We start from the raw sequence: 56,989 nt of genomic DNA on the forward strand, positions 1-56,989 counted from the left end.
CACAGCTCACTGCCCTGATGCTGGAGCCAAACCCACCCCTCCTGCAAGCCATGCACCAGCTCTGCAGTCCCATGAGGATTCTGCAGTCAGACAGCACCTCCTGGGCAGGATGGGGAGACCTGGGCAAAACCAGGGCCATTCAACAGACAGGGAATGCAGCTGACAAAAGGAAGGAGAATTTTTAGGACAGATTCATGCACATCTGTGAAACACCCAGGGAGCAGGAGAATCACCCTGGGGGTGAAGCTGACACTCATCGAGAAAACTGTTGGCAGTGGGCAGACTTCAGACAACACTTAGTGAAAAGGTGATAGAAGAGAAAAATCACAGAATGGTTTGGGTTGGATGAGACTTTAAAAATCATATTGTTCCAACGCCCCTGCCATGGGCAGGGGCACTTTCCACTAGACCAGCTGGCTCAGAGCCCCATCCAGCCTGCCTTGAACACTCCCAGTGATGGAGCACCTACAGCTTCTCCAGGCAATCTGTGCCAGTGCCTCAACACCCTCACAGAAAAGAATTTCTTCCTAATATCTAATCCAAACCTACCCCATTTCAGGATAAATACAGGAAAGCTGCAGCAGCCCAAGGATAAACCTCTGCACATGGAGGTGATGTGTATTATCAGCTACATCTTTACCTGGCCAGTTCTCTGGCACAAGAAGGCAAAAGGCACTCCTGTCCTGCCCAGCAGCACAGGACCTGGCATTTGCAGGGAAAATGCTCCTGTGGGATTTACTCAGTTATTGCTTTAGGGATGTTTTGCTGCTTTCATGCTATAGCAAAGTCTGGCTGTTTCACCATCAGTGTCATCATGATGCTTTCAGTGCTTCTGGAAAGGTTACAGGAACCAGAGGACCAGAGATCAGGTGAGAAATTCAGTTTCCACTGCCTTTTTAAAATATTAATAAAATACTAATAAATGCTGGTTATGGTAAAAAAGCCAGAAACAGCCCCCAGGTGTATTCTGAAGACAGAAAGACAGCAGGCAAAGAAAAAAAGGCCCCCAGTTTTATTATTTCGTATAATCAGACTATAATTGGAGAGCAGACGCTGTCTGTAACACAGTGCCTTTGGGGACTCTGGTTTTCTAATAAGAAATCCATGAGGGAATTAGATGCTGTTTCAGTGGTGTTCTGGCTGATTTAAGGGATGCACCTGGAGCCAGAATTCATGCCTTCAGTTGCTGTACTCCACCAAAAGCAAAAAAATGTAGGTGCCACTTGTAAATCCCTGCAAAAATTGGGTCTGCAGTGGCACCAGCGAGAGCCCCTTAATTATAGCAGTGCTTTTGGGAGCCGTGATAATTAGGAGTTTCCGGTGTTCTGGAAATCAAAGTGCTTTCTATTCTCTTCTTTAATTAATCCAGGCTTTTATCTGTGGAAGTGGAGATGAATTAAGGTTGTGCTCTAGGCAAAGGGCAATGATGCTTGTGCAGTCCCTGGCAGGGTGAACCCCCAGGACCTGGGTGACACTGCAGCATCTCTGGCCTCTGGTTCTTGATATTTTGGGGGATGAAGGGGAAAGACCAGAGGGTGATATCCCTCAAGCAGGACTCACCACAGCATGCACATATCAGGAGAGAGCTGCTGCACAGGGCTGTGCAGCAGTGTATCCCTGGCAGGGGACACACTGCCTGCCTGCAGGAATTCAGCAGATAACAGACACCAGCATTTATCACCTCCCCACATGGGACAGGGGGAGTCAAGCTGCGCAAAAATCGCAAGATTGGTACAAAATCATTATTTTAATTTTTTTTCTCTACAAAGGAAATTATTGTTGTTCCCTTTTATTCCACCCTGGGAAGAGTTGATTTTGGGAGGTTTTCTAGGGCTGGGAAATCACACTGAAAATCCATGTGACTCTTAGAAGATGACAGCAGCAGAATGGGATTTGTGGTAAAACCATGAATGCCTCCATGAATGTGAACTGTACATGCAGGGATGGCAGAGAGAGGTTTCCAGCTGTAAGTAAAGCCTCCAGCTGATGGGATGACCTCAGTGCTCAAAACAGGAGCATCTGTCACCCACCAGAGCAGAAGGCAGCATCATGCAATTAACCCATACAGCTAATTAATCAAATCCAGCCCCAACAATGTTATCAAGGAGCTGCCTGGAAATTATTCTATATGTCAAAGTCTATTTTTAGATCAAATAAATCCAGACCCATGCTGGACAAGCTGTGCTCCAGTTTGGGGCATTTCCACACTTCATCATTTCCTGGCAGTGAATTCTGCTGCAAGTACCCAAACCACAGGCTCAGCCCTAGAGCCGAGCCCCAGAGCATCTTTGTGTTGGATGAAACAGTTTTCCCAGAGAGAAACTGAATTTCTACATCCAACATCCTTTGGGTCCGTTTTCTCCTTTTCCTACTAGGTGGCGCCTGCATGACAGGCGGAGACGAGCCCCAGCGGGGAGCATCTCTAACAGGTTTCCTGCGTGAAGGGCCGATAAATGACACTTTTCCCCGAAAAGCCAGGCAGTTGAGAAGGCGAGAACCTGCCGGGAGCTGATTAGTAGCAGGAAGCTGTTTTCTGGTAGCGCCACGTTAACTGGGCTCCCCCAGGGGCGCTGCCAGACCCCAGGAGGGAGGGGGATAACGGGGCCATCCAGGAGCTGCACCCAGCGTAGCCCAGGTGTGCACCAGCCCTGGATGGGCACTCCCAGCCCGGACACCCCGCTGAGCACCGGGGCAGGGAGGATGCTGGGCTGAAGTGTGTGCCACGGCTGTGCAGTCACCCACACTTGGCCACAGCTCATCTCAAAAGCCCAGTCCAAAAAAACCCCAGGCATTTAATTGGCATTTCTGGATATCCAGCAGGAGACATGCAACTGATGGTGTTACTGGTGTGCTACAGACCAGACTCAGCACCACATTTGCCCCCACACAGCTCTCAGCTAGGAGAATGGGCTGTGGGGGTCCAGCCCATCCCCCCCTACTCTGGGAGGGACACACAGTGCCTGAAAACTGTCCCCAGGCTGCTTCCCTCTGCCTGCTCCCTCCTGGCACTTCCCGGAGGATTCAGCCAGAGCTGTCAGGTGTCAGCATCACTCCCAGTCCTTCTGGGTAATCCCACAGAGGTCGAGTGACAGCATGAGCTACCACTTCTTCACCCAACAAAGACACTGTGTGCCCAGCTCTGACTTCACAGAGCCATCACAGCTGCCCACATGCCACCTTTGCAGCTCCCAGATCATTCCCCTACACGAGCTCTCTGTTTCCCAACCGTGCCAAACTCACTCTCTGGCAATAATTAACCATGTTATCTCCACACTGCCCCTCTGCTGTACATGTACACTGCACGTGTTCCAGCCTCTCTGCTCCTTTCTGAGCTTGGCATTTTGGGCACCCTGGGCCATGTGCCAGTCCAGAGCAGACAGAACCCTGTTGTGCCGATAACCCAATTTCCCAACCCAAACGGTACCAGGACAGCAGATTCCAGCCCAAACCACAGCTTTGGGACAGCCAGAGGAGGGGCCACGTGTACTGACTGCCCCACCAAATAGGTCTGGTTTTCCAGTGGTAAGTTTGCCATTTTTGCTTCTGGATTTCAGGGGGAGGCTGAGCCATTCCCTGGCTATGACATTGCGAGTGGCAGGTGAGGTGGTGTCCCCAAACTCTGCTTTTGTCACAGCACCTGCTCAGGTGCAGCCGCTGCTGCCCAGCACTGCTGCATCCCTGTGGCCTCCGGGTGCACAGCAGCCCTTGGGCTGGCACATGATGAACCCAAAGGAGCTGGCAGGGCACAAGGGGCACAGGAGGGAGGCTCAGGGACCACTGCCTTTGTGTCTTACTGCAGTAAAACCTTGGGTCACCCCCTTATTGCTTGGGTGTGGGGCAGCAGCTGAGCTGGCCTGTGCACCCCTCCACACTGTCCCCTTGGATGGCTCCAGCCCCCCAAAACAGTGCGGGAGGTGGGGACTCCCCATGGCTCCCTGGCTGGGCAGCCAGAAGCTGTCGAGGTTCGTCTGCTCACCGGTGCCATGCTGTGCCAGCACACGGGCACTGGGAGAGCCTGGCAGCCCCAGCCCTGAGCAGATCCAAGGCAACTCCCTGTCCCCATGGAGGGGAAGGACAGAAGGTGCAGGTGGCATCAGGGCTAAGGGGACAGCAGGACACAGCCAGCTGGGCACAGGGACACAGATGGTGCTGCCAGAGAGCTGCAGCTCTGACCAGCGAGTGATGGGCCAGGAAAAGAGGATTGCTGGGAGAAGAACAGTCCAGATGACAGAGAAAAGTCCTTGCTCAGGACCAGCAAGGAAAAAGAGGAAAGAATCCAGAAATACACCCAGAAACACTGGCTAAGTTCAGCACAATCCTGACACATTGGGTCTCTCTGGGTAGAAGAGAAATTAAGCCAACTTGCAAGCCCACATCAGATCTCTCATTAGAAACATGGATACCAAGGAAATCTTTTGAGCAACCAACAAATCCAGTCAGGGTCTGGGAGCTGGGAGGCCTTAGCTGCCTACTGAGATGGCTGCAGAAAAAATGGGGTGCAGGACTCAAACCATCCAGAAAACAGGTGGACAGGACTAGCCAGAGGCTTGAGAAGATGAAAACAGGTATAAAATTGGTATTCATTCTTCTCTGTGACATAAAGGTGGGAAAGCAGAGGGTGTTACAGTGAAAAGTTTGCTAATTTACAAAAAAGGAAGTGCAATCTAAAAAAAGGAGAAGCAGATTTCAGCACTTCCAGAGGGTTGGTCAGTTGGTCATTACTCAGGGAACTGATCACACTGCCCTGGCAGCAGCCTTGCCCCATGCAGGGAAACAGAAACAGGGGGAGACCCACATAGTGCAGAGATCTGAGAGAGCAAAGAGGAATCAGTAAGATGAATTGCAATAACCAAGGCAGACAAGGCAATGACTATGGATTCTGTAAATAAATTTAAAGGCAAAATATGCCCTTTACATAATGTGGGAGAGCAGGTAACAAGATATAGCAGGTGCAGGAGAATTCAATTATTTCTGTCCTTCAGTCTCCACAAAGAGCTGATCGTGGCATATAAATTATCACCATTATGATAGGCATGAGGAGGCAGGGGCCATACAGGCAGGAAGGGGCTAAGGAGCAATCTCATTCTACCAGATGCATTTAGCCACAGATGGCCTTTGCAGAGGGGTGATGAAGTACAGCTATCCCAATGATCCTCCTTCTCGTAACCATGCCAATAGGTTTTCACACCTCTCCAGTATTGTCCAGCACCCAGGGAACTCACAGCATCTCAAAGTTTGCTGCTTGAGCATCCCGAGCCTCTGGAGCTCTGTCTTATCCAGCATCCAGTCACTGGGAGTCACCAACGGGAACTTTCCCCAGCAATCCCACATCTTTGCTGAAGCCTCTCCATATCTGCAGGTTTCTGTACCTCCCATCCCATGGACGTAAGAGGTGGCGAGTGCCCTTGCAAGCTGGGGCAGTCCTGGCTGGTATCTGGGCTTGTTTGCAGGCAGCACAGAGACTGGAGAGGGGGAACATCTGCACAGGACAGCAGTGAGAATGGGCTGAGATAGTTAAAATCACAGCCTGCCCGGGAGAGGGGAAAAAATGGGGCTTGTTTCATCCCAGGAAGATATATCCTATGTGCAAGGAGGACACACAGGGGATGGCCGTCGGCAAAGATTAAACCCTCCTGACTGCAAGGGCAGTGAAACACTTCAGGCTCGGTTCAGAGGGGCTGCACATCCTCTGCCCGGGCCGCAAACACACACTGCAATCAGCTCCCCACGGCTGGGGCGGATGAGACAACCCCTTCAGGTCCCTTCCCCGCTCTCCTCTACTGAGTGAGCAAACCAAAGCTCCAGAGGGATTTGTTTTCAAGTCCCCGTGGGTTTTCCCCAGTGCTTTTGCCTGCAGACTCTCCATGGGAGCGGGGCCGTGCGGCAGTGTTGGGGTGTTCGCAGCAGGACAGCTCTTAGGGCGCAGAACCTTTCATTATCTGCTCCACGCCTGCCGGCACAGCTTTCCAGAACAAGTGCGCGGCCCCTGATAGCAGGGGCAGAGGCGCAACAAGCCGCACCCGCCCATTAAAATGAGACAGCGGCCGGCTCTGAAATGCGTTTATAAATAGAGAATTCAGGTCTGCCTTCGACTCCTGTCTGTAATGGACACCGCGGGCCGGCTGCCCCGGCAGCGATGCCCTCCTGCCCGCGTGTGATTAACCCGGGCACGGCAGTGACGGCCGGGCAGCGCTGCGGGGACGGGGCTGGGGGCCCCTCACCCTGAGCAGGCTGTGCTGGGCTGGGCGCTGAGCCGGGCCGTGCCGAGCCGGGCCGTGCCGAGCCGTGCTGGGCCGGGCTGTGCCGAGCGGAGCCGAGCGGTGCCCGCGGCCCCGGCGGGCACATGGGCAGAGGGCGGAGCCCGCGGCCTGACATCACGGCTCGGCTCCGCGCTGCCGGACGGCGCCGCTCGCCCTCCCGCCGCCGCGCTGAGGTGAGGAGCGCGGGGGGACGGGCACAGCGGGGCTCGGGCACGGCCAGCGCGGCGAGCAGCCGGAGCGGGGCTCGAACCGCCCGCGCCGGGCGGGCAGGGCGGGGGAGGCTCGGCTCGGCTCGGCTCGGCTCGGCTCGGCTTGGCGCCGCCGGGGTTGCTTTATCGAGGGGAATGTCCCGGGTTAGCGAGGGCTCCCCCGCCGCCGAGCGCTGGTGCCGGCCCCTTTGCGCCGCAGTCCCGCCCGGGATCCCGCGGCGGAGCTGGGAGCGGGGCTGCCCGCGGCCCGCTCCGCCCCGGGCTCGGGCAGGGTCCCAGGGCGCTCTCGGACCCCTCGGTGCGAGGGCTGGTGTTGGGGCTGGGGCCGGTCCCGGGCGGAGATGTCTGCGGGGCCGGGGTGTCCCGGTGCGGGCGGTCACCCACGGCTCGGGGGGCTGCAGGTCCGCGGACCTGCGGTGCGGGCTGCCCGCGGGAAGCGCTGTCCTTCCCGGGCTGCTGGACACATCCGTGCGGCTGCGGGAAACTCGCTGTCCCTGGCACAAACCGGGCACAGAGCCCCCGGAACGGGTCGGGTTCCCGGTTCCGAGTGGTGCGGTCCTCGTGAGCGCAGTGGGGATGGCTGGCTGGCTGGCTGGCTGGCTGGCTGGCTGGCTGGCTGGCTGGATGGATGGATGGATGGATGGATGGATGGATGGATGGATGGATGGATGGATGGGCGGACGAACCTTCACGCTGTTCTCCTCAGGGAGCAGCACTTGGCACTTAGATTTCACTTTTCATTCTCAGCTCGCTTTGAGGAGATGAGAGGCTCTTTCCAGCCGTGGAGAAATCAGCACTGAGATATAAAAAAAAACTTGGGGACAATCTTGGCCAGGGCCCAGGATCCTTCAGAGGCGAGCAGGGAGCGGCTGTGGGGTTTCTGAACCGCTGTAGGGACTTGTAAAAGCTGCAAAGGTTGGATGCTTTTTGAGGGGGACTTCAGCATTTGATCCATGTAGTAAAGAGGGATGAGAGCTGTGAAGGAATTGTAGAAGTGACTTTGTAGTAGGAGCATCCCACAGGTGATGGAAGCTGGGGTGGACTGTCCCTGTCCCGTGGCCCTGTCCAGGGTTGACATCTGCCCATGACAGATGGACACCAGGGAGCTTGGGGCAGTGTTTGTGTTCCTAATGCCTGAGCTGGGCAGAGGGGTACAGAGAACCCCAGATCATTTCAATCAGAGCATTCTAAATAAAACTAACACAGAGAATTGCCTGCTGTGGCAAGAAACCAAAACTGAGAGACAGCAGGAGAGGAAGGCTGTCGCCTACAGCATCAATACTCCTGTGGGCTAAGGAGATGCAGGACTAATAAGATTTAAATACTGCATCAAGCTTTCGTTTTCTTCTAAAATCACATTTGCTATGAAGCAAATGTACAGTAATATAAGATGCCGCAGTCACTGCACATATTTGATTTCCTCTGTGATTGTAAAGGAGAAAATTATGATGACTCTACAAGTCTGTGTTTAACAAAACCACATCAAACCCCAGGAAAACATGCTCTTTGACAGCATAATAATTTTTTTGTTGTTTATTTTGCTTTTTATTTTTGTTTTGGATTGTTTTGCTTTTTATTGTTAAGAACTATGCTTTGACTATGACCTTGTAACATCACACCCATAAATAGAAGCAGGTTTAGATTCTGGGGAAACACATTTTTTCCGATGATGGAAGAAGTAGGCCAGCCATGCCAGCTCTCTTGAGAGGTGGGAAAGGCAGTGGCAGCTGTGATAAGAAATGTCACGCACCAGGAATTAAAACACACCAATTTGTTATCTGTAAGTTTACCGTCACTGATTAGAGTTAGCTTTTGTCAACATTGTTATGGAAGAAAATGCTATTTTCAAATTTGAATTTACTGCTTAGGTACTGCATAGGTTTCCTATGCAGACCTACAGTGGATTAAGCAGCTTCCCATCTTCATCTAAGTTTAAGTGAACTGTCACTGAACTGAAAGTAAAAAGCTTCTGAAAGTATGTCAGTGACGTGGGAGCTTCCAACACATTTCCAAAGGTCTTTACATACTCTGGGGCCTAAACATTTTGAAATTTTTCCTGGCATTTAAGGTACTGACACAGAAATTCCTCCCATCCTTTTTCCAGGTTCTCAGATTTTCAGTGAGTCTAAAGCCTTGGTTGTGGCAACACATGCATTTCCTTTAGTATGAATACATCCCTGTAGTCATTGGAAAAAATATCCTAAGAGCTCCCCATGGCATGTCAGCTTCAAGAATCAGGGTCTGTAGATAACATGTCCATAACACTGAAGGAGCCTGATACCAACTGCTGATCATGTGCAAGCACTAATAGCTCATAGAGCTACAGAGTGCTTTGTGTTGGAAAGGACCTCAAAGATCATCTCATTCCAACTCCCACCATGGTCAGGGGCACCTTCCATTAGACCACGTTGCTCTAAACCTGGTCCAACCTGATCCTGAACACTTCCAGGGATGGATCATCCACAGGGTTGCTGGGCAATCTATGCCAGTGCCTCACCACCCTCATAGTGAAGAATTTCCTCCTTATATCTGATATAAACCTGCCCTCTGTCGCTGTAAGGACAATTCCTCATTGTCCTACCACTACAGTCCTTGTAAAAAGTCCCTCTCCAGCTCTTTTCATGTACTGGAAGTTGCTCTAAGATCTTCCCAGTGCCTTCTCCAGGCTGAGCAACCCCAACACTCTCAGCCTGCCTGGAGCCTCTCAACAGGAGAGGGGCTGCATCCTTCTGAGCATCTCTGTGACCCTTCTTTGGACTCACTGCAGCAGGTCCACATCCTTCTTATGTAGGGGTTAGATAGAGGACAGAACCTGTGCCAGTGCAGCTTGGCACTGTGGTGAAATACATGCTGTTTGTACCTGTCCAGCACAGGTGGGTCTCACTAAGGATTGGGGTCCTGGGGGGAGGCATATTATTCACACTGCATGTATTTGTCTCTCTGGGCTCACCTGACCAGGACAAGACCCCTGCCAGTGCAGGGTGAAGGTGAAGCAAGCTGGATCTGCTGTGCAGGATGCTGGACTGAAGGCAAACGGTGTGAGAGGAAGGGGAAGGCAGGGCAGTGAGGTGACTTCAGCAAAGAGCATCTCTCTCCCACCCATCTGGATCCCCAAAGATAACAACCTGGTCAGCCAGTTGTGTTTGCCTCTCCCAGGAGCTGTTGGGAAAATCAGAAGAGGCAGTACATGGCCCTGCATTGGCTACCTTTCCTGTGTTCACCACTGTGCTTATTCAGGGCTGGCTCAGAGCTACCTCTGCTCTGTGTGTCATGCCTGTGCTCCGTGGAGGGGAAAAAACAGATCAGCAGGAGATGGGCTGGCCCTCTGCCATGGGCTGTGTCTTCCTTCCAGCCCACACTGCCTCCCAGGCATCTTCTCCCCGTGTGGTCCTGTGCATCTTCTGAGTGACTGGGTGAAGCAAAGTCAGAAAGGCAGGAGAGTGCTGATCTTGGAGACCCTTCTGACAGGCGCTGTGGCACGGAAACAGCCAATACAAATATTTCCCTGCATGCTCAGCACGATTCCTCCATGCTTTTCCTGGAAAGAAACAAAGAGATTTTGAAGAGGGAGCTGGAGCCTGCCAGCTCCCTGTGGTGACTGCTGAAGTCAGGTCCTGCCTGATCTTTGTAGGCCTGGAGAAGGGTGGAAGCCCCAGGTTATTTTAGGCAGGAGCACCTCCACCCATCGTGTCTGGCTGCAGGGAGTTACTAGATCTACCTGAGAAGCTTTCACCTTTGGGTTGCTTTCTTGCTCTTCTCACATTTGGGGACGGGATGGCTCAGAAATGGGTGAGTCACTGAGTTGCCAACTTGAGAATGAAAACCCCCCAAAAAAGCAAGACAAGCCATACAAGACTTAAGTACAGTACCAAAAGTTGTTATAAATCACCCTTTTATGTCACTTAAGAACTGTGAGATGCTAAGCTGAGGAAATAACCTTCTCATCCAGAGTCACATCAGCCAGATAAGCTCCTGCATGCTGTGTCAGCATCAGCACTTCTCTAGCAAACTCTGTCTTGCTTTAGGTCTCTGCCTTCCACAGTCTTACAGTGAAACCTCAGGATTTCCCAGACTTTCACATTCCCATTTCATGATGTTTTATCACAGGGTAGGTCTTTCTCAGGCTTCTCATTACTCTATCAACACCATGGGCACAGACAGCAAGATGTTCTTGCAGAAGAGCAGAGGAAGTTCTTCAGACAAGGACTTTGCTGCAGAGAAGTGGCACTGCAAATGGAGGCAAGTTTGGGGGAGAGTTTGAAGATCTCTATGGCAGGACCTGTTGGTAACTGCTTTAAAGTACATAGTTTTTATGAAACCAGGGCAAAGGTTTTTTTTTACAGTTGTTTATCATAGATAGGCAGTTTTCCTGCTCAGCATTGAAATGAAGGTTTATCCTTGGAGAGAGAAGCTGTCCCTGCCAAGTGATCACGAGCTGGTGTAGTTCTATAGGAGAACTGTAGCCAGGATGTCTGGGCTTGTGAGGGAAAAAGGTTCTTTTGTCCCTGTGGGAAATTCTGCTAGCCCTTTCTCCTCTACTTTCCCCTGTTCTGAAAGGTATTTTTGAATTTTGGTCCTGGTGAAGAACATCTTGTGGTCAGGGGCATGGACATGCCTTAGGCTTCACTGCTGGCTTTCCAAAACAACACCCTAATTTTTTTTTTCAGTGTATAAACCAGAGGGTGTATATGGAGTTGGGAGGGTCAGTGCCTGTCAGCCTGTGTTTTCATTAGTGTGTGATGGAGTAGGGAGGCAGATACTGAATTTGTAGGTGACACTGAGCTAGGGGGGACTGGAAACATTTTAGAGGAGAGACTAAGAATTGAAGATTGTGACAAGCTGGAGAGCTGGTTTAAAAAAAAACAGAGCACACGTTCTGTCCTGTGTGGTAGGACTGACTGACCTCCTGGACACCAGGTGAGCGACCAGCCAGGCAGTGGTCACAGGAGCCAGAGGACAGGGACACTGTGCCCCATGGGTTCACAGGGACACACAGTTGTGCAAAAGCAAACAGTCCTCTTGGGATGGATAAAGAGAAATGGTGCATTGGGGAAGCAGCGCCTCTGCTCCAGGTGGTGCCTTTTAGGGGCTCAGTTGGAAAATGCAGTTCTGGGCATCCTCCAGGAAAAATGAGAGCGAGGAATAGAGGCTGAGTTGTTGGACATTCGGTAAATAACAGCTCTGATGAAAGAGTTGGGTTTCACTTGTGCAGGAAAAACCGAAGGAAGATGTGGAACCTGTTCTCCAAATACGGAATGTGTCTGTCTGCAGAGGAGAAGGCAAATCATTTGCCATGTCCTTTGGGGGTAAAAGAGGAAGGGATAAGGTTAACTGGATTGAGAGATAAAGAGGAGAGAAAGTGGGGCTCTGCAGGAGCTTATGGAAGTGGTTTTAGCAGATAAATACCCGATAATGAGGTAATCAGATAAAGCTGCCCTGGGGCAGGAGGAGGGATGAGGACCTGTGAATGCAAAGTGCATTGGGGTGGAGAACAATTGCAGGGGGACTTGTGGCGACTCCTGGAGCCCCCCAGCAGGCCTGGGGTCATCGCAGTCCTTGGAGCCCACTGCAGGTGTGGGGTCACAGCAGCCCTTGAGTGTCCCACAGCATGTGTGGGGTCACAGCAGTCCCTGAGCCCACAGCAGGTGTGGGGTCACAGCAGTCCCTGATGTGGGGTCACAGCAGCCCCCGAGCCCACAGCAGGTCTGGGGTTACAACAGGCCCTGAGCCCACAGCAAGTGTGGGGTCACAACAGTCGCTGAGCCCACAGCAGTCCCTGGGTGTCCCAGAGCAGCCCCTGAGCCCACAGCAGGTGTGGGGTCACAGCAGCCCCTGAGCCCACAGCAGTCCCTGAGCTTACAGCAGTCCCTGGAGCCCACAGCAGCCCCTGAGCCCACAGCAGCCCCTGAGCCCACAGCAGCCTGGGGTCACAGCAGTCTGTCCCCCTGCCCCTCAGTGCCATGCTCAGCACGCAGTGATGCCAGCTCGGGGCCGCACCAGCTGCCCTGCCGCAGGTCCCTGTCCCCCCTCCCCACCCCAGCAGCAGGGGTACAGGGAGCAGAGCCCCCATCCCTGTCCCATGTGCCCCTGGGCTGAAGGACAGCAGCGGAGACAGCCCAGCTCCCAGCATTTCCTCATTCTCATGTCCTGGCTGGCAGCCCGGCTGGGTTTGCAGTATGGCTTTTCTGGAAGGGCTATTTACATCCTTTGCCAGTTCCTGGTTTGCGCCATTCGGGAGGTAACTCTGCTTTGGAAGGAGAAAGAAGAAAAGAGACAAGCAAAAAGGCAGCAGGCTTGGTTTCCCTGACTCTTTCTCTTGTGAGCAGAGCTGGGGAAGGCATTTCCAGTCAGCCTGGGCAGGACTGCAAGCTCTCCAGAAATGTGCGCCAGAGCTGAGATTAAAGCAGCTTTGGATAAGCTCTTTTATTACTTAAATCTGTTCCAGTTCCAACAGGTTCAGGTTCATGGCACTTGCTCCTGGGAGGGATGCTCTGTGTGTGGGAAAGAGACTTAAACATTTGATTTTCCCTGGAAATAAAATGGTGGTAGCAATAAAATAAAAAAAAAAAAAAAAGTATTTCTGCTCAGAGCCAGACCTGAGTAGAACACTTCAGGTCTGAATGCTCCTCTCCAGCTGGGGCTTTTGGAGGGTTAACTCAGCAAGAGATGCTCTGCAAACAGAGGCTGGAGGGCTTTGGCTTCATGGTTCAAAGGTCTCTCCATGCAGACTGGAAGTCCCCTGGGGGCAGAGATCACCCCTGTCCCTGGAGTGTGCGTTTGTGGGACCGAGCTGGTGCCAGCCATGGCTGGCAGGGCCCGAAGGGACCTTCCCAGTGCAGAAATTGTGACACTCCTCTGCAGAGACCTGACCAAAGGCTCTGCTGCATCCTTTGATTCCTCATGAGCCTTGCTGGTTTTTCAACCCATGTGCTCGTAAAGGAATGTGTGTAATAATCATGTGCTTTATCTCGCGTGGCACCCAAGCAGAAGCTGAAGCACTGAGCAGACTCTTTGATGACCTGCACGGGTTGAATCCACGGCTTATGGAAACTCTGTTGTGGTCAGTCTAAACAAACACTGACTTTGGGGGAAGACACAAAAGCAGTGGTTTTAGCCAAGGTGGTGCAGACTGAGTATGTGAGGCTGAGCTCAAAGATGAGTTTCTGTGCAAATAGGAGCCAGTTTGGTTTCACTGGACAGGACATTTTTTTGGAGCTCTGTATGAGATTGCTGCCATATTCTTCAGCACAGTTTGATATGTTTAAAACACTGCCTTTTTATTAGAGTTAGGGTAAAACTAACTTGTCTTTTATCTGATAAATCTGAATACCAGGACATTGAAATGAATCTTGATTTTTTTTGTCCAGAACTGAAGCAAAGCCTTGCCACCACAGGTCCATCCTTCTTCAGGGTGTACAACTCAAACACCTCTGAACTGCAAATTACAGGAACCAGCTAGGCTATCCTCCTGCACCAGAGGATGTGAAAGGGGCCCCAAAAGATGGTCTCATTGTTAAAGACATGGTGAAAGATATCTGGGTCAGCCCAGACAAACTTGCTGGAGTCCCATCATTGTTAGTATCTCCTTCCCCGCGTCTGTTGAAAGAGGATAAGTGTGCCTGCTCCCCAGTGGCTGTGGGGGATGATCTGCTCAGCAGATTGACTCTGCTGTGAGCCCAGGGACACCTGAGTGGGCTCCTGCAGCCCAGCTCCATCCAGGATAGCTGTCCTGCTGCAAAACCTGAGTGAGGCCTCTCAGTGTGGGCAGAGAGGCAGAAAAACCTTGTTTGCCTGGCACTGAGCCTAAGCTAACAGCCTCTGCCAAGCCTCAGGTGCAAAATATGTAGCATTATCCCTGTGTTTCTTCTGTGAGAACCCCTCCCTCCCTTCCTCTGCCTGGGCAACAGAGATTTGACTGCTTTGTTTCATGCAGCTGCTGTCTGTCTGGTCCCACTCCTTGGGGCAGAAGTTGCCTTCTGGACAGTTCTTGTAGAGTGCCCAGCAGAGTCAAAATATTACCCCAAAATAAAGAAATACATCTTGCTCACTGCCTATCACTGCCATTGCCCTGCAGTTGAACTGCACATGGGAGCAAGTGTGCTGCAGTGGACACAGCACTGATGTAAGGGTGTCATTAGCAGCTGAACTGAAGGGCAGCTGTACATTGTGTTCAGTATTTTAGTTAAGGAACTGCTGCCCAGTTAGAACTGGAGCTTGTTTATCCCCACTGGGCTGTGCTTTAAATCATCTTGTAGCTTCCCTGGTAAGGAACTGATCTCTTGAATTGCATGTGCTATAACTCAGCAGGGATGCACTTTGCTTGACAAGGAAGATCAATAAATGGGGTTTATCTAAGTCTGGAGGTGCTAAAGATGTCTAAGCACCATGATATTCACTCCTGGCCTCCTCTGCAGCATCCTGGCCATGGTGCTGTGCACCCACTCTGGATGGGTTGGCCTTGCTGTGGTGAATTAGCTTTGGAAGGGAGAGTTTCAAGCAGGTGACCTGTCCATAGGTGCAGAAAAAGCAGTGTGGTCACGGTAAGTCAGGGTGGTGGCAGGAGGGGGGGTCTGTGTGCTCCCCAGAGATACAGAAGTGAAGAAAAGCTGTTGCCTAATCAGACAGTCCATTGCCAGGCATCTGCTAGGCAGAGACCACAGTGTTTGTCTCAGTGAAATGTGTTAATGGTGAAAGAGGGATGTTCCCCTCCTTCCTCAGGAGGATTTCAGTGCATGGCAATGACAGCAATGCAACCCACAGGCAGCAGCCAGCTGCTGGCAGCAGGGATGAGTGCTGCTCCAAAGCCCCACCAGCCAGAGCATGACTGAAATAATCACACCAAAATTCACAGAAAACGTTTTGAGTCTTCTTACTTTGTAACTCTCCTGCTGACTTCAAAGGCTGTTTAATGCTGTCATCCCTTTTAATCAAAATAACTGGAGACAGCAAAGATGTTTATCTCCAAACATTGCCAACATCTCTCTACATGTTCAGTGGCAGCTGCAGGACAGAGGAAACACAGTATAAGAAAAATTGCTTGCAGCAACATTTACATCCCAGTGGGACCACAGAGAGAACTTTTGAGGTGCCTTAAATTGATTATGAAATGAGTCTGTGGGTAACAATCACTTTGTCACCCTGAATGCTAATTTCTCCCCCCATGGCTGTGAGCCAGAGATGTGTTTCTTTATTTTGGGGTAATATTTTGTGTGCACAGGTGGTGGAAAAGAGAAGGGGGGTATGGGTGAGCAAGATAATTATTCTGAACAATAGTGTTGGCCCTAGAAAAAATAGTTCTGGACATGAATACATTAAGGTGAAGCAAGGTTTCTAAAAAGTAAAGCAGTGTGTGTGTGATAAAGCTTCAGATAAGGGACCAGGAAAAAAAAAAAAAAGCAGTATCTTTGCAGACAGAGATCTGAAAGTCATCCCTGTGGCCCTTTTCTATGGTTATTCCCCTCCTCCCCCCCTTTTTTTTCAATGGAGTAAGCAGAACTGCAGTGGGCTGTTTGATCTCTGTATTTATACAGTGGACGTGTTTTGAAGGGGAAGAAGTCACCATGCACTTCTTTGGCACTTATTTTCCCATGCTGGCACTTCTTCCATGAGCATTTTTGGGTCTCTGGGATAAGGTAGTGCTTGGTGAGGGGCAAGGAGAGCAGACAGGCCTCTGCCATAGAAACAGCATTGTCACTGAAACCATGATAGTTTATACCCAGGAGAGTGAATTTGAGTTTCAAAGTCCATCTGCTGAAGGTGTTTTGCAGGTTTTCAGTGAGAAGCAGGATTGAGGTCCTGGCTGCTGTGTGAGAGGTCTCCTCCAGTAACTTGTCTGTGCTTGATGTTTGTCTGCCAGGGACCACCAAGTTGGTGTTTTCATAGTAATGTGACCCTTTGATAATTTTTCTGAACAGTTTAACAAATTTACAGCTCTTTAAAGTATATATATGGTATGGGGAGCTTATGCCCACAGGCAGCTCTTGCCATGTCTCTCTAGTGTCTGTAGTGAACTTTGGTGCTCAGGCACTTTGATTGGGGAGATCCTTTTGCAGATTCTTCACAAGAAAGATTGACTGTCCTAAATGATTTTGAGTAGATATTAGGAAGAAAATATTTAGTATAAGGGTGGTGAAGCATGGGAACAGGTTGCAAAGAGGTCTGGTGGATGCCCCATCCTGGGAGGTGTTCAGGACCAGGCTGGATGGGGCTTTGAGCAGCCTGCTCGAGTAGAAGGTGTCCCTGCCCATGGCAAGGGGTTGGAAGTAGATGATGTTTAAGTCCCTTCCAGCCTGAACCATTATGTGATTCTGTGATCACTATGCACGAGTTCCATCTTGTCAATATTCACTCCCTTTCCCAAATCACTTATGAGCATGTTGAACAGCATAAATCCTCAGGGAAATCCCTTGGCAACCTATTCCCATTATGAAAATAATTTATTTCTTCTCACCCTTTGTTTCCCATTGGTAACTATTCATGCAGAAGTGCCCTTCCCCTTTGCACCACTGCTGTGCCAATCCCAGAAGAGTCTTGGGTGAAGGACATTTCCAAAAGCCTATGAAAAACACACCTGTGCCAAGGACTAGGTCACCCCATCCAAATGGTCACCTTCACTTTGAAAGAACTTGACCAGCTACAAGGCAAGACTGCACTCCACCAAAACCAATTTTCTCCATTCCCAGTATATCACAAGTCTGTAAATTACAGTCTTTATTATGCTCTCTAGCAGTGTGCCAATACAAAAGCCAGATGTCCTTGTGTGGAAGTTCCATGGGCTGCCTTCTGAGCCCTCTTAAAATCTCACCCTCAGGAATTTTCAGGGTAAATTTGCTGTTCCTTAAGTTGGGAGGCACATTTGAGCCCCTGACACAGCCCATGAGCAGTCTGGCAGTTCCCTGCCCAAGTTTCTTCTGACCTTCAGGTTCAGCTGCTGTGCTGCCTGTGAATTCATTGATCTGCTTAAAACCTCTCCTTGCCCTCAATATCTAATCTGTTACAGGGCAAAATTCATTAATGTTTGTAAAGCTCATCAAGATCTTTCATGAGCAAATCCCATCATGTTTTAATATATTTTTTAAATGTCATGAGTAAGTTCTCATTACTCATTAAAGAGCTGAAGCAAACAGTGCTTGCCAGACCCAAATATTGAGACAGGCAAGGGCTGAAACTCTCTTCATTTACCACTTTTAGGACACTTTCATTTCAGTTTGACTTTCTGCCTTGATTCTGCTCTGGCAAATCAGAAGCACCCCTCCAGCTTTTCCAGATGTAGTCTCGGGGATCTTCATGGACCCCTTCTTTAGGAGGTATCTGGTAGCTCCATGGGAATCTCAGAGTTTCTGGTCCTGATTACTGTCAGTGTTGGCCTGGCTTTGCAGTGTGAGATGCCAGCATGAAGGACAGCAGAGGATGAATGAGTGCATCCAGCAGGTGTTGGACCACACATCTCTGAGAAAACTCCATAAAAGCTTCACCCTCTAACCCAGCCTGGTGTTTTGTGCCCCTCCAGTGGTGCCTGTGCATTACTGCACATTTCCTGATGGGTTTGACAAATAGATCCTGGGACCAAAACCACCTTTGAGCAGCCTAAGTGACATTTTTCCCCGTGACCCCAGACATGGTCTGGGTCTCTGCAAGAGCTCCACGTTGAATTTGCGTTTCTCCTTGTTTTTCCTTCCAGGATGTCCAGAGGAGACATGGCCAAGCCTCTGCTGGGCCAGGGGGGCGCGGCGGGCGAGCGCAGCCCCCCGGCGGCGCCGGCCGGGCGCACGGTGGGCGTGCTGGGCAGCGGGGACTTCGCGCGCTCCTTGGCCGTGCGCCTGGTGCGCTCCGGATTCAGGGTGGTGGTGGGCAGCCGCAACCCCAAGCGCAAAGCCAGCCTGTTCCCTGCTGCAGCAGAGGTCACCTTCCAGGCCGAGGCCGCGAAGAAGGCCGACATCATCTTCGTGGCCGTTTTCAGGGAGCATTACTCCACGCTCTGTGACCTGGCTGATGTGCTGGTGGGCAAGATCCTGGTGGATGTCAGCAACAACACGGAGATCAACCATCACAAGGAATCCAACGCCGAGTACTTGGCCTCCCTGTTCCCGGCCTGCACCGTGGTAAAGGCCTTTAATGTGGTTTCTGCGTGGACGCTGCAGTCGGGTGCCAGGGATGGAAATAAGCAGGTATTGTTTTCTTCCAGCAAGGGATAAATCCCAGCTGTTTCAGCAGCTCAGCTCTGGCAGCATCAGCAAATGGCCTTAGGCTCCAGGAGAAGGAGTCTTGAGTGCTGGCTGGGCATCCAGAGATCACCCCTTAGCTTCTGCATTTCTTTGTTCAGAAATTAAATACCTTCACTCAGTTCACACTGTGTAGTCCTTGGAGCATCTGCCTGAGTGAAAAGTATTATTCAGTTTTCTGTTTATCTAAACAGAGCCAGTGAGACAAACTGGCAGTACATGCATGAAAGGAAACCTGTCCAGGAGAGAGGTCTTTGGCAGCCATGGTAAATCCCTGTCAAAAAGCCTGCCAGGAATTATGATGCTCAGTGGAGTAACATAGGCTCCCTGTGACACAGAATCCCTCTGGATGCACTCGATCCCAGCAGCCTGATTTCTTTGCCCCATGTGTGTATTTCTGTTCATTGCAGGTTCTGATCTGCTCAAATAACCAAGAAGCCAAGCGCACCATAGCAGAAATTGCTCAGGTCATGGGATTCACCCCCGTGGACATGGGCTGCATGTCATCAGCCTGTGAGATCGAGAACATTCCCCTGCGCCTCCTGCCAGCCTGGAAAATCCCCATCTTTTTGGCTCTGGGGCTTTTTCTTTGCTTCTTCACCTACAACCTGATCCGACAGGTCATCCACCCGTACATCAGGGAGCAGAAGAACAAGCTGTACAAGATCCCCATCGAGGTGGTCAACACCACGCTGCCGTGCGTCTCCTACGTCATGCTGTCCCTGGTCTACCTGCCCGGGGTGCTGGCAGCCTGCTCCCAGCTCTACTACGGCACCAAGTACAGGCGTTTCCCAGATTGGCTGGACCAGTGGCTGCAGCACAGGAAGCAGATTGGTCTCCTCAGCTTCTTCTGTGCCGCCCTGCACGCCGTGTACAGCCTGTGCCTGCCCATGCGCCGCTCCCACCGTTACCTGTTAATCGAGACAGCTGTCAAGCAGGTAACGGGGGTGCCCCTCAGGTAGCACCTGCAGGGATCTGCTGAACTCATGCACATCTTGGGTGGTGGGCCGAATATCTTGCGTTTTTCATTCATTTTCCAGAGGTGTGGGGTAGTGGGAAAAAGCTCTCTGGGAGTGCTTGCCCCACAGGTCAGCCGCATGGCACAGACTGAGCACTCGCCTGTCTGTGCTGAGGAGCTGCCATCTCCCTCGATACACAGCTCCCTCTGCATTGTTAGCCAGGGCTAGGGTCAACACCCCATGCCACTGCTCCCCAGAAACACTGACTTTGAAACCAGCCTTGCCTGGCACTGGTGTCTCTGAGGCAGGAAAAATGCTAGGCAAGGGGAAATCCAATGGTAGGAGGAGTAGAGTTCCCTTCAGCTCCCAAAATCTTGGGAGATCCCTGTTTGTTCACACTGATGTTCATAATTGTGCCTGCTGGAGTAACCAAGTCATATCCCAGAGAGGGTTGTGTGTCCTCATCACCCTGTGCCTGCAGGAGTTTAACAAAATGGTGGTGAAGAGCCAGTTATATAAGAACAAGGAAATGGAAAAGGACTTTATTGCTTTATGGACACTCTCAGCAGTGTTTATCCAGTGTGAGATTGCTGCCTTCAGGCAGGTCAGCCAGCTCTGTTGTACCATGGGAAGATGGGATTTGCTCTTTCCTGCCCCTGGCTTGCCTCTGCTCCTCACTGCTCCCTCCTGGGATGGCACAGGCTTTGTGCAGCTGAGGGGAAATGTGATCAAGGGATTACCCCACAACCCCTCTGCTTTCTGTGCTGGGGTATTTGGCTGAGTGATTCCAAATATTTGTCCCAAAAAGGAGGGAAGGAGCTGTTGGGGGCAGAGGGGAGAAGGATGGCTGGTTTGGGCAGCAGTGGCTCTTCAGAGCATCCATCAAACACCATTCCCAGCCTCTCAGCTCCAGCCTTGAGCAGGTTCTTCTCAAGTGCCACAGTTGCACATTAATCTCAGGCAAGCATCCTGTGTTCATTTCCCCTCTACCTCCTGTTTTCTAGCAACATCTTTGTTTAGTAAATTAAACCCATTTAATGGCTAAAGAGGACGGTTCTAAATGTTCCTCTTTGCCATGCAGTATAAAACCCATCTTCCCTTCCATTAGCATGAACAATTTCCCCCCTAAATGCACTTAAAACAAAGGTTATTAGGAGACTACTGCATATTCAAGCATCTGTATTTGTTTTCATGGCTTGAAACTGAGTTCTCATTGTAATTATCTTTCCAAATGTGACTTTGGGGCTTGCTGCTGTGGTTACAGGCATGGGAGCTGAGAGCATTCAGCAGTTCTTCCCAGCAGGCTTCAAATCAGGTATAGCTTTGCCCGAATGGCTTTGGGATAAGAGAGCATTTCCACATCTCCCAAACAGGCAAATGGTGCTGGAGGTATGAACAGGATCCAGTGCTCATCCAGGAAACCTGCTTCCAAAACCAGAACAGATAAAACTCAGTTCCTCTGACCCTAAGTGCCCCATTTTAACAAACCTTCATTGTCATGCCAGGCTATGGAGAAGAAGATGACAGTCTGGGTAGAGGAGGAAGTCTGGAGGATGGAGATTTATGTCTCTGTTGGAATAATTGCCCTGGGCTTGCTGTCGTTACTTGCCATCACTTCACTTCCATCCATCGCAAACTCTCTCAACTGGAGGGAATTCAGTTTCATTCAGGTAAAGTTGATATTTGCTGATGCCAGAGGGTGATTCTGCAGAATCAGAGTCAGGCCCTCACACAGACAGGGCAGGGCTTGACCTGCTTTCCCAGCAGGGCAGCTGTGCATTGGAGTCAGCAGCAAAGCCTCCCCCTGCACCCCAGAGCCACAGATCCCTCATCCAGGGGGTGAGACCCAGAGCAGGAGAGGGGCGGAGGGCTGTGGTGTGTCCTGGGGCTGTGCTGCTCTCACACAGGGCTTGTCCTGTCTAGGAAGGTGCTTTTCTCAGGACAAGGGAGGCTGTGGAGGGCAGGCAGGAACTCACTGTGAGCACAGCTGGCTACAGCACACAGATCTGCCCTTGCTGTTCAGAGAGAGTGAGCTGCTCAAGAGGAGAGAGCCTGGGAGGACAGTGCAGGGGAAGGACAGGTTTGGCAGAGCTTGCATGCACCCAGGTGTTCAATATACAAGTTCAAAAAGGCTTAGAGTGGTCTGTAACCTGCCAGAGCCCACACAGCACAGAGAACTGGGTGTGATTTCAATGAAAAGGCCATGACTGATTCTAAAACCTGCAGAAAACTTTAGTTTTTCCCCAGTGGTTTAAGAACCTTCCTCCACTTGCAGTGATGGCCAAGCTCCCAAGGGCCAAATTCCCTTGGTGACCTGAGTCTGCCCCCTGGGATTTTCACAGACACAGTATTCACTGGCTGCAGCTTTTTCAGGGATGCATTTGGAGCCAGGCTTAGGGCTCATTAATGGAGATAGCAGAGAATGAACCTTTCAAGTATCCCCTGCACATTAAAGCTGATTTTGAGGCCAGATTCCACTCACTGTGCCACAGTCATACCCCAGAGCCCTAAAATTCCTTTTCACTTGTGCCTCCTGCAGCAGGGCTGCTTAGCATGCAGCAGGCTTTGTAACCCCTGTGGCCCCCAAGGTGTGTGAGCCCCCCCAGGACTCCCTTCCCCTGCATCTCCCCTGTGGAGCCTCCCTTTGCACCACCTAACCCTTCCAAAGGGGAGGGCAGGGCTCAGGGATGCAGAGGTGAATATCTATCATCCAGCCTCTGTTAAGCTCTGCTGAAGCTCTTCAGGGGTATATAAATAATTCAATATTCATTAGAGCAGGAGTTTGAAGTCTGCTCCCCTGCTTCTCCCACGAGTGCCCCGATCACCACACGAGCAATCCAGTTTGTCTTCTTTCCCCTCTTGCTGTGGGCTAGCCAGCAATTATTTACACTGAGTAGAAAAGCTGCACCAGGAGAGCTTGACCCCAAGAGATATCCCTCGAGGAGAAGGGAGACTGGCTCTAAACCTCTGTTTCAGACTGGACAATGGGAGCATATTAATTCTCACCACTGTGTCTCAGGGGAGGGCTGCAGCTGCTGGGACACCGGATAAATCAGTCCTGACTTGCACATCTCACACCAGGAATCCCAAACGAAGGGAAGTATCTCCTTGCAGCCTGGAAGGAGGCTCTGAACCCCCCTGCATTTTTCTTTGGCTCCCCAGGCAGCCTGGCAGCTCTCCTGGAGGGTGCTGGCCTTGTGTCATGTAACACAAACATTGTCGTGGCAGGTCGTGCGTGTAACACCACTGTCCCATCTGCCCTTTGGGACCCCTTCCCAGCCTTTCCAAGGCAATGTCAGCACTGGGACCAGACAAATTCATGATGGTCAGTTCCAAAATAGCTCTTGGCTGTCCCACATGGGAACTGGCTGGCTTAGTTCATGGAAAGATACTCACACCTATTTCTGTCTGCATGGAATGAAGCGTGACAGTGTGACACGAGCTCCCAGCTGATCACAGGCAGGAGAGACATAGCTGGTATTGTGCCTCTTTGTGGAAATACCATGTAAAAAGAGCAGGTTACAGATCTCCTGGCATGTTAGCTTCCATATTACTTTTTTTTAATTAGGATCTTTTAAATTATTTACTCCTCAATAAGTTGGTGGTGCCTTTCTTGAGGAAATTAAAGGAGCAGCTACAGCTACTGCTTCCAGGCTCCTGAGGTTGTATTCACATAGCTCAGAGTGAGCCTCCCTGAATTAATGCACAGTGGCACTGTGCAAATACAAGGGGTGAAGCATGAGGCTGCTTTCTCAAATATTTGGGATTTCTAGCACTTCTGCAGCATAAAAGAGGTGAAATGCAGATGCCCCAGCCAGATGCCTTCCAGAAAATGCAGCAGTTTGTTCCCATCTCAGTTGAACTGGATGGTGTTTGAGAGATGCTGTACCAAAAGCCACATGTGAGGCAAATTCAGGAGTCACTTTAGTCCCCTCCTTACCCAGAGCTTCCCAAGTCTGACATTTTCCAGCAGCCAGTGTGTACACCTGTATTAGTGGCATATACTGCCACAGTATTAAAATACACATCTGTTGCCTGACAGGTCAGAAATCCCATTTGTATTGTTGCCAGAGTTATAGGAAAAAAGGTTAATTTTCACAGTAGCTCTTGTACATACTCAAATTTCAATTAAATATAGTTAAATTGGATACACAGTTCCCCTGTGTGTCCAGTTTTAACAGAAAATGTACAGGATTGAAACACTGGCTAACAGGAATGATTTGTATGTAATTCAGCTTATAGGAGACATTTTTAACATTCCCCAGTGATTTACAAATCAACTCTAATTGCCTGAGAAGTAAAAATGTGTATGATTGCCTTTACCTTCCTATCCTGAGGAGCCCTCCTGGAATTTGAAGGTTGAATTGACCTGGTTTCTTTCATAGTTCATGTAGCATAAGATGTAAAGAATCTGTAATCAGACCTTTTCTAACCCTCCTGTTGAGGCAGTGTGAGGGGCCAGAGCTGCTCCATTGAGCTGATAATTCCATAGTACTGATGGCTGCACAAGTGTGAAGCTTATCTGGGTCAGGAAGGGGCTCTCTGCTTTCAGTGCTGCCCAAGCATTTCTAAATGAGCCACAGGTGGCTGGATCACCTTTGCTGAGGTGTTACAGGGAGCCTGCAGGCACCAAGGCAGTGGCAGAGGTGGAAGAGTTAATGCAGAATAGAAAATACATGCAAAACCTGCATCAGGAAGATACTGCCTTCATACAGGACCTTTCAGAGAGCTTTAACACCCTACAGGGCTGCTGGCCCCACACTCCCCATGTTGTGACAGTACAAAAAAAGCCTCTGCCACCGTTGAAAACAAAACCCAGAAAGATTTCGTAGCCAGGAACTGCATAGAGGATCAGTGAGAGCTCAAGAGTGGTATCAGGGCTGAGCACTTTGGCAAATCAGCCCCCTGGGCTGCTCAGCAGGCTCTGCATTGTGCTGCCCTGAGTGTATATTGAGCTGTAAACACTGAGCCAGGCTGCAATCAGCAAAGCTTTGGGTTCTGTGCACTTACAGACCTGCTGTATCCTGCTGTCTGGGGGGTGCAGCCGTGCCTTCAGCCGTGCATCAGCACTGGGAGCCCCTGTGCTCACCCCAGGCAGCTCCTCATCTGTGCTGAATGTGGATCAGCCCATTGCTGCTGCCAGAGGAGCTGCCAGCCCTGCTGCAGCCACAGCACCTTAGCCATGTGTTTGTTGCCATGTGTTTGTAGCCAGTTAGCCTTTTTGTTTCATCCCCACCATCCACACACACAAAGCTGCGTCAGTCACAGAGTGCCTGTGATGGTTTGTCACCTTTTGTCCTATCAATTTCCTTTCCTGCTCTCCCCCAGTACCTGCAGCTGTTTAAAGAGAAACTGTAGAGGCACAGGGTAATTATCTCCAGCTCTGACATCTCTGCCATGCACAGAGCCCTGCTTGGGCTGACTGGATGCACCCCCTGCCCAGGGCAGAAAGCTTCTGCTCTTGGGTTCCCTCTGTCCCCTTTTCCCTGCCCTGCTTTGCCAGGTGAGTCCTGATCTGGTACTTCAAACCTTTTGCCACCCTGGGGATTTTTGCCTGTTGGAGAGAATCTTGAACTATAAATGATGGATGATCTGTGGGTCAGGTCCTGCTGTTAGGTTCAACTGGGACCACAGCATATTTCAGCAAACTCCTCCTTAATTTTCCAAATGCAATTAGTCTTGACCCTGTTGGGTTTGCTGCTTGTTACCACTTTGGCTTAGGACATGGACACAGCTTCTGGTAAGAAGGACGTGAAAGAAAGGGTGAGTGTGGGCTTGCACACAGGACTAAGGCTCAGATCCCAGCTCTGTTCCCTCTTCCTGGCATGACCTTGAGAAATGCTCAGCTGTAACACAGAGAGGAGTCCTACCCTGCCTTGGCAGCACTCAGTGACACCCACATGACTGCCAGATAGATACTGTAAAAGTGAAGTACCTAGATCTGGTAGCACATTTTAGAGCTCTCCTTCCCTCCCTTGCCCAGTCCCCTCAGCTGCTTAAAATATTAGCTCTGAAGTTTAGAGGAGTCTTGGTTTGGTTTTTTTGGTAATAACGTGCTACATTTTTTAAAGTTGTCTGGGTTTTTTAATTGTTTCTCAGTAATCAAAAATAGAAGGGGAATCTATGATTTGAGTAGTTCTTTGGGTGAAACTGATTTTTCAAAAGATGATGAATCCTTCCTCCCATCTTGCCCTGGTTCCTTATTTCCCTGCCATGTCCTCTTTCCTGGACATATCTTCAGGAAGACTGGGTTTCTTGCTGATCTCTGCACCAAGACAGATATTTTGGCTTTGAAAGGCTTTCTTCCCTAAGTTAGGGACTAACTAAAATTAGCAAAATTTTCCCTCTCTAGGCATCTTGAAATTTGTTATTTCAGGCTTAGATAGACCAAGCATTCAAAGTAGGACAGCAGAGCAAGATGCTCCACCTGCACTTTTCCCTGAAAATACAGCAGCAAAGGCCTGCACAGAGGAGAACACAGCGAGTGCCCAGGGCTGCTGAGTGCCAGCAGGCAGTGGGAGCTGGCAGGCTCAGGAGCCACCACCTCTGATGCTGGCAGGAAGCCCTCAGTGAGGGAAAGAGTTTAAAACCTGTCTTTGAGAGCAACCCTCAGAGGGAGCTGGAATTACTCAGGAGGAGGAGGAGTTGTCCCTGTGGGTGCTTGGGAGCATGATCTCAGCTGAAAATGGGGGAAGTTCTTGCCTGTAGAACAGGGGCTGTGTTCTTGCTGCCTCACTGAGTGGATAAAGGGCTCTTCACAGCCTTTGAACCAACACAGATCTCTAAGACAGAGGAGGAAAGCCTTGAGGGCTGGTGCTCACCTCAGAGCAGAGCACTTGTGCACAATCTCATTTTCCTGTAGGTGACACCACTCACCTGAAGATGTCTGCTCTGTGTGGAGCTGTGGCATCACCCACTTCCAGCAGTGCCAGCTGTGGTCCAGAGCCACATCACTGCTGCTTCATGCTGCTGGTCAGAAGGGACTGGCTCAGCCAGCCAGGGACTGGCAGGGCAGAGCTGGCAGGGCAGGGCTGGCAGGGCAGAGCTGGCAGGGCAGGGCAGGGCAGAGCTGGCAGCTGCAGCTCAGGAGGAGCCCTTGGGAGCTGCCTGTGCCCCCCTGCCCAGCTGGGGCTGGGGGCTGCTGCTTCACAGGGTGCAGAAGCCCTCTTCTCTGCTGAGCTGGCAGCACCTTCTGGGAAATTCCTGCTGAGCTTCCAATGTCACACCTAACCTCTGATTAGACAAAGAAAAGCCCAGTCTGGCACACTCCCCAGGAAAGGGTTCCAGCCATGTTTTATTGAAACACAGGAATACCCATTGCTCCCTCTCTGTCATGTACACTTAGAAAATGATGTCAGAAATACAGGGAGACAGCCAGGCACAAGGCACTCTGCTAACTGGTGTGTGTTTCTTTTCCTTTCAGTCCTCCCTTGGATTTCTTGCCTTGGTGATCAGCACCCTGCACACGCTCACGTACGGCTGGTCGAGGGCCTTCGATGAGAACCAGTACAAATTCTACCTGCCCCCAACCTACACCCTCACCCTGCTGGTCCCATGCACTGTGATCATAGCCAGAGTCATCTTCAGTTTGCCCTGCATCCAGCACAGACTTCTGAGGATCAGGAGGGGCTGGGAGAAGGGCAGATACGTCAAATTTGTGCTGCCCAGTGCAACGGGGGAATTCTCGAGTGGGGAGACCTCCAGTAATGTCTAACAGCCCCAGCTTTCAGGATTTCAAAGCACTATCAACATTTCTAGGTTCAAAGGTGTTTCTTTTTCTTAAATATATGTATGTTTTGGTATAATGGTATTGTTGATAAAAGAATAAAATTTGTTGACTTTAGAAAATGGATGGCCATCAAACTTAGGTTAGACAGTTGCAGTTAAATTATATTGCTGATTTGCTAGGACAATTATTGCCTTAAAAGTGACTGTGAGAGCCAAGCTAGCAGCACTAATATACATGGAAACTGATGGACTCTCTTAGTCAGATCAGTCACTGGAGGTGCTACCTGGCAGCTCCCCAAACCAGTATTTCTCAGTTGCTTTCCTAGCTGCTCTCATAAATTTCAATGCCTTTATTTTTTAATACAAGGTTGCACAGATTTTCTGGAGTTTATGACAGCAAAAATACCCTGCCTCTTGAGTGTATGGATCAATCAGGGCAGTGAGGTTTAGAAAGATCAATTGCCTCTAGTTTTGTTCTCCTCAATGAACTCTGTGGACAAGTCAGTACAGCTATATTCATGTTACTGTGACAGCAGATTTTACTAAAATCATCAAATCTGACAGCAAGCCCAGTATCCCTGTTCTCTCAGATACAGACAGCACTTCTGCTCCTGGAAGCAGTGCCTGATGCATGTTTATAAGCTGAGGAAATAAAGCACCTTTTCCAGGAGTATAAAAGCATTTGAGAGAAAGGCATCCCCAATTCCAGACGTCTGGTCTGCAGTGCTGCCTCTGAGAGGACAGCTACTGCTGCATGTTCTCTGTTACACTGAGCCAAAGTTTCAAGCAGTATTTGATTGAAATAGAGCGAGGATAATTATTGGAAAGGCCTGCTGCTTCACAAAATTACATGCAGAAAACCAAGGCCTTCCAGCTGGCCTTACATCAAATAATAGGGTGAAGCTTTTAGAAATGGCTGTCATCTGAACATTCCCATTTAAGCAAACAAAACAGCAGTTCTAAACCCACTGGTTTCAGTAGCAATAATAAGATCTTTGAACAGTCCTGCAAAGGGATCATCAAGTCTTGACCACAAGATGAAAACATGTTGTACATTTGGGCACAGTCCTTCATTGCCTTACACCTTAAAAAGTCCCTTTCATACAAAGCAGGTGTGAAATGCTCTTCTGACTTCACACCCACTGTGGACAGGGCACAGGGCAAAGATTTCTGTCCTAATTTCATGTTTCACCTGTTGCTTTCTATGAAGTTCTTACTCTTTATCAGAATAATTTTTTAGGTATTGGACATGCAAATCACCAAGCAGTGAATGGACAGCCATTCACTAAAGCTCATTTAGAAGCAAGCAATTGGGATGACACAAGAAGACTACCTCAGTAAGGTCAGGTACAAGGACATGCCTGGAATGGCCTCATTTTCCTACAGTTAAGGAAAAGACACTCAGTGTTCAGTGTTGCTTTGAGAAACAAGAGCTGTCAGCACCAAAATGAGATAGAGCTTGTGGGACAGGGAAGTACTTGTTCCCCCCAAAAGGGCAGGGGGAATTATCAGCTTTGGGGCACATAAACCCTTCTGCAAGCCAACATTGCTCCCATAACCTGGAAGAGTTCTACACAGACAGAGGCTCATAAGAATTCCCTGTTTAGCCTCAAGCAACTGCAGTGAGTAATATTCTCCAGATATTGCTCATGTGGCCAGTGATGATATTGACTGTTTGTTCTTGCCTAACACTTACAGTAAAATCTCCAAGTGCTGCTTCTGAGGGGAAAGCTCAGATTTCATAATAAGGTGACTTTTTTGTTGTTGTCTTCATGGGGCTTGGACAATATGGTGAAAGTACCATTCTTTACCACTGTCCCCCTCAGCAAGCTGAGTTTGTTAGGTTCCCCCATCCAGAACTTAGCCCAGATTGGCACCTGACCAAATCACTCTTCAAGCAGACTGATGACCCAACAATATTTATTTCTGGTTAGGTGATAAGTTTCCACATGGAATTGAGACAGTTTCACCTGAATATAAGTCAACCCACTCTAATTTAACTCATCCTTGAGGGAAGACTGGATTGAGCAAGCCTGGTTTTTTAGTCATCTTTTCCATTTCATCATCAGGCAAAGACAACATAAAAGCATCGGTTTACACAGTTTATGGTGTATTTCAATGCCTTTTTGCCCCCATCTAGGTTTCTTTTCACATCTTTAGGTCAGGCAAGACTACTTTCTGGTGGCCAAAAAAGATCAGGAGGCAGAAAAAGAGCATTACACAGGCTGGCAGGCATTGTTTTCAAGGGGAAAAGAATGGTTTATTTTGAGTCACTGCAAGGTTAAAGACTCACCTTTCTGCCCAGCAGAAGGTTTGCACCCTCGCTTTGTTTACAAGACTTCCATGCCTACAAACCCTTTCCCATGGCAAAGGGACAGTTCCCAAGAGCAGAGGGGCAGTCAGTGAGTCAGCATGGTGCTTTTCAGATGGACACAAGCCCAAAGGGACAGACAAGCCAGCTCAAAATCCCCACAGCTATTGCAGCTCTACAGCATCTAAAGAACAAAGCTGGACAAGGGTCTCCAGGTAATGCCTGTGCCAACAGACTGGCCAGCCACCATCCCTTTTGGAAACCAAAACCAATCCTTAAAGACACTGAATAGCATTTCACATCGTGCCCTCTGTATGCATCTGGTCCTGAAAACATGGCACACAACAGTTTGAGTCATTTCTTCTGATTCTGGAATGCTGGAAATGAAAGTAAGGGATTTTTCAGTTATCTTTTCCCTAAGTATTTTTGATGTGCATAGGACATTCAGTGAGATTAGCTTAAAATTCACCATTTAACTGGTTTTGTACTTGAAGTTTTTCTCTCTGTATATATGTACACACACACACATAAATATATGTATCTTATTGCAGAATATTTAGCTTGAATGTAAAAATCTTTGTATTTTTATTTTCTGTACTGCCTACTATGTGCCTCTGGGATATGTAAGAACCAAATGAAGAGCTGTAAGAGTGAGGCCAGTTTTAATCTCTGGCCTCTGTAGTTATATAAAGATATTCTGAACAGATCTGCATAATTATATCAGAGCTTGTGTGAGTCTTTTTTCCTGCCTCTCCCCAAACAAAACCATTACTTTAATGGCAGTAGTAGTGTGATTATCTAGAATTTAACCACTAAGAAATAAAACCCACTACAGCCAGCAGCTTGTAGAATCTCATTATCAAGGTAATAAAATGATCATTGCTGTGACCCATGGTGCCAGGGCTCAATTACAGAGTTCCTGTGAGTGTGAGAGGGCACAAGTGTGTGCAGACATATATTTCATTACAGGGGGTTAACTGATATTATACAGCACTTGTAGCATAGGATCAAACAAGCTTAATTCACTAAATAGAAAGTGCTGTTGATACAGAGTCCAAGGAAGAAGGAGTTCCAAAGAAAGATGGAGTTTTGGTACTATAAATTTGTTCTCTGCTTCTTAAGTCACTTTTTCATACAAGTGGCATGCCAGATCAACCAACTTCTGGATCTGCAGCGTTGCATTTTAATGAGCTAATTTGTAAGTTGATTATAATGAGTTCATTTAAATTCCTGAGCTGAAGATTAACCTCTGCAGGTACAGTTCTCTCACTCCTTCAGATTTATAATACAAAGTTTTAAACAGTGCAATTGGTTTCTTGCTCTTAAGGGATTTACTCACAAAGTGATGTATCAAACTATAGTTGAATCTTCAGGGGGATGCACGTGCTTCAGCACCTCTGTGCAATATATTTCCTGTATTTCAGTCTCTCCAACATGACCAGCACAGCTACAATCAGCAACAAAAACCTGGTGTTATTCTTGAGCTCTAAATTTCCCACACTGAGCTAGCAGGATTTGCAGACTGTGCCTTGGGTTTGAGGAATGAGATTTGTTACACTAGGACAGGTTTTTTTTATCTATTTATTGTGCCTCAATAAGCGGCATCAGTTTTGCAGAATTGCTGCACAAGTTGGGGGTTTTTTTGTGTTTGTGAGAACCATACACATTTTAAAGCTGAGCACAGAATACACAGATACCATCTATGATCAGGGACAGCTCTTGTTAGCAGAGCATGTACAGGACCTTCATAATCAAAGACTAAAAATAAGCATTGTCTGGAGCCACTCAGGAGGATCACATACCACAAGCCATAGTATTACTGAAACCTTTCAAAGACTTGAAGTGGCACGAGTGCATCCTCCTAGAAAAATAATCTGCTTTAGATTTAGAAATCTCAGCACCAGAGGATGTACTACAGCTGCTGTTCAGCTGGGTAGTTACTCTTGTTACCTGTTTCCATATCTGATCTGCAATTAGCTACCTTCAGCTGCTGCCTTAAAGAGCTGTCTGCAGCCAGATGCCTGCTTGTTCAGAACTCTAGAAAACAAAGTTGCTGTGCAAGATTCAAGTCTCTGTTCTGCAAAACCAGTTGTATTTGATTTGGGAGGCCTGGGGCAGGGGAGTAGTTGTGAAGAAATGGCCATGATGGTAGCTGCTGGGGTATAAAGCTATCATGGCTAGATTTCTCTGACTCTAAAGCCAGCTGATGCCCTCTAACTGGATGGGCATAATCACAGAAGCACAGAAAAACACCTTTAACATCTTTGACTCCAACTGTTATCCCAGCAGTGCCAAGCCCATCCCTCATGTCCCCAAGTGCCACACCTACAAATCCTGTAAATCCCTCCAGAGCTGGTGACTCCAATTCCCAGGACAGCCTGTTCCAACGCTTCACAACCCTTTTGGTGAATAAATCTCTCCAAATATCCAATCTAAACCTCCTCTGGCACAACCTGAGGACATTTCCTCTTGTCCTGTCACTGGTAATTTGAAAGAAGAGACCAACACCCAAACACAAGCAAAAGGAGAAAGATGTGACTTCAAAGTAGTGTTGAAATCAGAACAACACCATGCCTTCCATTTTAAAAATCATGCTTCACTGAAGAAAAGGGGCTTCCCAAACTGTTCTTAAAGAATATGTTCCATTGGCTTTAGGTTAGAAAGCAGAATTAAACCTCAGGTGTGGAATGAGGGCAGACAGCAGCAGTTCTTACAGTTCTCACTGACGTTGCTGGTGCACAACACTGTAAGTCACCTGCCAGAGAGCAGGAATGGACAGACAAAGGTAAATTCTTACACTAATCTGCCACACTGAGCCCTTTAATGTATTCACTACCAGCTGGAAGTCCCTCTCTACTGGCTAGCTGCTCCTGTCCCACTACAAAGGAATTAATCTATTGAGAGAATGATAACAAACAGAAGTTACAATCCATATCTGATCAAAAATGCCACATCTACAGGGACATAAAACACCTAAACACCCAGCTCTCCTCTATCTGCCTTGTGTGCCAAGCTTCCAGACCAGGTCCTGGTCCCCAGCAAAGCAGAACTCAGTGCTGTGCAGAAGGGACAGAAGCAAGAATAACACCTCCCAGACAAGCTGCACACCACAGGCTTCCCCTGCACACAGACCCAGACTGCACAGCTGCAATTTCTCTTGCATCACCTCCAGAATGTGAGCAGTGTTTGAGGGTCCTAGTGGTAGTTTGGAATTGAGAAGCAGCTGTGGCAAACCCCTAACACGACACCAGTGTGTGAGGCTAGAAGAAGGGAACTAAACAAGCAGCCCAAAACAGGAGGAAGGAATATTTACACCACCCAGGCTCTAGCTGCCACTTTAACTCCCCTCTCTTTGACACCTCCCTGGCACCTGCAAGCTGCTGCAAGAAGAGTGATGGGAATCTGAACAGAAAGCTGTGTCACACCTTGTCCCTCTGCAAAAATTCAAATTTAGCCTTTTAACCAGGCAGCATCTATGCATGCTCTAATCACTGACACATAAAGCTGTGCACAGAGCTGGGATTTGGGCTCCAAAACTCACATCCCACCTCAGCTCATGGCAGCTCAGGAGGCACAGCCTGGAGAGTGCAGTACCAGCTTCTCCCCAGCCCTTGCACCACGAGGAGGAAATAGTGGGAGCTTAGGGTCAGAAGCATGGAGGATACATTTGTTGTGTGTTTAAGCTGTGTTGCCGAAGATGTTTTGCTCTGCTTTGCATGTGTGCCTGTTCCAGATGGTTTTCCTTGTGTTTAAAAGAAATAGGCATACTTAAAATCTACTTTACAAAACCTCGGCAAATTAACACTGATCTTTTCCAGACAATTCTTCAAATGAATGTTCTGCAAATGCCTCTTCACAGCATGCAAAGATTTAGATACGCTGGGAACCGGCTCTGCAAAGGATGCTCTCTAACAAGAGGAATTTAAGCAGTGAGACCAGTTCAATTTGCCGCTTTTTGATTTTAATATGAAAAGAAATACTTTCTGCAAGGAAAGACTCAGCTTTCATCCCCAGAACCCGAGCACAGACTTCACAGGCTAAACCAGTTCACAGATAAGCACTTTTCATAAACATGACACTTCTCTTGGCTTGCAGAGGTTTTAGAGAAGCAAAGAACAGGCTGTGCTGACATCTGGTGGCTTTCTTTGCAGGCAGAGTTCGTGGCAATAGGTCTTGGCTTTTCACTGCCTTTTTTGTGGTTTTTTTTTTTTTTTTTTTTCCTTTCCTGATGTAACTCCTTCATTTCCTTACAAGATTCAAACCGTTATGATAAAAACATTTTTGTTTCCACTGACAGTGAGGGGACAGTGCTGTCCTGCAGTGCAAGCCTTGCTGCAAAGCAAGAAAAGAGCCTTTGTTGTGCACTATTAGCTACAGTGTAGAAAAAGTTTCCATATCAAAGCATATTTTTTTATGAACAAATTTTAAAAAGTGTACCTTCGCTGCCACAGGAAACGCTGCTATTGCATATCAGATGAGGTGCCAACCTCACAATTAAGGCACTGCAAACCAGAAGTGGCAGCAAGAAGCAAAGGGAAGTGGCTGGGGAAACCTTTGAAGCTGTGTCTGTGTCTCTGACTCAATAGGAAATGGGGAGTAAAGTCAATATCCTGAAAAAATGAAAAGCAACGAAAGTTGTCTACTGGGCGTTCCTTGGCTCATTAATCACTTGCAAATCTGTGCCAAGCACTTCTATGGAAAGGAAGCAATGGAAGGGGGATCAGTTGCCAGCCAGGAATCCTGAGCTCAGTCCAAGCTGTTCAATAAACAAAACTGTGCATTTGCCTCAGGCTTTTGTGATGCCTCCAGTCATCTGCCCACTCTGTATCTGGGATCCCATCAGTCACAGGAGACCGAGAATGAGCATCCTATGCTCTGGTTTTATCTTCTTGGTCTTTGGACACTCTGGATTTCTGTGGCTGTTATTTTCCAAGGACAGGCCATGGATGTCCCATCATGGATGTGGGAACTCTTAGACTGCTACTTGCAGGCTCATTTTTAAATAAGTGATCTGTCAGGGATGTTAAATACTGCCAGGGAGAGAAGGAGAAACACCACAGCTTACAATGTATTTCTGGATCACCCTTAAGTCACAATGTTTACATCAGATAAAGCAGCTAACTGTAAAAGTGGTGCTTATCAGATCTTTGAGTTTTCCTTTATGCCATTGGTCAACTCAGCTATCCACGTCAGCAGATTTTTCTTAACCCTTGCTTCTTCAAAAGGCAATATAACTACCTCTGGGCAGAAAAAAAATAATTAAAACTGTTGGATGCAGAAAATGTAATGTGACAAAGCCAGAAAAAAACAAATGCCTATTGGAGCAGTTCATTAAGTCAGTTCCAAAATTATAAAAAAGCACCATTTTTATACCTTTAGCTCTACAGAAAGCAGCACTGCTCTGGTATCTCTGCACCAAGAGTGTTGCACATGCAAATTTTGCTGTTTATTTACTTACGCCGTTATGTCTTCTTCCTATTCATGGTAATTTCTTTCAAAATTTCCTCTGTTCTTCTTCAGCTTTCACACCTCCTAATCAAAACTCCAGTCTCTCTGAAGTGATTCTTTTCTCCTAGAAACAGCCAAGCCCGACACAGCACCCCAGGGTTCCAGTTTGACTGCCTTTCCCTACTGCAGTGTAAATACCCAGGATAAATTTTATCAAACTTCAGACTCCTCTCTGGATATTGCTCTTTTGTTTAACAAAAAAAGTGGTGAATGGTTCCAAGAACATCCCACTGTAACAGGAATCCTCATTAACCCCACAATGCCTAAGACCACTGGCAAAGCAGTATGACTTATCCCACTGCAGCTCTGATTTAAAGCATCTGAAAACCAATGCAGTTCATGATTTCTGCCAGGATAACAAACCACAGTACTGGCTCTGTGATTTCCTTCAACAGAAAGAGGATTTCAAAACAACATGGGCAAAGACATCTCAGTCTTTACTGATTTATTAGCCAGTGTTCAGAGATTTCATTCAGTACTCAATCCTGGAACCAAACATACTTTGACACAAGGCTGTACCATATCCCACCAAAGAAAAAAGTTGGAACAGCATCTTTCCTAACAAGTTTTCAATTATTATCTGTGGTTTTGTGGGATTTACTAGAAAGAAGTATTACTGAAAGGCACAAAAAAAAATCTAAAATAAATAAATAAATAAACACAGTAGAGAAACACTTCAGGAAGAAACCAATTTACAAGTATGGCCATTGAGAGCATTACAAAAGGCTCCACTGTGCTGCTGGAGAAAGAAGCCAATGAAGTGCCATTGCCAGAGTGAACTGAGCTCACAAAGCAGTAGTTTAACTCTTCCCTTGGACAGAGAAATTAATCTGGAGTGCCAGTCACATCCATTCTTGACTATTTGCAGTAGAACATTTACAGTTTTCCTCCCTGAGGCTGTGGAATTGCTCTTCCACTGTACCACACTTGATATGACACTGCAGGTTTGGAACTGTGCAAGCCCAGAAAGGACAATTGTTAAAATGTGGTGACTCTTTCAAACACAAATGCTTTAAAGAAAAGGGATCACAAAACTAATCCAAATCTGTCTGGAAGGGCTGGAGACCAAACTCAGTCATGCTCAGTGTGAGAGCCTGCATGTGCTGACAGACACCATTTAGAGGCCTTGGCAGGCCAGCCTGACACACTGATGTGTCTGGTACACTATCTGTTCTTACAAAGTTTCCTTCCTTATTGTAAATTTGGCTGAACAAAGATGAGATAGTCTGGGGTGCAATGCATCAGCCTGAATTGTACAAACTTGTATCAACCACATAAATCTGCAAACATGACAGACTGTAAGAGCGCTGAACGTGGGCCCATGTTTGGGGAGCAGGAACCACAAACAGAGAGGCTTGCCTGGACAGAAAGAGAACATAAGAGAAGGCATAAATTGATCAGGGCATACATAATGCAAAATTTTCTTTTTTTTCTCCTCCAATAGCAATTCCTTTGATGGTATCTCCATTCCAGAGTGCTTGTAAGTCTTTTCTGTTCTGGCCTTCAGCAGGGATCAATTTTGGCAAGCTTTGCTGCATGTCCCTGCACTTGATGGCATATGGCCGGCCTTTGGATGGCTTTGACTTTGGGCAAGATTTTTTTTTTTTTTTAAGTATCCATGCCATGTCCCTCATATCTTCCCCTCCAAGTTGTGTCTTCCTCCTTGACTTTTTCCCCTGCTTTTGCAACATCTGTGAGATAATAGTTTTGGCCTCTTTTGGTCCTTTGCAATGCAGCTCATTTCCTCACAGACCATTTTTTGAAGACACTAAATCTCCCGATTTTCTGGGTTTTTTTCTCAATTGCATTTCATTTGATCCTATCTCCTTTCCAGAGTGTTTGTAAGCCTTTCTTTTTGGGTTCGCAAGATTCCCTTTCCCTTCCTGAAAGGAAATGAAATTTCATTTCCTTTCAGGAAGGGAAAGGGAATCTTGTGATTTCAATGGGGACCAATAGAGGAATCTTTGGTGCATGTCCCTGCCCTTGATGGCATGCCATGCCTTTTGATGGCTTTGACTTTGGGAAAGATTTTTTCTTTTTTTTTCTTTTTTTTTTTAAATATCCATGCCATGTCTGTGAGCTTAGTTTTGGCCTGTTTTGATCTTTGCATTGCACCTGATATAATCCCAGTCCATTTTCTTGTAGTCACTAAATTTCCCGATTTTCTTTTTTTTCTCCTCCAATAGCAATTCCTTTGATGGGATCTCCATTCCAGAGTGTTTGTAAGCCTTTCTTTTCAGGGAGGGAAACGGAATCTTGCGATTTCAATGGGGACCAATAGGGGAATCTTTGGTGCATGTCCCTGCACTTGATGGCTTTGACTTTGGGCAAGATTTTTTTCTTTTTTTTTTTTTTTTTTTTAAGTATCCATGCCATGTCCCTCGTATCTTCCCCTCCAAGTTGTGTCTTCCTCCTTGACTTTTCCCCCTGCTTTTGCAACATCTGTGAGCTTAGTTTTGGCCTGTTTTGGTCTTTGCACTGCACCTGATATAGTCCCAGGCCATTTTCTTGTAGTCACTAAATTTCCCAACTTTCTTACAGCCTAAACCAGGGAGTTGTCAGTAAGGATGAAGAAAATGAGGTGGGAACAATACACAGAGGGTTCTTTGGCCCTACATCTAAAACAAAGGGAAATTCTACTTAGATACTTTGGAAACCACACATGTCAATAAAAACAATAATCAAAGCTCTAGGAAATGGCAGGGTTACTCCTCCAGGAAGTTCTCATGGCTATAGCATTGTCAGCCCTCACCCAGAGCTCAGCATAGATGTGTGGGTCTAAAGCAATTGCATGTGAGGTCTCATTCAATTCAGCAGAGCCCAAAAATCCTGCTAAGGCACAGAGCCAGCATCACTCCTCTTTCAGTGAGGGGAGGCTTAAAGGCACAGTGTCCCATGTAGGTACCCCCTAAAAAGCATTTCATAAGTGATGTCTACCTTATGGGATGCATGATTGTTTTCTATTATTCTTAATTTGGTCCATGTAGTAGGAAAGGCCAGCATCACCAAGAACAAACGCATAGCAACAGAGTATTTGGCTCATGGAAAGCACAAAGGAATCAATTCCAGTCTTGAAGACATGTGGCTCACAGGCTGGGCCTCTCCTTGAAAAAAATGCAATCATTCAGGTTTTATTCTTAAAACTGAACCCATGAGCTTTCACTCCACTTGGAAAAATGCCCAATCCCTACTTAGGCACAGTGATGTCCTGGCAGAACTGGAGCTGCTACCCCCGTGTGGAGGTGGCTCCATGAAGTGAAGCTAGAAATAGGAGAGCTGGTCTGTGCACACAAAAGGCTCCCAGCAGACATTTGTCCCTTTCAGCATGCTAAAGAGGGCTGGTAGAGAGGATAATGGAGAGCATTCACCACTGAAAAGCATGAAACACTGGCCAGCCTGCACTATTTAAACAAAAGAGACCAAACAAAATGAGAGAAGTAAAGCTGTGACTGGAAACAGAGAGATTCTCTTCTCGAGTTCTTTAAAATACCCAGCGATTTGGTCATAAAACATTTCATTTCATCTGAAGGAGGTTTTCACTTCATTTTCATTAGAAGTTAGTACTGTGATGGGATCATCCTGTGCATTCTATAATCTCCATATGCAGTTACTGTGTGCTGTGGGATCACACCAAGAACCTGTGTCACATTCAGGGATGGCACTGCCTGAGGCTCAAGAGCCAAGCACAGCAAACAGAAGAGGGAGGAAGAAAAAAGTCATTTATGTCCCCCAGTTTTTCCTCTCTCAGCCTTACCATATTGACAAAAATTAATTTCTATAGGAAGGGAATTGCACTGTTTGCAAAGAAATCCTCTAGGATTTATTGATCTTTAAGAAAAATCTCATTAAGCAGAATAAGGAAAATTTACAACAGGTATGGGAAAACAAAACAATCTCTTGGGATCTTCACCAGGCCGAAACAGGATTAGCTCTGTAGTTTCTGTAATCTTCCTCACAGAAGAATGCTAATTCCGTCTCATTTTCTAGAAGAAATAAAAAATTAAATATTTAGCACACCAGTAAATGAACCACCAACAGCCAGCTATTTAGAAATTTAGAAGACAATTAGCAACTTTATGGTCAAAGACAATTATAAATCACCACCCACTTTTTTTTTTCTTCCTCATAATATTTTTGAAAAATGTTGCTAGTATTAAAGAGATTGTTAAATCTCATTAAAAAACACCCCAAACAAACAAAACCACCAAGAACATGAATGTATAGAAGTAAATATGTACACAAGACCCCACAAGATTTGTTTAACACAGTCTTCAGAATTGTTTGTAAAAACATTCAGCAAATTAAGTGATGGCATTTCTAACACCTTCACATGCTAAGAAAGTAATGAAGCGTGATACATTCTTTTTTGTGCATTTTTCTGTTAGGAAAGGGAGAAAGAAACTTCTTTTTCCCATTAAATTAGCCTGTAGGTATAATAATTTAATACTTAGAGGATCAGTAGAATATTTTACAGATCACTTTACATTCTCCCTCATGACCCATCAAAATATGTGTCTGAAGAAGTTAATTTTTTGCCCTGCTGATGATTAATTCATGAGGCTTCGACAATATGCAAAGTGAAAGACACAAATTGGCTTCTCCAGCAATACCTTCAAATACCTCTAATTATTCACAGGGGATATGGCAGAGCTAAAGGACCCACAAAGGTTCAGAACAGTCACAATTCTTTCAACCCAGTAGGTCAAGGACTTCCTCTTCTAAAACAGTAAGTCAGCAACATTACTAATTCAGAACAGAGACAAATCTGATGGAATGCCTTCACAATTATTAAACATGAAATTCTTTAAGGTGCTGAGCCAATAAATTCCACATTCGTTTTTTAAATTAAACCTCAAGTTAATGAAGTCTGCCTGTCTTGTAAAAAGAAAAAAAAAGAAACAAAAAAGAGTAGAAGGGATTTTAGAATCTCAACTAGAAAACAGACGAGACTATTTGTAATGAATACTGAACACTTTATTAACATACACCCTGCTTTAAAAAAAAAAAACTGCAAGCATTAACTTTGCTGACTGGATAATAACTGTAATAATAATCACTACTACAGAGGCTTTCCTCTGTAAGAGGATACTTATCTAATGTCCTCATAATTTATTACTCTCTAGCCCAACCCTGTAAAGTGCCAAGGGCAATCAACTGCAGCTTAGGAAAACTGTTCTGCATGTATCAGAATTTCCCAGAATTTCTAAGGGTGATTCTGATTGTTTTATTCTAGTAAGTCTTGTCCAGACTAGATGTTGAAAAAAAATCATATCTCGATAGGAGATTTCAAATCTTCTTACTGGTTTAAAGAAAATGTACAAAATTTATTGTTTTGTACAAAATGAGGACCAGTGGTACATGATACATGATATCACTTCCTTACTCTTTTCTACCTCTTGTTGAAGGAGAAAAATCTTCAAGATTTTACTACAAAAACCTCACTCCTAACTTAGCTAATTTTCATGTCAAGATACACTGGAACATATCTAAATTCAAAATGACATAGTGGCACATTGCATTTTTCAAAGAATGGGTTTTCCTCTTCTATCACAAATATCCTCTATATACTAATCACTAATAACTGCTGTTATTTAGAAAAAAAGAAACAAAAAAAAAAAGCTTTACATAATTTTCTGTCCTAAATGAACCACCCCTCCCTTTGTACAGAGACACAGAACAGGCTGCTGCATTCCTATTTCCTTTCAGTGTAACATTTAGTCTGATGTTTTGACACCTTTTTGAGATCCAACTGTTTCACTGCTGTAGCTACAAACCCAGTTTCAAAGGCAGATAATATATACAAATACTCATCCATACCTTTCTGAAAGAAGACAGCTTTGTTATTTCTAATTCAACATTTGGCACTGTCATCAGTCCCTCTCCTGAACTGCACTGTCTCTTATGCCTTACACAGATAAAGATCATGATTAAATTAATCTTTTCCTAACTAAATTACAAATCTGCAAGGCTTGGGTGCCTTGCAGTAATCCTCTTTTTTCTTTTTGTTTCCCTTCCTGCAGACAAAAAGACCTGGTGTGGAGTAAAAAACTATGATTCATATTACAGGAACACTCAAAGACCTTTAGGAAAGGTATACTGGAACCAGAGAAAAACACTGAAGAGACATCCCAAGTCACTTAAAACCAGAAAATAAATCACAGGAAACAGGAGAGCCAAGTAACCTAGAGAAAGAAATCCCATTGAGCAGCTGGGGAGCAATCAGTGAGCAGCAGGAGCAGGAGGGAGCCTCCTCTGTGAAGCCCCTGCACTCAGAGCTCAGGCACTCAGAGCTTCCCAGGCAGGCAGATCAGATTCAAATGAGCAAATGTCCATATCAAGGTGGAATGCAACCACATCCCCCAAGCACCCTGCTGCCACAAAGTCACTCAGCCACTTTTATGAGAAGCCCAAAGGACATCCAGGGACCATCAGTTTTATCATGACAGACAATTCTTTACATTATTACCAAAAGACGTGTCCTATATGTAGTCTCTTGTCAAAATGTGAGAAATCAGGTCAAGTTTCAACTCTTTGCTATGTTCAGCACATTCTCTAAGTGACACTGCTCCAGCTTTCCTGAGCAATCTGGCTATCAGACACTGTATGCTGCACATTAAACAAATCTAATCTTATTTCATTATTCCATGCTGGTTCCACTACTTACATTTCTAACCAAAACATCAGTTTAAATGTTACTGATAAGACCAAGCAGGCACGGTACTAATAACCTATCTGTCAATCATTTAAAATTACTCTCAGCAGAATTATAAGCATACCCTCTAAAAATCACAATTTGCATTCTGAACATTTGGAGTGCAGATACCTGCTGCCCTCAGACCAATGATTTGAATAATGCTTCCCTGAATAATTATCAAGTCGTGTAAAGAGCATCAGAAATAGCATTTACTTTTCAGCAGCCTGTCCAAACATAATCAGCCAGCTATCAGTTTAATGCTACCACAAGGAACAGCACCTTCAGTCAATACAAATGCACTCCTACCTACTCCAGCTGCTTTCAGCGTGCTGTCTTCCTTCAAAATCAGTTTGTCATCATCTTCCAAACTCACTACAAGCTCACCAGTCTATAAATCAGAGAACCAGAATACAAAAATAAGAATAATTTCCTCTGCTGCAGTCTTGTTTGACAGTGCAGAGATCTGCCTGCATCAAAGCATGCAAAAGGGGAAGAACACAGCTAATAATCTTACCTTAGATTTGTGTGCTTGGTGAATAATCTTCATTGTATCTGAAAGAAAAAACAGTGTTTTCCTAAAACAAGGCTTAAAAAGCACACAACGCTGAAAGTTGTACTCAGGCAAAGACAAACAAACAAAGGGGGAAGCTTCAAAATCTTTTGTTATTTACAATTTTGTGTGTTCAACCTGAAAGAGGAGAAAACATCTTAATCCCACAGTTCTGTGGCCACAGCCTTGAAGCAGTCAATGCAACATTAAGGTACCACATCCGACTGGGCTTCTGCCTGCTGGCTGAATTACAATAACCAACTAATGACCATCTCAATTGCCACTCAAAACACATCAATTTAAATGCCACTTAGGGTGTTTTAACTTAATAGGTTTTACACATGCAATTGGGGCAGGACCAACAGCATTTATGCACTGTCAACTGCTACAGCTAAGTTGATAGGCAGTAAGTAATTAAGACACAGTAACCTGATCACTTCAGATCATCCCTTGAAATTTTCCTTCTCATGTATACAACACCCACCATCCACAGCAGAAATTTCATTAAGCAAGTTCATTTTGCATGAACATCTACAGCCTCTTCTCTGTAGTGCTACACCCTCTTCAATAATTTTTATTTTACGTTTGTGTAGTGCTTTTAGAAATTAAAAAAAGGTACCACTTTCTCCTGGCAGCAAGGGCAGGGCTTTGTTAACAGAAGGGAAACACAGGGGAAAATAACACAGTCACCAAAGCAACTGGATGAGTGCAAAGATCCAGAGGGAACAGCTTAAAGCCATGCAACACTAATAAAAAAAAATTGAAGACTCTGTGTTTGAACAAATCTGGAGCAACACATCAATACCTTCCCAGCAAAGAAGAAAAACCAGTTCTGCTTGTCTGCTCATTTTCTGTAATTTAGTTTTGTGCATTGAGTGAACATTACCTGTTGCAATAGTCTGGTAAGAGAAGGATGTAGCAAAATGAACTATTGGCTAAACCAACTTTCAAATCACAGGAGCAAGTATTCAGATGTTCAGAATAACAGAGATCACATTCCCACTCAGAAGTTTCCTTCCATTCCATTCTGGCCCACTTTGAACACTATCTAAAACATTACATAAGGTAAGAAGTACTCTGTATTCTCACTGCAGAGGTCACTGGGAAGGCAGCCCTGGCATTCTGCAATAATTGTGGTATTAGAAGCAAGACAGACATTAAATTGCAATTACCAGGATCCATCTTGCATAAAAACATTACAAAAAAGCCAAGCAATCACAGAAAAAATATACTGCAATCATGAAACCTTTCTACTGCAGCAAATAAACCCAGCCTGTTCTTTAGTTTTAAGCTCCTCTGTCCACTTTGATACTTTCCCTTTTCTGTAGTCCTTGTCCAGTCATATCCTGAAGCATTGTCTCAGTTCTACTGGCTCAGAGCTCCACCACTGGCACCCAGCAGTTTACCACGGGCTCATCTGAGCTATTAAATGGCTTCTTTAACTTTACAGAGATTAAACTATAATCCCTTCCCACAAGCTAAATCCTCTGACTGGCCTTCGCTATTTCATCCCCACTCAATCAGTGGCAGGGACTTGGAAAGTGCCAAGTTTTTATCTTGCCTTTTCTGATGATAGGTCTATCGTGGCAATTGATAAGATACCACTTTCTAAGTGATTTTATGAACTACCTGCCATACTGCTCCACATTCATGGATGAAAGAAATAAAATTGAGAAGCTGCTTAGGGAACAAGCTGGCACCCAGACTGCCAGCATCAGTGAAAAGGTACTGTGGTGTGAAAAGGTGACAAGGTGCTAAGATAAGACTGACTCAGAAAAAGTTCTAGACCAAGAACCAGAATAATCCATGCAAAGAAATGAAGAGAAAATGGAAGTCAGAAGCTTTGAGATGTGAATTGGAGCACTGATCCAAGAGCAGAAATGTGATGGCATTATGTTTGATGTTAAAACAAAGTGATGCTGAATTCTGCAGGGAAGGAAGCTGAAACAGGCACAGTGAGAGACAACCAGATCCAACTGAGATTTCTGGCACTGCCAAACAAAACAGGAGAAACAGTCTGGCTTTTGCTGCAGAAGTCTCACTGCCCTTCCCTCACAAAAACACAGGAAAGACAGCAGAGCACTATAGAGATAGCAGAAATGCCAAAAACAGGAACCTGGATGATTCACAGCCTGAGGGGAAGGTGAGGAACCTGGCTTTGATTTTCCTGTGTGAAAATTTTCCTGCAGTTAGCACCAGCACAGTAAGAGCAGGCTCCCAGTAACTGGTGCAACAGGTTTTAAAGTTATGCCCAGTCCTACAGGGCACAACCAGGCCCTCAGCCACCAGATATGTCTTGGGAAAAGCTAAACTGATCTCCAAGTGATGAAAGAAGCAGCTGGGATAGGCAGCACCAGGGATACAACTGAGAGCAGCAGTTCTAGACAGGAACCCCTCCAACAGCCAAAGCCACAAATGGGGTGAAGGGCACCTCCAAATTCAAACTTACACTTCCAGATGTTATGACCTTAAGTAACACATTAAAAATAATAAGAACATTCAAATACCTGCCACTGATGTATCATCAGTCTTAATCCCTAACTCTTTTTCTAGTTTCCGTTTGCACTCTGTATTTCACCATCAGCAAGAGCACAAAATGAAATCTTTGTTTGTTTGTTTTAATAGGCAAATAAAGTTTATTAGCCTTCACATGTATTAAGTAGATTTTTCACTCAGTTCTCTGAATGACCATAGAGGAAGGAGTTTGCCAACTCCAAGAACATGGGACACAGAGGATCACTTGTAGGAAAACTCCATGGGAACTTTGAGAATTGCCAAGTTTAGGAGAAGATATGTGACTGACACCCAAATTTACAAACTCCAAGAAAGGAAGTAACGCAGTCTGTCTAAAAAGTTTTCTCTATCCCAAGCAGATAAATTGTACATGTTAACAACAATCTGCACAAAAAGGAAATATAAATATAGCTTTGATAAAGTCAGCTTTAATTTCACGTCATGCTATTTCATACCACCAGTTTATATTTAAGAGCCTTCCTAACTATTTGGAGCAAAGTTCCCTTGTTTCTCTCATATTGTGTAAGCTATTTAAGTATATAAGACTCAAGCATTTTCTACTTTTTGCCTTCAGCTTCTGCTTCACCATCAGTAAACAGATATTGAAGTACATAAGCAGACAGAGAACTACAATTTCAAAATGTTTTGAGACCACAAGCTGCTCATTAGGGTAAAGACAGAGTTAAAAAGCACTTTGAAAAAGTAATAAAAAATTAAAATCAAAACCCATCAGTTCCCAATAGCAAATAATGTAAACCATGCAGCCTAATTCAAAGATTAAAACAGATTTTCACAATAATGGTCAAGTTCTGCAGACAAGATCCCAGTGGCATAACTCCAGCTGCAAGAGCTGACAGAGTTGCAAATGTAGGCAGGCACTGGCACCAACATTAGTATTGTACAGCAATTATCTTTTATGTTGTAGAAATGCTGGTGTAAAATATCATGTGGTCATTTGATGGCAATTACAACAAGAAAAATAAAAACCACCTACCATACTTGTAATTTTTAAAAGGAGGAGGAAGTCCTGATCTTGAAGACACATCTATTAAAATAAAAGCACAAAGTTAAAACAAAGTTCTCTTTCTTAATTATTTTCAATCCTTCATTTTCCATTATTGTGCAATGTATGCATCCCCTGGGCAGCCTTTAAGTCAAAATAAATCTGCAACATAGGAGAGTTGTTTGAGCATCAAATGCTAAAACACAGCCTTTGGCCCAGATTCTATAATGACTCCATATGTGAACAAGTTCATTTGAGCATGAAGTCTCTCTGAACAAAACACCCCACGAGGACAGTGAGTCAGTGCAATTAGGGTGTGACCACAGGAGTCTGATCCTTCAGAAATCTGCCAGCAACATCCTTTCAATGGTTTGCCCAGCATCTCTCTTTGCCTTATACAAACAGCTGCCAACTGCCACCCAGAACTGAATCCTCAGGTAAACAGGGCACAAAAAGGAAGCCAAGCTGTAGAAAATTAACTCTTTAGCTGCTTGCAGGACACAGCCCATAGGTAACTGCAGGGACATTGACACCTGCCCTGGTGCCAGTGCTCCCTGTGACTTAACCAGGACTCAGAAGGCCCAGCCACCAGTGGGGTGCCCAGCAGCCAGGTGGATGAAGCCTTGATTTCTTCAGTAGTTTAACCATTTATTTTAAAGTGCCTCTTCAAACCAGATTACTGTAAATGAAGGAACAGAGCTTTTGCACCCCTGTGGAACAGGGTTCTAAGTCTTGTTTAAAACAAACATCGGCTTTGTCTCAAATAAGAGTGAGTTGCAATATTGCACACATCAAAAGCAAGTTTCCTAGCATTGGTTTTTATTTTCTTGTCCATAACAGCAGCTGTGCCATATGTTCTGAAAGTGCTTGCAGTGTTCCAACAGCATCCCAAGACTTTGCCATGCCTATCACTGTCTAAAAGTATGGAAATTGCCAAACACAAGACACGCATGAGTCTTAGGGCAATGTCCTAGGAGTTGCTCAAATGTTACCTAATATAACAGTTCAAGACTTGTTTAAGCTGACTTCATGAAGAAAAGAAAAACAAAACAAAACAAAATAAAACAAACAAATTATGTTATTTTGTACCCTTTGAATGTCTCCATTGAGGTGTGTGGAAATATACCTGCAGGATTAAGGGTAACACCCTAATGATCAAGTCACTGTGTGGGCTGGTCTACAGTACTTAATTTTAGATTCACTGTCACTTTCAACCAGGCTTATAAAAGAGAAAGCCCACAGATGAGTAAATCTGCACCACAAAGCTCAGGATGGAGACAGAAACTCAGAAACAAACATGCACTGTGAGACCACACAGTGTCAAAAACAAATTTTCAAGATTCTTTTTTCTCACAAATAGCAAACAGACTTGCATTCCCACATTCCACATATTTGAGTAGTTAGGATCAAAGACTTTCTAAATTCTAATAATTTATTCCTATTAATTGATGAATATTTGCCTGACAGCACCCCTCAAGGAGCCTGAGGCACTGAGCCAAATGCAGTAATGCCCTTGATTCTCTTAGACAAAATGTGGGTGTTGGGGAAGATGAAACAGGAAAGCCTTATAAATATGATTGCCTGGCAAAAGGTTTTGAGAACATAGAAACTATAAGCAAGATTGAAATGAAAGAAAGCTTTGAGATCCCTCAGTTACTGAACAACTGGAAAACAATGGTGTGGCCAGCTGAAGGTAATCCCCTTTTGATCAAACAATTCCCTCTGCTTGCAGACAGGTCCAAGGGTCAGAGCAGACCCTACAGCTTGGCAGATGGGGTCCAAAGATTAGTTTTTAGGGTTTAAAATGTAACGCATTATGGTAATGTAGTGATTCTTATAGGCTGTATGCAAATGCTATAGGATTTGTATCTTGTACTAGATTGGTTAGTGAGAATCAGAATATTCAACACAGAAGAAGATTTATTGTATTGTAACAGGAACCTCACTCTCTTACCCTTTTACCCTCTCATCCTCTCTACCCCTCTCTTCTCTGTCACAGAGATCTTTTATGAAAAATCCTTTCCTTAGGATTCTTTCTCCTGAGAAGCTGAGAGGCCTCAGGAACAAAATGTAAACAATGATTATCTGCTGCTGTGGAATGCAACAGGTGGATCTGTGATTGGCCCATGTTGGTTGTTTCTAATTAATGGCCAATCACAGTGAGCTGGCCACAGAGAGTCTGAGCCACAAGCCTTTGTTATCATTCTTTCTTTTTCTATTCTTAGCCAGCCTTCTGATGAAATACTTTCTTCTGTTCTTTTAGTATAGTTTTGATGTAATATATATCATAAAATAATAAATCAAGCCTTCTGAAACATGGAGTCAGATCCTCATCTCTTCCCTCATCCTCAGGCCCCTGTGAACACGGTCACACTTCTCTCAGGCCTGCTCCAGCTGTGGCTGGCAGCTCCCAGCAGGGCCCTGCTCCCAGGCCCTTTGCAATAAACCCCAAATTTGCTGACCTGGCTGCAGAGATCTCTCATCTCTGTCTGTCCCACCCTCGGAGGCTCCTACAGTGGGGATTTGGCACGGGGGAGCAGTCCAGCCAAACTCAAGCACAGCACACCCACCATGGAACTTAACTCCAGACCTTTCATCTAAGGAAGGAAAGCACACGGGGGGATGCAAACACGAATTTGGCACCTCCACCAGAGCCATCCCCACGCATTTGCTCCACGAGGGGGTGGAGGGACAGCAGCACTTGGGGCTGGAGCAGGCAGAGGGGCAGGCAGGGCTCACCCTGGCGCACGAAGGCCATGAACTCCCGCACCGTCTGCTCCAAGGGGACGCCGTGGAACACCAGGGGCCGGAAATTGCGGTGCTGGAAGGAGCGCACCAGGCGGACCGTGAGGGTGCAGCCTTCAGCTGACATCAGAACCAGCTCTGAGCCACCTGGGAAACACCAAAGGAAGGAATTACCATGTGGGAACCCAGGAAATTCCTCTGGCTGCCCTGGAGGGCTCGAGCCCCTGCCCAGGGGGCTCAGAGACCTTAGCACAGAGCCCAAGACCCCTGTGCCTTTGATTTAGCCCTTGGCAAAAACAATTACCAACCTTATATGAAGAATTACAAGCCACAAAAGTTTAAGCAGAATGATAGTGAATTTATCACAGGACGAAAAATAGATTTTTGGGGGTTTTAGAATGGGGGTTCAGGGGGAAAGATGGAGGAATCCGGGCATGTCCAGCCTTTCTCCTTCTTCTGCTTGGCCTCCATCTTCTGCTGTGATGTTGGCACTTTTAGATTGGTTTAGAGTAGAAGCTCACTGTCTAACATAGGCGATAGGCATTGGGAAGATATTGTAAATATTGTACACGTAGTTTTTAGTGTAAAAAGATAACACAGCCCCGGGGGCAGGCAGAGTGCCTTTGACTGTCTTGCTGAGCAGACCTCAGCAGGACAGGAGAAAGAATTTTATAAATAAGATACAATAAACAACCTTGAGACCGAGAAATGAAGAGCTCTGACTTCTTCTTTGACTGCCAGGCTGGGAAAAGAGACTTTCTAACACATCTTGGGGTCACTGTGACCAGCAGAGATTCCAAGATTACTGCCTTTCCTCTGTCTATGAGCACAGCTGGAAAAGGAGGTGCAGGCAGGCCTCGTGTACAGAGTAAAACATGAGAGAAATCCAACAGCATTGGGCCCTTCAGGATTTCACTGCTGTGATTCCCACAGGGAACAAACAGATCCTGCACACCTCACACTCCAGTACCTGTGCTGTGCAATGCCACACCAGACCCCCCATTAAACATGCAAAAGTGCTGTGGATAAATGCAGCCACATTTCTCCTCACAGAGAAAAGCAAGGCACAATTCTTTCCAAGAATATTTCTGGGTTTCACATTCTCTGAACCTCAGAGAAAGGAAAAGCAATTCTTATAGTTTGCTGTACTTGTGTTTGTGCAAAAGTAGAATGCAATATGGAGATTGTTTGCCCAAAGTGATGGTGTTTTGTTTCCTTAGCCTATCAAGCCCAAGAGTGTGTGTGTGTTTGTGTCAGGACTGCCAGCTGACAGTCACAAAATTCTCTGCAGTTGTGTGCAGTTGAAAGCTTGCCACATTCAGTTTAGATGTAACGTAACACAGTGCAATATAATATAGAATAATATAGTATAATAATGTAATTAATTAGCTTTCTGATAAGATGGAGTCCTCCTCATCATTCCTCCCTGCCACGGGGGTCATCCTGTTTCAATAGATAAATGCAAGAGTGTTGTGTGGGTTTTAAGTGACTGAAGACTTCACCTGCTGGGCTCTAGAAGAATGTCCTAATACAAACAAACCCAACGACTTTTTTAACATACTTGTGTTGGAAAGAGTGTAATACTCTGAAAAATGCCTAAGCTGTTACACAATGCTCATTTTCACCTCCCCAAGGGAAAGTGAAAAACTACCCCACATACACAGGCAAATCATTTTCCTGGTGTACTACAGCATAATTAAGGGATTTAATTTATAATAGTCAGTCTCTAGAACAGCTCTGTGGGCTTATACTAGAGAGCAGAGCCTAAAACAGAGCAGCCTTGGCAACCCAAAACCCTCTTCAAACAAGCCCATGTATCGTTCCGTTGGGTTTTTTTCTCTCCACAGGAAAATAAGCTCTTTTCTACCTTGACAAACTTCTCTATTTTTGGCGCTGGGCATCCCTCAGCTTCCTGGCCAAGTGCAGCAGTGCCAGAGCTGCTGCAGCCATGAGCAGGGACTGCAGCCCTTGTGCTCCAACATCAGCACGACCTCTGCACCTCCCATGCTGAGCACGATCTCAGAGTCCACCTCCAGCCCTGACAGGGAACCTTTCACCCATTCATCCCCAAATGATCTCTTTTGTGTGTCTTTTTGGTTTTTCCCCCCTTTTTTTGCTGTGGGGTTATTTAAGTGCCCCACCATCCTGCAGGTGCATCCCACCCTTGGCTGTATTTGTCCCAGCCGTAGCCTGGCAAAGCCAACTACCAACATTTTCATCAATCACTACCTGCGCAACGGGGACAAAGACCTTCCACCACACAAGGCAACTTGCTTTTGCATCACCTTGGCTAATAACCCCGAGTTCCAATTCCACTTTAAATGAGTGTGTGTCACACACCACACAAATAATCAAAAAAGTGTACTTCGCACCTGGAAATAACTCGATTTATACTAAACAGCAAAGATGGAGGTTTTCTTAGTGCTATTCCACATGGGCTGGTGATTTGCGGGGTGCAGTACAGGACACAGCACTCAACTCACTTGCTCCTAAGCAGCATGGAGGAACCCTGTGGGAACACAGAACGGGGAGCTCTATCACAAATCGCCAATTTTCACATTTCTACTCAAACCGATCGCACGGAGGGCTGGGACCGTGCACCATCCCGCGCCTCACGGGGACAAGCAGGCAGGTGGGAGGCGCTGGTGGCCCATTCCTCTGGGACAAAGGGACCTCCCGGACCCGCAGCAACCCCGACATCGCCAGCCGCACCGGCACCGCCCGCCCCACCGGGCCCATTACCGCTCTCCGCCGCCACTTCCGCGTCCCGCCCCGCCCACCCGCTCCGCCAATCGCGTCCTTTCGCCGGCAGCCCTGAGACGCGCGATTGGCTGAGAGGGCTCTGCCCCGCCCCTCGCGCCGCCGTTGTCCTCTCACGCGCTGCTGAACGGGAGGCACCCGTGCCGCCTCCGCATTGGCTCCTTGCCCGTCTCCGGCCCGCGCTGATTGGTGCCCGCGGGGCCCGCGGCGTTGCGATTGGCCGGCGGCCGGTCTGGCGAGGGGTGAGGCGGGCGCGCGGCGGGGGTGGCGGGGCAGACGCGGCGGGACCGGGGCCGGGCGGGTTGGGCACGATGAGCGAGGTGCGGGGGGCGCCGGGGCCGGGGGGAACCGGGGGCGGCCGGGGGGCTCCGCGACCCTTTCCCTCACTCACCCCCTGCCGCCTTCCCCCCAGGCCGCATTCCAGAAGGCTGCCGAGGAGGTGAAGCAGCTGAAGTCGCAGCCCACGGACCAGGAGATGCTGGACATCTACAGCCACTACAAACAGGCCACGGTGGGCGACGTGAACACCGGTAGGCACCGGCCGGGAGGCAAAACATCTCCTTCTCTGCGCTTCCCTCAATCCCTGCAAAATGTTTCTGCTGCGAAAGTGCCTGGGAGCCGCCTTGGCAGGGATTGTGTGCGGAGGGCACGGGCTGACCCGATAAGGCTTTGTGCAATTCGGGGTTTTTAGATTAACCCGGCTGCCGCCGTCTGCTCCGTGCAGTGAGGCACTGAGGATGCTCTGTGCAAATATTGGGATTGGGTTTTTTGGAGAGCTCTGTCAGTGCGTAGCTGCTCAGGCCGAGGGTGCTGCTTTAACGCAGACACTTCTCGGTTATACAGACTTAAACAGCAAGGCGAGAGATACAAGGGTGGAATTGCAATACAAGGGCAAAATTGGAATACTGGAAGGGATGACACATTTGAGTTTATTCAGACTGGATTGGCTGCTAAAAATAGTACTGGAAAGCAAAACCAGAAGAATAGGAGAAAACTTTTATATAAGCTGCAATTAAATATACTTCAGAAAGATTGTACCAAAATTTTGTCCTTAGGTACACCGTGCAGAATATTTCTGCCTACTTCTCTTGCTACAATGCTGTCCATGGCAGCTCAGCTTTTGGAATTACATTTAAAGTGGAGCGTGTCTCTATCGACCTTGTGTAAGGCTGGAGTAGCTAGAATTAGAAAGGGAAAAGGTCATTTCTTTGGAGTGCTGGCCTCCTAACCCAGTAGCTGGCAAAGTTTATTGAGTGTCCATTGATTTAAAAGCTGGCAGCGAAGTGTACAGGAAATGGTAAGTAATTTGATCTCCTTTTCCCAAAGCTGGCAGCGTGAGGGAGAAAATAATTTACTTTGGGTTTAAGATGTGGTCTTTTCGTTGTGGCTGGACACCAGCACTGTTAGTGCTTGCCAGGGTGAAGCAGTGCTGGGGACGTGCCCCCGTTCCTGCGAGTGTCTGCACGCCTGTGGAGCAGCAGCCAGCGTGAGCTGGCCCGAGCAGGAGCCTGTGGGAGGGTGGCTGCTGGGGTTTGTGCTGCAGACAAGGGGAGCTGCCAACTGGAGCCACAGGTCACTGTGCCATGGGAGCTGCACAGGGCTGTTTGTGAGCGCTGCCCAGTGCCATTTGTGAGTTCTAAGAATTATCTTTAAGGAGAGAGAGAGAGAGGAAGTAAAGCCGCAAAGAGGACTTTACACCAAGATTAACCATATACGCGTCATTCACTTCCTGCTTGGCCACACCACAGCCTGCAGTGAAGTGAGTTAAATTTCCAAGGTTTTCAAATGCAGAACTATAGGTTAGAAATACACCACTAACTTGATGATAATGACTTCCAAGCTGTGTGTTACTACAAACAGCTGCCTGTTTCTGTCTCTGCCTGTAATGGACCTCAGGGTGTTTCTGCTTTACTTTAGAGCTGGTGTTCTTTAATTGTGCAGCTCTCATGTGACAGCAAGCTCTTCAGAAAGTACAGCTAAACCAAATGACAGCAGTTGGTGCTCTTCTGCCCAAATGCTGCTGTCTCAAGGGACTTTGAAAGAGCCTATTTCTGTCGTCACCAACGATGTTGTAACATATTCCCCTGAGGTGATCTCCTGGCTACAGGTTAGCAAGCAGCAGCTGCCGAGATGAGCCAGTGTATTTAGTCACAGCTAAGAGCCAGCTAAGCCTTCAAGTGGGTATCACCCACAGCCAGATCACACAAACTAATGCTGCTGCTCATCCTGCCTTTCTCAGAGCGCCCTGGTATGCTGGACTTCAAAGGCAAAGCAAAGTGGGATGCCTGGAGTGCATTGAAAGGTAAGTGTCTGATTAAAGGAATTAATGAAATTACGCCTGGCAAATTAGTCAGAAAGACACGTGTAGTTCAGCAGGAAACACAATTGTGTTGCCTTTTAATGCAAGAGTTCTAGAAGTTCAGAATGCCATGATAAGAAATTTTAATTACCTCCGCAAGGAAGAAGTAACCCTGAAAAATATGGCCTGTGTGAAAGGGAATTAGGGTGCTGAATGCCCAGCTGGCCTAAGATGTTAAATAAAGAAGAATAACAGCAGCAGAAATCTAAAGTTGCTATCCTGGTCCCAGCCTGGTACCCCAGAGACTGAGCTCTCCCTCCAGCTATTATACGTCTTCCAGTTAGGAAAGCTTTGGAAGACACAATTGAGCTCCCAGCTCTAACTGAGGAGCCAAACAAGTTGTCTGATCTGTGACAATGGGGCTTTTTCTGGTGTTTTTAGGAATAGCTTTCCTGCAATAATTGTCAATGGCATTAATAGAACTAGTACACTGGTTAGTTGCTGTCTGAGCAAGAACAACTTTGCTTGGAAGCACTGTGTTTTCATGACTTATAAAACACATTTGTTTAAATCTTCAGCAGTGGATTCACAGACAGGTGACCTTCCTGGCTCCTTTGCTCTCCAGTGGCACAAACTAGAGCAAGGAATTGTAACTTGTAAATTCTTGAGGTAATTCTTAATCTGTGGAAGGTATCTGACTGCTTCCTGTGTTCTGTCCTTCAGGAACATCCAAAGAAGATGCAATGAAAGCTTACATAGCAAAAGTGGAAGAACTAAAGGGCAAATATGGCATCTGAGGACTGGATAAGTCAGCTGCATGCACGCCTGAAACCTGCCTTATTTCTAATGTGGGAAACTGGTTTCTAAGAGTAACCTTAGATACCTAGTATGTCATAGTCGGTTCTCCTCATGCCTGTAGTTCAGGAGAAATCATGTACCTGGCTAATGTACTGACACGGTATAAATTCCTTCTGGGAACAGAATCTGGAACTCATTAAAGTGCATTTGGTACTTTAGCTGTTGTTCTGGTGGTCCCTCGGTGTCCCCGTCCGTGTGCCGCTAGAGGGGGACGGTGCCCTGCGCTCGGCACCGCCGGCTCCCGGCCAAACCCCTCCTCTCAGCCCTGAGTGACAGCCACGGCGGCTGGAGCATCCCAGAGCTTATCTGGGAAAGGTTATCTCTAATGCTGTGTGTGCTAGGAGCAAGGTGCTTGGTACTTATTGCCTGGAGCCTTCGGAGACTTCGTCAACAACTGCCAAATCGTCTTTCATAAAACACTTCTGGGACGTGTTATTTCCCAACAACGATGTTGGGCTTGTAGAGTAAAGGCAAATGCTGAGCACAAAGCCTTCCCTGGGCAAGGAGAGATCCCAGAGGCAGTGGAGTTGATCCTCTTGGTGCTGTAAAAGCAAGAGAATCAATTTGATGTTGCCACACAGTTGGCTGCAGTGAGGAGTGAGTCCCTATAGACTTTGGCAAGACTGCTCAAAGGGAAAGGCTTAGTGATCATCAGCAGAAGTTCAGTTACAAAATACACAGTTGTGACTGTCTCTAGTAGCTCATTGTTTTGTCTGCCTACTGTAGTCTCTTGGAGCTACTGATGATGGAAAGGGAAGATTTTGCTTTAAGAATGTCACATTGAACTATTCCAGCATAGAGCATTTGAGAATGAAATCACAACCTTATACAGGAATAAGGAATTATAATTTTGATTAGCATCTGAATAGGTGAGGACTTCAAGCATTCTTCAGATAAGCAATTGATTTGTGGAACTACATAGGGATGAAAACTATCATGTATCTGTCTAGGTAAATAGTTTTGTAGCTAGTTATACATGGTGAGTAGTAGATTTAGTGATTACTTCACGTGCTTTCAAAAATTTTAACTTTCCCCTTTACTGCTTTTAATGGGAAATGCTCTTAGAGCTGCTTTTTGTCCTTTAAAATGTGTTAGGATAACAAGCAAAAAAAAAAAAAAGCAGCTTATTCTTGTTCCTCCTTGTTCTTCTGGGTAAGTAAAATAAGCATTTGGAGGTTTTTTACCTGCTCTTGTATCCTCTGTTACTTGAGATTGTCTTAATTAAATTCACTTTGCAAGAGAGGGGTAAGAGCAGATGTTCACCATGAGAAATGCTTTTACCTTTTCTCTAGCCCAAAATTCCACATCTTCTACAGCTCCATCTTGGCAGCTGTATTTTGTGAAGCTGGTTAGCTTGGAAGGATTCTGCCAGCCTTTACCAGGACAGAGCTCACACAGCAAATGCTCCCACATTGCTCTTGTTAGCTGGTGCACTGTGGGCACACTGTGCTTTGCCAGCATGTTTTCTGTCAGAACAGGTGTACTCAGAGTTTTTGACTGCTAAAGAAGTGGAGCTGGGTCTGAAGGATGGCCTGGGGGTAGCAAATTCTATATCCCAGTCCTCATTTGGATTCATTTCCCTTGTGATAGTTAATTGTTACAGTGCTGCTCTCCTTTCTCGTACCTCTAGCATTAGTAAAGCCTCACTTTGTACACAGTGCTGATCCCAGAGAGGGTTTGCTCTTAGCCAGGCTTACAAATAATGCTATTTGCCAAGGAATACAAGTGACAGCCAGGCTTACAAATAATGCTATTTGCCAAGGAATACAAGTGACTGAGAATTCTACCTTGTATGCCTTTATTTGGACACTTAATTTTTTACTGTAGTAACACCTTTCTGCTTGCAGCTTCACCATCCTTGAGAAAGTAACATCAGTGGTCTTACTATTTAGCTTGCCCTTTGGCAATCAACTGTGTCTTTCAGGAGCAAGCTGAAAACTTCAAGATCTGGCAATAAGTGACTACAAAAGGCATGAAGGCAGAAGCAAAGGTACTGGTGGTGGCTGTGCACAGTATTTGTGACAAGAAGCAGCAACACAAAATTTGGCTGGACAGGTAGTAATGGTTGAAATAGACTGAGAGTTGAAATAGACTGAGCTGAGCTAAGGGGCTCGTTGTGGTTGTCTAGCAGCAGGATGAGTGTCTGTAAATGTGTAAGGGTGCTGGGCTGCCTGAAAACGTTGCTGACCTAGTGACCACCTAGTGCTTGCAGGTAAGGTGTGTGAGACACCTGGGCTGCATAAATAACACCAGGGCAGTGGTGGTTTGAGGGCATCTTCAAATTTGTAGGTAGAGGTGATTGCTTTTATTAAACTAATAAGGTGGTAAAATAGACAACCATTATCATATACAGCCTTGAGATCAGAAACA

At 46.6% G+C, this 56,989-nt stretch overlaps 2 protein-coding genes across 5 annotated transcripts; one reads left to right on the plus strand and one right to left on the minus strand.

Annotated features, from left to right (window-relative positions):
* The first annotated feature begins 3,378 nt into the window (after positions 1 to 3,378).
* On the plus strand, positions 3,379 to 30,406 carry STEAP3 (STEAP3 metalloreductase). Its single transcript, XM_063161649.1, has 5 exons — positions 3,379 to 3,522; positions 18,150 to 18,636; positions 19,101 to 19,628; positions 21,155 to 21,319; positions 27,073 to 30,406. Exons 2-5 carry the CDS (start codon positions 18,151 to 18,153, stop codon positions 27,361 to 27,363), a joined length of 1,470 nt encoding a protein of 489 aa, XP_063017719.1. The 5' UTR covers positions 3,379 to 3,522; position 18,150; the 3' UTR covers positions 27,364 to 30,406.
* Positions 30,407 to 38,993: 8,587 nt separating this feature from the next.
* C8H2orf76 (chromosome 8 C2orf76 homolog) lies at positions 38,994 to 52,097 on the minus strand. 4 transcript variants are annotated; one of them, XM_063161651.1, is made up of 7 exons: positions 51,854 to 52,097; positions 51,186 to 51,211; positions 48,697 to 48,849; positions 45,949 to 45,999; positions 42,405 to 42,442; positions 42,201 to 42,278; positions 38,994 to 39,179 (listed from the first exon to the last, which is right to left on the minus strand). In XM_063161651.1, the coding sequence occupies exons 1-7, from the start codon at positions 51,946 to 51,948 to the stop codon at positions 39,162 to 39,164; spliced, it is 459 nt and encodes a 152-aa protein (XP_063017721.1). In that variant the 5' UTR covers positions 51,949 to 52,097; the 3' UTR covers positions 38,994 to 39,161. The 4 variants fall into 4 exon arrangements, with proteins under 4 accessions (XP_063017721.1, XP_063017720.1, XP_063017723.1 ...); XM_063161650.1 differs by having other exon boundaries at positions 42,197 to 42,278; positions 51,854 to 52,090; XM_063161653.1 differs by lacking the exon at positions 51,854 to 52,097 and adding an exon at positions 51,445 to 51,471 and having other exon boundaries at positions 42,197 to 42,278.
* Between the last annotated feature and the right edge of the window lie 4,892 nt (positions 52,098 to 56,989).

Source organism: Melospiza melodia, chromosome 8 (assembly GCF_035770615.1).
Source record: "Melospiza melodia melodia isolate bMelMel2 chromosome 8, bMelMel2.pri, whole genome shotgun sequence".
In the NCBI taxonomy this organism is placed as follows: Eukaryota; Metazoa; Chordata; class Aves; order Passeriformes; family Passerellidae; genus Melospiza; species Melospiza melodia.

Coding starts and splice junctions, on each gene's coding strand:
- STEAP3 (XM_063161649.1), top strand. CDS start 18,151: ATGTCCAGAGGAGACATGGCCAAGCCTCTGCTGGGCCAGGGGGGCGCG. Junction 19,629..21,154: donor TCGAGACAGCTGTCAAGCAG/GTAACGGGGGTG, acceptor TTGTCATGCCAG/GCTATGGAGAAGAAGATGAC. Junction 21,320..27,072: donor GGGAATTCAGTTTCATTCAG/GTAAAGTTGATA, acceptor TTTTCCTTTCAG/TCCTCCCTTGGATTTCTTGC.
- C8H2orf76 (XM_063161650.1), bottom strand. CDS start 51,948: ATGTCCAGCATCTCCTGGTCCGTGGGCTGCGACTTCAGCTGCTTCACC. Junction 51,212..51,853: donor TGGGGGGAAGGCGGCAGGGG/GTGAGTGAGGGA, acceptor GTGTTCCCACAG/GGTTCCTCCATGCTGCTTAG. Junction 39,180..42,196: donor GCTGAAAGCAGCTGGAGTAG/GTAGGAGTGCAT, acceptor TATTTCTTCTAG/AAAATGAGACGGAATTAGCA.